The sequence below is a fragment of the Loxodonta africana genome, chromosome 5, assembly GCF_030014295.1.
Source record: "Loxodonta africana isolate mLoxAfr1 chromosome 5, mLoxAfr1.hap2, whole genome shotgun sequence".
Lineage (NCBI taxonomy): Eukaryota > Metazoa > Chordata > Mammalia > Proboscidea > Elephantidae > Loxodonta > Loxodonta africana.
Window position 1 is genome coordinate 123,119,197 of NC_087346.1, and position 72,089 is coordinate 123,191,285.

The window sequence follows — 72,089 nt, forward strand, 5'->3', positions numbered from 1 at the left end:
TGAGCTAAAATGCATTGGTAATGATTATTTTGAATCAGACAATCAGATGGTCTACTAAGCAGGGAATGACAACTTGAAGAGGAATGGCACTGCATTCATCCTCAGAAAGAACTTTTCAAGATCTATCCTGAAGTATAACACTATCAGTGATAGGCTAATATCCATATGCCTACAAGAAAGACCAGTTAATACAACTGTTACTCAAATTTATGCACCAACCACTAAGGCCAAAGATGAGGAAGTAGAAGATTTTTACCAACTTCTGCCATCTGAAACTGATTGAACATTCAATCAGGATGCACTGATAACTACTGGTGATGGGAATGTAAAAGTGGCAAATGAAGAAGGATCCGTAGTTGGAATATTTGGCCTTGGTGACAGAAACGATGCCAGATACCCCATGGTAGGATTTTGCAAGATCAACAACTTCTTCATTGTAAATACCTTTCTCCACCAACATAAACGATGACTATACACACACACACACAAAAAAAATACACATGGACCTCTCCAAATGGAATACACAGGAATCAAATCAACTACATCTGTGGAAAGAGACAATGGAAAGGCTCAATATCATCAGTTAGAACAAGGCCAGGGGCTGACTACAGATTAGACCATCAATTACTCATATGCAAGTTCAAGGTGAAACTGAAGAAAATTAGAACAAAACCATCAGAGCCCAAGTATAACTTGGAGTATATCCCACATGAATTTAGATACCATCTGAAGAATAGATTTGATGGGTTGAACACTAATGACCAAAGACCAGAGAAGTTGTGGAATGACATCAAGGACATGAAGAAAGCAAGAGGTCACTAGAAAGACAGAAGAGAAAGAAAGGCCTAAACAGATGTTAGAAGAGACTCTGAAACATGCTTTTGAACATCTAGTAGCTAAAACAAAAGGAAAAAATGGTGAAATAAAAGAGCTAAACAGATTTCAAAGGGTGGTTCAAGAAGACAAAGTAAAGTATTATGGTGACATGTGCAAAGACCTGGAGATAGAAAACCAAAAGGGAAGAACACACTCAGCATTTCTCAAGTTGAAAAACTCAAGAAAAAAGTCAAGCTTCGAGTTGCAATACTGAAGGATTCTGCGGGCAAAATATAAAATGACACAGGAAGCATCAAAAGAAGTTGGAAGGAATACACACAGTCACTATACCAAAAAGAATTGGTCAATGTTCAATCATTTCAGGAGGTAACATATAATCAGGAACCAATGGTACTGAAGGAAGAAGTCCAAACTGCATTGAAGGCATTGGTGAACACCAAGGCTCTGGGAGTTGATGGAACACCAATTTCAAAAAACGGATGCATCACTGGAAGTGTTCACTCACGTATGTCAAAAAATTTGGAAGACAGCTACCTATCCAACCAACTGGAAAAAAAAAAATTATGCCTATTCTCAAGAAAGGTGATCCAACCCAAATGTGGAAATTATCAAACAATATTATTAGTATCACATGCAAGCAAAATTTTGCTGAAGATCATTAAAAAGCAGCTGCAGCAGTATATTAACAGAGAATCGCCAGAAATTCAACCAGATTTAGAAGAGGAGGTGGAACCAGGGATACCATTGCTGATGTCACATGGATCGTGGCTAAAAGCAGAGAATATCAGAAAGATGCTTACCTGTTTTTATTCTTTTTATTGACTATGCAAAGGCATTTGTATGTGTGGATCATAACAAATTATGGATAATATTGTGAAGAATGAGAATTCCAGAACACTTAATTGTGCTCATGAGGAATCTGTACATGGATCAAGAGGCAGTTGTTGGAACAGAAAAAGGGGATACTGCATGGTTTAAAGTCAGGAAAGCTGTGTGTCAGGGTTGCATCCTTTCACCATACCTCTTCAATCTGCATGCTGAGCAAATAATACTATAAACTGGACTATATGAAGAAAATTGGACATTGGGATTGGAGGAAGACTTATTAACAAACAGCATTATGCAGGTGACACAATCTTGCTTGGTGAAAGTGAAGAGGACTTGAATCACTTACTGATGAAGATCAAGGACCACAGCCTTCGGTGTTGATTATGCCTCAATGCTAAAAAAAAAAAAAAAAAAAAAAAAACACCTCACAACTGGACCCAAAATATCATCATGATAAAGAAAAGATTGAGGTTGTCAAGTATTTCATTTTACTTGGATCCACAATGAACACCCATGGAAGCTGCAGTAAACAAATCAAAAGATGCATTACCTTGGGCAAATGGCTGCAGAAGATGTCTTTAATTTTGAACACAAGGATGTCACCTTGAGGGCTAAGCTGCTCCTGACCCAAGCCCCGGTTTTTCAATCACCTCATATGCATGCAAAAGCTGGACAATGAATAAGGAAGACCAAAGAAGAACTGATGCCTTTGAATTGTGATGGTGGTGAAGAGTACTGAATATACCACGGACTGCAGAAAGGATGAACAAATCTGTCTTGGAAGAAATACAAACAGAATGCTCCTTAAAAGTAAAAATGACGAGACTACATCTCACATATTCTGGACATGTTATAAGGAGGTATCAGTGACTGGAGAAGGGCATCATGCTTGGTAAAGTAGAGGGTCAGTGAAAAAGAGGAAGATCCTCAATGAAATAGATTGACACCGTGGCTTCAACAATAAGCTCAAACATAATGATTATGAGAATGATGCAGGACCGGGCAGTGTTTCTTTCTGATGCACATAGGGTCAGTATTAGTTGAAACTGACTTGAGGACACCTAACAACAACAGTAGGTAATATTGCAAGTGAATTCCTCAAATATTCAAGGAAAAGATAATTTTGATATCATAAATCTGTTTCAGAGAAGCAAAAGAATGCAAAACACTAGAATTTATATAGATAACATAAACTTCATTAAAATCCAACATGGGTGGAGAGATTTCTGGAAGCTATCTCTCCCATTCTCACATTTAGAAAATTTCTGAAAAACTGAAAATTAGTGGTTCTTCCTAGATCTATTAGAGAACTGAAGTCACAGAACATGCCACTACTCTGAAAATCAGAGTCAGACAGGTTGATAGAGAATCACTGCTTACCTGGAACAGAAACCGCCACTACTGGACAATGTATGAAGCAGGAACACTTAAAGCGTAGTTTAGTAATTGCTGAAGACTATGGGTGGACTAACCTGAGAAATCAAAACTTAGGGGAGGGAGTCACAATTTCTTGACTTTTACCCCCATAAGCTCCACCTGTTTTTCACTGTAAACCTTGGAAAAAATGTCTCCTCATGCTTTCACCAATAGGAGAAGTGAAGTAACCATTTTGAGATAGTTTTCTGTTCTCCTTAGCAGTGTCCTGCTGTCTAGGGAAACTATTTTACCAGAGCCTAACAAATGTGAGTTTTATCAGAAGATAGAGTGTTGACTAGATAGAATAAGTATCCTAAATCACAGACAGAATAAGGATACTACCCCTTTCTGAGTGAAGTATATACTACATGAAGACTGACAACATGCTGAAGCTTCCAATGATAATTTATTTAGATGAGAGGTTAACTTGGCCATAGCTTCTTTAATCCATAGCTTCTCCTTGATACATAAACCATGCTGATATATCCTTCAGATCCACTATTTCTTTATTATACCTTAAATAAATCCACAGCCAGCTCTGACATCCAGATTTCACGAAATTTTGATGGTGGCCAATGGGTGCATAACAGAGATAAATTTCAAGAAATTGTAAAAATAAGACTCATCATATAAACAATGCTCAGGTACTCAGACAAGATAAATATTAATTTTAATACATATAATGTGTATCTTTATAGAGATCTGAATAAAATTTTATAGAAAGATATATGTGTATATGCTGGGAAGCTCCAAAATTATTTGTAGGACATTATGTGTAGCTACTATGGCTCTCTGTACCAAGTTATCTTTGGCATGAGGTCTCACTAGAAAGAAGGCCAAAGCTCTTGTACCCTACCTTAAAGCAGATGATTTTTTTTAAATGTATAACAAATATCACTTGGTCAGGACTTATAAACTTGGTACAGTGTGCCATATTCCATAATACATTTAAGAACTGATATGTTTATTCAGAGATAGACTCTCAGTTAATTGATTTCTACTACAGCAAAAAAAAAAAAAAAAAAAAAAAAAGTAAGCTCATTTATCTCACTGGATTACTGAGAGTCTTAAATGAAGGCAGGTATATTTTGTAATATTGTGAGCTAAAACCCAAAACGAGGAAAAATAAGAATGTGGACCTAAGTGTAAGAAGTACGTCAATTTGAACCTCACAAATAAGGGGACATTTAGAGAGCCTTGACTACAGCTTTGTAATTAGCACGGAATTTGAGAATGCCTCATTTACAACACAATTTTGGTTATATAATAAAAAGTTTATATATTCTCCACTTAATTGGGGTATTTGCCATACAACAATCAAGTGAAAATGAATTCCACATTTAATTTTTAGCTATGTAGCATGTTTTACCTAATTAGGGTACTTTGTCGATTTATTGGTGGACCTTGTGTCAAACATTTCTGCGGCAGCTGTGCAGTACTTGTAGTAATATGAAACACACAATATAGTTTCTGTTTCAGAATTTAAGATGAGAAGAAAAGGAAGTTAGTGTGCCTCAGTTCTGCATAACGTAGAAGTCACTCCGTGAATTAATCAGTGATGAACTTCTGGGTTACTAAAATTCCTGGGAATTCTTTTAACTGGAATGTAGTGCTTATCTGGGGGAGTCCTGAATGCTGTCATCCAGGCTTGGTATTATTTACCAGGATTCTTAGGGATGGAGGAAGAAAGATTACAGATTGAATTGTTTCCCCCTAAAATGTGTGCTCTAAATCCTAACCCTTATATTTTTGGACATAATCCCATTTTGGAGTATGATTTTCTTTGTTATATTAGTAAGGCGATATTAATGTAGGGGGTGTTTTAAGTCAATCACTTTTGAAATATTAAAAGAGCAAATTATGCACAGAAACAAAGAAGCACAAATGGAGAAAGATTGATGCTAGGTGGAGAGCACCAAGGGATTGAGGAAGTGAGGCTAAAAGAGACAAGGATTTTCCCCCAGAGCGGAGGGATAGAGAACTTTCCCCTAGAGCCAGCACCCTGAATAAGGACTTCTAGTCTCCTAAACTGTGAGAAAGTAAATTTCTATTTGTTAAAGCCATCCACGTGTGGTATTTGTGTTATAGCAACACTAAGAAACTGAGACAAAATTACCAATATACTTGCTCCTTGGGAATCAGTTGTTTTAGGGTAAAGAATGACTGCTAAAAACCTATGCAAGAAGGATCTGAGACAACCATAAACTTTTTACCATTTCAGATTATCCTAGGAAGACTTCAATTATCGCACATTTATTCAAACACTCCGGGAATAAGAAAGACAATATGCAGTCATATAGTCTACTTCTAGATCTTCATACAGCCTCCCCAACATCATCTGTTCATTAACACATGTGTACTTCTCCTTACCACATATTGATACATTCAACTAAGTGTGTAGTAAATATGCATTGTACTATTACTCTGTGCCAGGCATAGCCTTCTACTCTGGTGGTAGAATGGTGAATGACAAACTGCCCCCAAACTTAAGTGGTTTGGATTTCAGCCCATGCGAGATTTCTTTATAAACTACTGTAATATAAAATGGGAAATAATGGCAAAGGAAAAATAATTGCTACAGAGCTAACAAATGTCTAGGAAGTTTGTATGTTTTGAATTTAACAGTGAATAGTCCAACATTTACTTTCCCCTGCAGGCCTCCAAATAAGAAGTCCATATTTTGTTTCAGAATGCTTGAACTTTTTTCTGAGGGAAGTAAACGTGTGTCTGTGCATGTGTGTATATGTGTCTTATTGATTTAGAGTGATTATCCTGGGTCATATACACTCTCTATTCTACTTTTATTATCAATATCCATAATTTGGGGGAAAATAAGCAAATACATTCCAGTGATTTATCTGAGGCTCAAGTGAACCTAAAACTGAGTTGTCAGATATTATTGAGATTCTATCTATATCTCTCTTTTTTGTTCTATCTTTTTTGTGGACCTTATTTCATTTCAATCAAGTTTGACTACCTCAGTGTGTCAAGAAATTTGGCTATTTGTAACTCCTTATTTTTAAGCTTACTATTCCCAGTTTGAAGAAAGATACATGTAAGAAAGAATTTCCACATAATGCTAGAATCTTAGGCAACATAAAATTTAAATATAATTAAAATTAAAGTTCCTAGTGAGCACAATTAAATGTTCTGGAATTACCATTCTTCACAATGTTATCCATAATTTTTATGAACCACAAAATTGAGTGCCTTTGCATAGTCAATAAAACACATGGAAACACCTTTCTGATAGTCTCTGCTTTCAGCCAAGATCCACTGACATCAGCAATAGTGCCCTCTGTTCTAAGGCTTCTTCTCAATCTGGCTTGAATTTCTGGCATTTCTCTGTTGATGTACTGTTGCAACCACTTTTCAATTATCTTCAGCAAAATTTTACTCTTGTGTGTTTCTAATGCGTGTGATACATAGACCAAAAGGCAGTCATTTGAACTGAGCAAAGGGAAATCACATGGTTTAAAATCAAGAAAGGCATGTGTCAGGGCTGTATCCTTTCACCATACCTATTCATTCTGTATGCTGAGCAAATGAAGTCCTAGAAACTGTACTATATGAAGAACACAACATCAGAATTGGAGGAAGACTCATTAACAATCTGTGATATGCAGATGACACAACCTTAGCTTGCTGAAATTGAAGAAGACTTGAAGCACTTACTGATGAAGATCAAAGACTATATAGCCTTCAGTATGGATTACACTTCAACATAAAGAACACAAAATTCCTCACAATTGGACCAATAAGGAACAATATGATAAATGCAGAAAAGATTGAAGTTGTCAGGATTTCATATTACTTGGATCCATAATCAATGCCCATGGAAGCAGCAGTCAAGAAATCAAACGATGTATTGCATCGGGCAAACCTTCTGCAAGAGACCGCTTGGAAGTGTTGCAAAGCAAAAATGTCACTTTGCAGACTAAGTGCATCTGACCCAAACCATGGTATTTTCAATCACTTTACACGTATGTGAAAGCTAGACAATTAATAAGGAAGACTGAAGATTTGATGCATTTGAATTATGGTGTAGACGTAGAATATTGGATGTGCCTTGGACTTCCAGAAAATTGAATACTTCTGTCTTGGAGGAGGTACACCCAGAACGCTTCGTAGAAGTGAGGATACCCAAGACTTCATCTCACATACTTTGGACATGTTATCAGGAGGAACCAGTCCCTGGAGAAGGACATTGTCTTAGTCATCTAGTGCTGCTATAACAGAAATACCACAAGTGGATGGCTTTAACAAAGAGTTTACTCTCTCGCAGCATAGTAGGCTAGAAGTCTGAATTCAAGGTGCAGGCTCCAGGGGAAGCCTTTCTCACTCTGTTAGCTCTGCAGGAAGATCCCTCTTGTCAGTCTTAGTCTGGGAACATTCCAGCACAGGAAACTCAGGTACAAAGGACACGCTCTTCTCCTGGCACAGCTTTCTTGGTGGTATGAGGTCCCCATGTCTCTAGAGCTCACTTCTCTCTTACATATCTCAAAAGAGATTGGCTTAAGACACTATCTAATCTTGAAGATCTCATCAATATAACTGCCACTGATCCGTCTCATTACATCATAGTGATAGGGAAATCATATCAGATGACAAAATGGTAGACAATCATACAATATTGGAATCATGACATAGCCAAGTTGACAGATATTTTGGGGGCACACAATTCAATCCATGACAGACATTATGCTTGGTGAAGTAAAGGGTCGGAGAAAGACAGAAAGACCCTCAACAAGATATATTGACACAGTGGCTGCAGAGATTGTGAGAATGATGCAGGAGTGGGCAGCGTTTTGTTCTCTTTACATATGGTTACTATGATATGGAATTTACTCAGGACACCCAACAATAATAACAGCAAAACTAGTCAACTATACATTGTCTCCTTACTCATTAACTAGTCATAGTGGTCAGAAGTGTATGGGAGAAATATGGAGTAGTTTTTTTGTTTGTTTCTATTTATACTTAACTTGCTGCTGAAGATTTGATCCAGGGTAGAGGTACACTTTGTGGTTTGAAATTGCATGCTAACTATAAAACAGATTTACACATATGGTGCATATATTTCTACAAATTATCACTAATTCTTAGAACATTCTGCAAGGTAGGCGTAATTATTTTCAAATTACATGTAAAAAACTGAGGTTCAAATATGTTAGGTGATTTTCGAAGTCTACATTTTTTTACATAACTTGTATGGGACTTGTTGAAACTTTTTCTGCTTTGTCATACCTTCCCTACTATTGATCAAAGAAACTCAACAACTAAGAAAAAAAAAAAAAATGCAATGTCAGTGCTGCTCACAGGGGAAGGCAAATAAGACTGATATAAAGTTCCATATTTCATAATTGTAAATTCTCTTGAAATATATTTTTCCCTCTAGTTTAATTTATATTGATATTCCATACACATTTCCTTTGGTATTCATGTCAAATAATTAAAAATTCACTAAAGTATTTGATACCAGAGCACACCATGCTGTTTGGGAGGTCACTGCCAATCCATATCATCTGAATTATCTAACGAATTAATCCACCTTGAAATAGCCTTGACAAGTAACCATAGGTTATTTTGCTGCATTAGAAGAGATTAGCATAAGCTTTTATTATAATTACTTCCATTATTAACACGTAACTGATTAGCTGTACAAATTTCAAAAGATTATGTCTACAAAAAATATTTTGAAAAGAAGTCAGCAAGAGTACACGTGAAAAGGACATAAGAGAAAAACTTTACTATGAGGTAGAAAATTCTCTTGAATGTAAAAAGAATTACAAATTCCAACAAAATTTTCTAAACCGCATTTGAAAAAAAAAATATGATTATGATAAGAAGAGCAGTATGACTTCACCAACAAAACTTGCCCAAAGAAATTTCACCATTGTTTTCCCTTATTGAGAATGGGTTGCACATTTTTGTTACTTAGTAATCAGTTAACAAAGATACTTACATTTGTTTTCTATGTATGAGCTGCATGGCTCACCCTGAGGTAATTCTGACTCATAGCAACCCCATAGGACAGAGTAGAACTGTCCCATACAGTTTCCAAGGCTACAAATTTTAATGGAAGCAGGCTGCCACAACTTTCTCCCTTGGAGCAGCTATTGGTTAGCAGCTGTGATCTTAAAAACTGCACCACCAGGGCTCTCTATATATTATATATGTATGTATAAAATTGCTACATAAAATTAACCATAATAACAATATGTTTCAGGTAGAGGAATTAGAAAAAGATACAACAGTTAAATTGGTTGGTTGGCTGAAACATGGCCTAAAAAATGGACTATACTAAATGAAAATGAAATGCCAGAACTGCCTTGGTATATCCAAAGTAAGAAGATATCCAAAGGCTTAAGTAAATTGGAATATTTGAGAGAATTTTTTATATCAGATCCACCCACCCATCTTGGGAATACCCAGAAGACACAATATTGACCATGACCATGAGAAATAAATTTGTGAGGGTAGCCCCAGCACCCTTGAAGACTGTATGAGGGCTCACCTATGTAGGTCAAATATTATAGTGGGAACTGTCACCACTTTATTGGAAAACCTAAATGCAATGGGGGTGGCAGGGGTCAGGAACAGCGGTTAATTGACAAAGACAAGGTCCACATGGCTACCGTAATGGAAAGAAGAGGGAATGGAGTAATAAGAAAAATAGTTTGACACAGACCAATGGCCTACGCTCTTTGGTCATGGCTTCTAATGGGTAAAATAGACAAGAAACCTACTAAACATTTTGTATTTTTCAGAAGTAGATTGCCAGGTCTTTACTGTAGTCTGTCTCAGTTTGGAAGTTCCAATGAAACCTACCCACCATGGTGACCCTGCTGGTATTTGAAATACCAATGCCATAGCTTCGAGCACCACAGCAGCACACAAGCCACCACAATATGACAAACTGACTCTTGAATGTACAGTAGCTAAAGAAAAAAGAAGAAATGATGAAGTAAAAGAGTGGAACAGAAGATTTCAAAGGGTGGTCTGAGAAGACAAAGTAAAGCATAATATGAGATGTGCAAAGACCCGGAATTAGAAAACCAAAAGGGAAGAGCATGCTCAACATTTCTCAGGTTGAAAGTACTGGAGAAAAAATACAAGACTCAAGTTACAGTATCAAAGGATTCCATGAACAAATAATTGAATGATGCAGGAGCATCAAAAGAAGGTGGAAGAAATACACAGAATCTTTGTACAAAAAAAAAAAAAAAACATGTGTCAATATTCCACCACTTTGAGTGGTAGCATATGATAAGGAACCAATGGTACCGAAGGAAGAAGTCCAAGCTTCACTAAAGGCATTGGCAAAAAACAAGACTCCAGGAGTTCACAGAATACCAATTGAGATATTTCAACAAACTAATGCAGTGCTGGAAGTGGACACTCACCTATGCCAAGAAATTCAGAAAACAGCTACCTTGTCAATCGACTGGATGAGATCCATATATGTGCCCATTCCATAGAAGGTGGTCCAAAGAAAGGAGATAATTATCGAACAATATCTTTAATATCACATGGAAGTAAGATGTTGCTGAACATAACTCACAAACGGATGTAGCAGTGCATTGACAGGAAACTGCCAAAAATTCACGCAGGATTCAGAAGAGGACATGTTATGATGGATATCATTGCTGATGTCAGCTGGACCTTGGCTGAAGGCAGAGTATACTGGGAAGATGATTATCTGTGTTTCATTGACTACACAAAGATATTTGACTGTGTGGATCAAAACGAATTATGGAAAACATTGCGAAGAATGAGAGAATTCCAAAACATTTACATGTGTTCATGTGGAAAGTCTCCATAGACCAAGAAGCAGTCGTTCCAATAACACAAGAGGATATGGCATGTTTTAAAATCAAAAAAGGTGTGTGTCAAGCTCATATACTTTCACCATACTTAGTCAATCTGTATGCTGAGCAATTAATCTGAGATGCTGGACTACATGAAGAAGAACCCATTGTCAGGATTGGAGGAAGACTGATCAACAATCAGAGATATGTTGATAACGCAGCCTTGCTTGCTGAAAATGAAGACAACTTGAAGCACTTGCTGATGAAGATCAAAGATAACAACCTTCAATATGAATTACAACTCAACATAAATAAAACAAAAATCCTCACAACTGGACCAATATGTAACATCACGATAAACAGAAAATATTGAGGTTGTCAAGGATTTCATTTTATTCGGATCTACGATCAACACCCATAAAAGCAACAACCAAGCAATCAAATGATGCATTGCATCAGGCAAATCTCCTGCAAAAGACTTCTTTAAAGTATTAAAAAGCAAAGATGTTACCTTGAGGATTAAGGTACCTCCAATCTGAGCCATATTATTTTCTATCACCTCCTATGCATGTGAGAGCTGGACAATGAATAAGGAAAACCTAAGAAGAACTGATGCCTTTGAATTATGATGTTAGTGAGGAATGTTGAATTTACCGTGGACTTCCAGAAGAATGAGGAAACTTGTCCTGGAAGAAATATAGCCAGAATGCTCCTTAGAAGAAAGGATAGTGAAAATTTGTCTTGCTTACTTTGGACATGTTATCAGGAGAGACCACTCCCTGGAGAAAGACATCATGCTTGGTAAAAGAGAGGGTCTGCACAAAAGGGGAAGACGCCAGTCAAGGTGGAGTGACACAACAGCTGTAATAATGGGCTGAAACATAGCAATGATTGTGAGGATGGCACAGGACTACACAGTGGTTTCATTCTGTTATAAATATAGTAGCTATGAGTTGGAACCAACTCAAGGCACCTAACTACTACAACAACATACAGCACTAATCAGAAACAATGTAGATGTTTTGTTTCATACATAACTACTGTGTTTATTCTCAACTGGCTCTCAACATATATGTTCTCAATTGCTTTTTTTTTCTCTCTCCCTCTTCATATATATATATATATATTTATATGTGTGTGTATGTGTATGTATATAGGGGTATATATCAATATACATATGTGTATACTAACGCATAGTTATCATATATAATTGTAACAGAAACCACACGTATTGTGTGATTTGAATCACTGTCACTTCTAGCTTTGTGAATTTCCTTTGTTCAAGCGAGTGTCCTCTTGGTGCAGACACTCAAACGAAATAGACATTAACATATAGGTAAACACAATGTCAGTTAATTAACTCACCAAATAATCTTTTTCTTTAATATTGTACTTTTCTGATTCTGAATATTTTTAAATTTAATCAAAAAGGCAGGTCGAATTGTAAGAATCACTTAAAAACAGATCACATTTACCTTATTTAAAACCTTTATTAGGTAACAAATTAAAATTTTATTGCCGAGCCTACCTAAAAAATTATTCTGTTTGTACAATCTGCTTTCTAGAACATAAGAGAAGGCTAGATGGAATAATAAAGCATCAATCTCAGAAAACAAGGGCCTTCTTACATTTATGTCTTCAGTAAGGATGAGGCATTAATTTCACTCAGAAATAGATTAATTCACCCAATGTGCATTTAGTAATTTTTATGAATAATTTACTTGGGCAGCTTTTGAAGTCATTTATGACATAAGTTTGCCTCTCTTGTAATCTACTGGTGTGAATATGTCTGAAGGTTTTAAGCAAATATAACTTATTTTTATTAGTCAGAGAAGGCAGAAAGTCATGCTGTCTACTTAGTTATATTCAGACTAATGAGTTTTATTCATTTAATAAGTAATCAGTATTGCATATTCAATTCAGTTTAGCCATTCTAGTGAAAATTAAGTGGTGCCGTTAAAATCATCTCATTCTTTTCCTCTCTAAAAGTCATTTTCTGGAATAGAACAGCCTTGCTGGACATGTATTTTCAATGCTGCCTGTGACATTATCATCATGAATAATGAGGTAAGGGGTTCAGATTGAGTCATAACTCAGAGGTAATGTTCTTCACTCCTTTTCAATTGATAAATTATTATAGCTTTTTTTTTAGGTTAATGAGCGGTATGTTAGCACTATAACATTTACTATTATGCACTCCATTTTTTTAAATCTATTAAAATAAACTACCACCATTTATATCTTTGAGCACAGTAATCAATGTTGGTTAAATGTAATGATAAAATTGATATTAAGCCCTTTTTTTTTAGCGACATCACCTTTCTATCCCATGGTAGCATTAAAATTGTAATATAATTCCTATTTAGTAATTCTATTAATACCTGCTTTCATATCAATGGCAGTCTTATTTTTGCTTTTCCACTAAATCAGCTGAGGAAGCAACGTCTATAAAAACCAATGCCCCAGCAGCCATATCTGCTGAAATTATATAAGGTGTTAAAGAAAGGCTTGGCTGCTAATGCAGATTAATCATCTGGAGAGAAGGTAAAGCCCATTGCATATCTGCCTGCCAATAATTGCATAGTGCTCCCTCACAGTGCACTTATTATTCATGCATGCTTTCCTGTGCAATTTCAAATAACTTTCCAGCTCACATGACCCTAGTATATAAGCATTTATTGTAGGTGCAGCATATAGCATGTTGTGAAAGTTACAAATGAGGAAAAAAAAAAAAAACTTAGAATTCTGGACACAGGTCTTCTTAATCTGACACTGTCAGAATAGCTTATTTTGTGCTGTTCATTTACTTCCAAAAGAGATTTTCCTCATGAATTATAGAGTAAAAAGTACAAGGAAGATTAAGTCCCCATTTAGAGACCACATATCCGTTGAATCAAGATTGTTAAAATGACTAATCGGCTGTGTAGCAAGTAGACTGTATTCCCAGCATTTTGCAGAGCCATTGTCTCAGAGAAGACCCTAAAAAATTTGATTAAATATAATTTATTTTAAAAATAGCCAACAAAGAATAGGAATACCTTTCTACATACTTTTCTGAGAGGAAATGTGCGGACTTTTGTAATGTCTTCAAATGTTTAAGAATAAAAAGAATAGAGGTGAGAATATGCTTTTATAGATACTGGATACATACTGTTGTTGTTAAGTCCTGTCAACTCGGTCCTGACACATAGCGACCCTACGTACAACAGAAAGAAAACACTGCTTGGCCCTGAGCCATTCTCTCAATTGTTGTTATGCTTAAATCCATCATTGCAGCCACTGTGTCAATCCACCTCGTTGAGAGCCTTATTCTTTTTCAGTGACTCTTTACTTTACCAAGCATGATGTCCTTCTCCAGGGACTGGCCCCTCCTGATAATATGACCGAACTATGTGAGAATAAGTTTTGCCATCGTTGCTTCTCAGGAACATTCTGGCTGTGCTTCTTCCAAGACAGATTTGTCCATCCTTCTGGCAGTCCATGGTATATTCAATATTTTTTGCCAATACCATAATTCAAAGGAATCAATTCTTCTTTGGTCTTCCTTATTCATTGTCTACCTTTCAAATGCATATGAAATGATTGAAAACACCATGGCTTAAGTCAGGCGCACATTAGTCCTTAAAGTGACATCTTTGCTTTTTAACACCCAAAAAGTCTTTTGAAGCGGATTTGACCAACGCAATGGATGGTTTGATTTCTCCATTGCTGCTTCCATAGATGTTAATTGTGGATCCAAGTAAAAGGAAATCCTTGACAGCTTCAATAATTTCTCCATTTATCATGATGTTCCTTATTGGTCCAGTTGGGAGCATTTTTGTTTTCTTTATGTTGAAGTATAATCCACACTAAAGGCTGTGGTCTTTGGTATTTATCAATAAGTGCTTCAAGTCCTCTTTACTTTCAGCAAGCAAGGTTGTGTCATCTGCATAATGGAGGTTGTTAATGAGTCTACTTCCAATCTCGATGCCCCGTTCTTCTTCATATAGTCCAGTTTCTCAGATTATTTGCTTAGCATACAGATTGAATAAGTATGATGAAAAGATACAACTCTGACACACACCTTTCTTGACTATATACCACAGAGTATTCCCTTGTTCTGTTTGAATGTCTGCCTTTTGATTTATGTACAGGTTCCTTTTTTTCCTCATGAGTACAATTAAGTGTTCTGGAATTCCCATTCTTTTCAACGTTATCCATAATCTGCTGTGTTTCACACAGTCCAATGCCTTTGCATAGTCAATAAAACACAGATAAACATCTTTTTGGTATTCTCTGCTTTCAACCATTATACGCCTGACATCAGCAATGATATTCCTGGTTTCACATAATCTTCTGAATCCAGCTTTCATTTCCGGTAGTTCCCTGTAGACATACTACTGCAACCGTTTTTGAATTATCTTTACAAAATTTTACTTGTACGTGATATTAATGATATTGTTTGATAATTTCTACATTCTGTTGGATCGCCTTTCTTTGGAATGGATACAAATATGAATCTCTTCCAGTCAGTTGGCCAGGTAGCTGTTTTCCAAATTTTTTGACATAGATGAGCGAGCACCTCCAGCTCTGCATCCCTTTGTTGAAATATCTCATTTAGTATTCCTTCAATTTCTGTTTTTCGCCTTGTTTTTGGCCATCGTCTTCAGAGAAGCTTCAGGCACACCTTAGTCTTCAAGATGACATCTTTGCTTTTTAAAATGTTGAAGAGGTCTTTTGCAACAGATTTTCCCAATGCAGTGCTTCTTCTGATTTCTCGACTACTGCTTCCCTGGACATTGATTGTGGATCGAAATAAAATGAAATCCTTGACAACTTCAATCTTTTCTCTGTTTATCATGATGTTGCTTATTGGTCCAGTTGTGAGAATTTTTGTTTTCTTTATGTTGAGGTGTAATCTACACCGAAAACTGTAATCATTGATAATCATCACTAAGTGCTTCAAGTACTCTTCACTTTCGGTAAGCAAGGTTGTATCATCTGCATATTGCTGGTTATTAATGAGCCTTCCTCCAATTCTGATGCCAGCTTTTTTTTTGCCAATGCCTTCATTGCAGCTTGACTTCTGTAGCATCAATTCTTGATCATATACTACCTCCTGAAGTTGTTGAATGTCAACTAATTCTTTTTGGTACAGTGACTGTGTATTACTTCCATCTTCTTCTTAGGCTTCCTGAGTCGTTCGATATTTTGTCCATAGAATCCTTCAATAGTACAACCCAAGGGTTGAATTTTTTCTTCAGCTCTTTCAGCTTGAGAAATACCAAACGTGTTCTTCCGTTTTGGTTTTCTAGCTTCAGGTCTTTGCACATGTCAACATAATACTTTTGTCCCCTTTAGCCGCCCTTTGAAATCTTCTGTTTAGTTCTTTTACTTCATCATTTCCTCCATTTGCATTAGCTACTCAACTTTTAAAAGTAAGTTTCAGAGTCTATCCTGACATCTATTTTGGCCTTTTCTTTCTTTTCTGTCTTTTTAATGACCTTTTGCTTTCTTCATGTATGATGTCCTTGATGTTATTCCACAACTCGTATATTATTCAGTTGTTAGTTATGTCAGTTATCAACATCTATATAGTTGATAACTCTAAAGATGTTAGTTATCAACATCATGATAACTGAATATGCATCAAACCTATTATTAATTAATAATGTGTCAAACCTATTATTGAGATAGTCTGTAAATTCAGGGGGAATATACTCAAGTTTATACTTTAGCTCTCATGGACTTGTTTTAAATTTCTTCAGCTTCAACTTAAATTTTTGTGGGAGCAATTGATGGTCTGTTCCACAGTTGGCCCCTGGCTTTCTTCTGACTGATGAGATTGAGCTTTTCCATTGTCTCTTTCCATACAGTCAATTTGATTTCTGTGTACTCCATCCAGTGAGTCCACACGTATAGCCCCATTTATGTCATTGGTAAAAAGCTTGACAGGGTGCATGAAATACATGTGATGCCACAACAATTTTTCTAATACTGAACTAGAAAAATATACACATTCTGCAACAGGCAATGTTATAACTGCAAGTCTCCCCTTGAAGGTAACATTTGGCTTTTAGTATTTCTAAGGAGCATCTCAGGATGGATGGATCCAAAAATAAAGAGCCCAAAATTAGCTGAGACATACAAACCCAGATTCTTTGTCTATAATCACTGTAAGGAGGTGTGAAGAGATGTCAGAAGTATCAGTCTGGCAGAATTACCTCTACATAGAAATATGAGGCCAGAGAAATGAATATTTTTCTACCATTCTAATCTCTCCTCTCTTTTCTACTATTATAATATATTCTACCACCTCTCTGTCAGTTCATTGTACTGTGTGGGTTGCAGGTTGTTGTGATGGTGAAAGCTGTGCCACAGGTATTTCAAATACTAGTGGTGTCACCCATGGTGAACAGGTTTCAGCTGAGTTTCCAGACTAAGACAGCCTATCAAGCTACTTCTGAAAATTAGCTAATAAGTACCTTATGGATCACAAAAGAACACTGTCTAACACACTTGCTTTGGAACCATGATTATCAGAAGGGATGGTTGCTAGTATAGGACTCTGTGTTTGGTGAAGTGAAGGCCAACAAAGTTGAGTTGTTCCTCAGTGAGATGGACTGGCACAGTAGTTGCAACAATGGACTTCAACGTGGTGGCAACCATGAGGATAATTCAGGACCAGGCAATGTTTTATTCAATTGTACATAAAGTCACCATAAGTTGGAGTCAAGTCAAAGGCAGCTATCTAACTTTATCTATTATAATATGGTGGTCTTATCCAATAATCCTATGCCCAAGAGAAGTGTACCTTGTCTTTAGCAAAGGAGATCAGTAGTTTATCAGGACATCCTAGCTCCTGCTTGTCCTTTCATGAGGTAGCTACAGAAAATAACATCCGCTTCACTTTGTAGATTCTTCTGGGCTACTCTGAAACTAGAAAGAGTGTGGCATGTTCTGAAAGTTGAAAAATCAGTATGACTTCTTGAGTAAGAATAAGAGTGAGAAAGGAAATTATTGAAGAAGAAGTCAACATTTCAAAATGTTAGTCATACTAATATAACTGGACTTTCAGTGCTAAGGATATGCTATTGAAAGGTTATGACTTTTTTTTTTTAACTTATCGGAGTTGTCTCTAGTTGTCTTATGAAGATGGGTTGGATCAGGGCATAAACAGAAGAACAGTTAGGTGGCTTTCCCAGTAGTTTACTGGGAAATTATACTAATACAAATAAATGTGCTATTTATAGAAAATATAGATATTTGGGGAGCTGGGGCTAAGATGGTGGAGTAGTGAGATGCTTCTGGTGGTCCTTTTTACAACAAAGACCTGAAAAAACTAGTGAATTGATTATATATGACAATCTAGGAATGCTGACCATCAAAGGTAAAGTTAAGGAATCAGACTGAGCAGCAGGGAGAGACGGTTCAGAAGCAGCGAGGAGTTGCCAGACCTGACCTGGCTAGAACTGACACCCTGCAGGATGAATCAGCTGATGTGTGTGGTGGGGCAAGCAGTGGCACTCTAGATGCATTTGCCACATTGGGAGAGGCTGAGTGGCAGAGAATCTACTCAAGCCTCCAGAACCAGTGAAAAGTGGCACTCAATTGGCAAAAGATAAGTACATGCATCTAACCTACCAGGCAGATTAAAAAAATATCCCCTTTGGGAAGAACCTCTCTCCAACTTACCTACCTCCTCTCTGCTCTGCACTAGGTCCTAGGATGGCTTCAGCGGTTGCATGTTCTCTGAGCCAGAAGTAGGACTCGTCACATGCTCTAAGCTATTGTCCTGGTTTTGGAGAGGGAACAAATTAACAAAAAGAAAAAAATAATCTGCCAGCACACTGAAGCCAGTGACTCAGGGTAGCCACAGTCCTTTTGCTTATGAACAAGCATAAAGGGTCCATAGACTTCAAATGCCTTTCACCCCTGCATAGACCCATGTGGGCCCATTTCAACAGAGTAGGCTCTCAGCACAGTACAACAGGGTATATAATTGAAGCCTATTTTCAACTGTATCAGCTATAAGGTGGAGTGGCAGATTCATGACATTAGACACCTCTCTGCCCGCTAAGCAGGGTCCTCACCTACCCACAAGAGGAGCCTGAGGACTGGCGGCTCCACCATGGCACATAGGCACTCATGACAGGGGTCCAAGAATAAGTGGCTCCTTCCAGTCCATACAGCCTACAGCATATGGTGCCCATAGTCCAGCTGCAAAAGCCACCCACCTAGCTCCCTAGGGAACAGGGACACTTGTTCCTCCCAGACACTCAGGGGCAGCCATCAACTCCCTGCCTTGCTCAAAGCATGACTGCCTACTACAGCCAGACACCTGTGCTTACTCCAATCACCCCTGCCCTTCTGGGACCACAGATGAGAGCCTGCACCACACACTTGGTGACTGAGACTACCTGAACACCTGAGCTGAATCCATACAAGAAAGGTAAATGGACTCCCGGGCTTCAATACCTAGTAACAGCTCTAACCACCTGGTGACAGAATGTGAGAGCTTCAAAGGTGCCAATAATCAAACTAGCTCACATGACTGGCTTATTTGGGAATATCAATACAAAACTAAACAAGAAATTAGGGCATAGTAAGCAAACATAAAATAAATAAATATAATAGATTATTGATGGCTCAGAGGCAACAGTCAATATCAAATCACATAAAGAGGCACACAATGATGGCTTCAGCAAGTGACCAAAACAAAGGATTAAGAAACCTTCCAGAGGAAGATAACTTATTGGAAGTACCAAAGGTAGAATTCAAAAGATTAATATACAGAACTGTTCAAGAGATCAGGAAGGACATCAGGCAAAATGCATAACAAGCCAAGGAACACACAGACAAAGCAACAGAGGAACTTAAGGTTACACAAGAGCATAATGACAAATTTAACAGGCTACAAGAATCCGTAGAGAGACAGCAAACAGAAATTCAAAAGATTAACAATAAAATTCAGAATTAAGCAACTCAATAGAAAGACATAGGAGCTGAACTGAAGTAATGAAAGTCAGAATCAGTGAGATTGAAGATAAAGCACTTGACACCAACTTATGTGAGGAAAAATCAGACAAAAGAATGTAAAGAAATGAAGAAACCCTGAGAATTACGTGGGAATCTATCAACAGGAATAACTTATGAGTGATTAGAGTACCAGAATGAGAGGAATAAGAGAAAATACAGAAAGAATTGTTGAAGATTTGTTGGCAGAAAACTTCCCTGAAATCTTGAAAGATGAGGAGATATCTATTCAAGATGCTCATCAAACTCAGCACAAGGTAGATCCCAAAAGAAAGTCACCGAGACATATAGTGAAACTGGCCAAAACCAAAGATAAAGAGAGAATTTTAATAGTGGCTAGGGATAAACCAAAAGCCCATCTATAAAGGACAGTCAATAATACTAAACTCAGACTATTCAGCAGAAATTATGTAGGCCAGAAGACAATGGAATGACATAGACAAAGTCTTGAAGAAAAAAAAAAAAATTGCCAGCCAAGAATTATGTATCAGCAAAAATATCTCTCAAAAATTATGGCAAAATCAAGACATTTCCAAACAGAAGTCTAGGGCCAAACCAAAATTACAAGAAATACTAAAGGGAGTCCTCTGGTTAGAAAATCAATAACATCAAATAACAACCCAAGACTAGAACACGGGATGGAATGACCAGATATCAACACAGATAGGAAACTCACAAATAAATCAAAGCTAAAACACTGAAAATAGGGAAACAGAGACGTCAATATGTAAAAGATGACAATATTAAAACAAAAAAGAAGAATTAAATAATGTAGTCATAGACCTTTCACACAGAGAGGAAGTCAAGGCAATATAAGGAATAAAAGATTAAACTTCAAAAATAGAGGTAAATATTGAGGTAAACACAAAGGAAACTAACAATCCTACACATCAAAACACAAACTAGAAAAACATAAAGACTCAACAAATACAAAATCAACAACGATGAAAAGGATGATAAGAAAATACATTAAGAAAAACGACTCAGCACAGAAAATTAAGTGTAACAAAGAAACTGTGAACAACACAGCCACACACACAAATATATCAAAATGACAGCACTAAAATCATACCTATTAATAATTACCCTGAATGTAAATGGAATAAACGCATCAATAAAGAGACAGACAGTGGTGGAACAGATAAAAAAATCATATTCAAATCTGCCTATATGCTGCCTACAAGACACACACCTTAGACTAAAAGACACAAACTAAAACTCAAAGGATAGAAAAAATATATTAAGCAAACAACAATCAAAAAAGAGCAGGAGTGACAATATTAATTTCTGAGAAAAGAGACTTTCAAGTAAAATCTACCACAAAGGAGAAGGAAGGACAATGCATAATGATTAAAGGGTCAATAAACCAGGAGGACATCACCATAATAAATATTTATGCACCCAATGACAGGGCTCCAAGATACATGAAACAAACTCTAACAGTACTGAAAAGAGAAATAGACAGCTCCACAATAATAGTAGGAGACTTCAACATACCACTTTGGTAGAGGACAGAACATTCAGAAAGAAGCTCAATAAAGACACAGAAGACCTAAATGTCATAATCAACCAACTAGACCTGATAGACATATACAGAACATTCTACCCAACAAAAGTCAAATATACTTTCTTTTACAACACAAATGAACTTCCTCCAGAATAGACCACATATTAGGCCATAAAGTAAGCCTTAACAAATCCAAAGCCTCGAAATATCCCAAAGCATCCTTTCTGAGCATAAGGCCATAAAAGTAGAAATCAAGGAAAAAAATGAAATATACGGAAATTGAACAACACCTTGGTCAAAAACCACTGGGTTATAAAAGAAAGTAAGAATGTAAAAATAAATTCATGGAACCAAACGAGAATGAAAACACATCTGACCAAAAACTTTGGGACACAGCAAAAGCAGTGTTTAGAGGTCAATTTATAGCAATAAATGCACACCTCTAAAAAAAAGGAAAGGCCAAAATCAAAACGTTAACCCTGCAACTTGAACAAATAGAAACAGTGCAGCAAAAGAAGCCCTCTGACAACAGAAGGAAGCAAATAACAAACATTAGAGCAGAATTAAATGAAAGAGAGAATAAAAAAACAATTGAAAGAGTTAAGAGCAAAAGCTAGTTCTCTGAAAAGATCAAGAAAATTGATAGACCACTGACCAAATGACAAAAGAAAAACAGGAAAGGAAGCAAATAAACTGAATAAGAAATGAGATAGGTAATATCATAACAGATTCAACTGAAATTAAAAAAATCATAACAGAATACTAAGAAAAAATGTACTCTAACAATTTGAAAACCTAGAGGAAATGGACAATTTCTAGAAACACACTACCTTCCTGAACTTACTCAAACAGAGGCAGAACAACTACATACACCCGTAACAGAAGAAGAGATCTAATAGGTAATTAAAAAACTACCCCCCCCCAACAAAAAAAGCCCTGCCCCTGAAGATTTCAAAGGAAAATTCTGCTAAACTTTTGGAGAAGAGTTAACATCTCTATTACTAAAGGTATTTCAGAGCATAGAGAAGGGTGGAATAATCCCAAACTCATTCTATGAGGCCAGAATAACCCTGATACCAAAACCGGGTAAAGACACCACAAAAAAAAAGAAAGAAAGAAAAGAAAATTCAGACCAATATCCTTCGTGAACTTAGACGTAGAAATCTTCAACAAAATTCTAGCCAATAGAATTGAACAACATATCAAAAAAATAATTCATCATGACCAAGTGAGATTCATATCAGGTATGCAGGGATGTTTTAACATTAGAAAATCAATCAATGTAATCCATCATGTAAATAAAATAAAAGGCAGAAGTCACATGATCTTATCAACTGATGCAGAAAAGGCATTTGTCAAGGTCCAACACCCACTCATGATAAAAAACTCTCAGCAAAATAGGAATAGAGGGGAAACTCCTCAATATAATGAAGGGTGTTTATACAAAGCTAACAGCCAATATCATCCTAAATGGTGAGAGCCTAAAAGCATTCCCCTGGAGAATAGAAACTAGAAAAGGATGCCCTTTATCACCACACATTCAACATTGTGCTGGAGGTCCTAGACAGAGAAATTAGGCTAGATAAAAAAATAAAAGGCCTCTAAATTGGTAAGAAAGAAGTAAAAGTATCTCTATTTGCAGATGTTATGATCTTATACACAGAAAATCCCAAAGAATCCACAAGAAAACTACTGGAACTAATAAAAGATTTCAGCAAATTATCAGGACACAGGATAAACATACAAAAATTAGTTGAATTCCTCTAAACCAGCAAAGAGAACTTCTAAGAGAAAATCACCAAATCAATACCATTTACAATATACCCCCAAGAAAATAAAATACTTAGGAATAAGTATGCCAACTAGAGGCATAAAAGACCTATGCAAAGAAAACTGCAAGATACTACTGCAAGAAGCCGAAAGAGACCTATAACTGGAAAAATATGTCTTGCTCATGGATAGGAAGACTCAACATTGTGAAAATGTCTATTCTATCCAAAGTGATCTATAGATATAATACAATGCTTATCCAAATTCCAGCAGCATTTTTTTAATGAGATGGCAAAACAAATCACCAACTTCATATGGAAAGGGAAGAGGCCCCAGATAACTAAAGCATTACTGAACAAGAAGAACAAAGTGGGAGGCCTCACACTACCTGATTTTAGAAACTATTATACTGCCACGGAAGTCAAAACAGCCTGGTATTTGTACAACAGTTACATAGGCCAGTGGAAGAGAGCTAAGACTCCAGACATAAACTCACCCACCTATGAGCAGCTGATATTTGACAAAGGCCCAAAGTCTGTTAAATGGGGAAAAGATAGTCTCTTTAACAAATGGTGCTGGCATAACTGGATAGCCATCTGCAAAAAAATGAAACAAGACCCATACCTCACACCATGCACAAAAACTACCTCAAAATGGACCAAAGACCTAAATATAAAAATCTAAAATGATAAAGATCATGGGAGAACAAATGGGCCAATGTTACGAGTCCTAATACATGAAATAAACAGAATACAAAACATTACTAACAATGAGCAAACACCAGAAGAGAAACTAGATAACTGAGAGCTCCTAAAAATAAAAAACACGCTCATCCAAAGACTTCACTAAAAGAGTTAAAAGACAATCTAGAGACTGGGGAAAAAATTTGGCTACAATGTATCTGTTGTAATCTCTAAAACCTATAAGATACTGTAAAACCTCAACAACAAAAGGCAAATAACCCAATTAAAACAGGGGCGAAGGATATGAACAGGCACATCACCAAAGAAGACATTCAGTCAGCTAGCAGATACATGAGGAAATGCTCACGATCATTAGCCATTAGAGAAATGGAAATCAAAACTACAATAAGATACCATCTCACCCCAACAAAAATACAAGATAATAAATGTTAGAGAGGTTGTGGAGAGACTGGAACACTTATATACTACTAGTAGGAATGTAAAATGGCACAATCACTTTGGAAATCTATTTGGTGCCTCCTCAAAAAGCTAGAAATAGAAGTACCATATGATCTAACAATTCTACTCCTTGGAATATATCCTAGAGAAATAAGAGCTGTCACATCAATAGATATATGCACACCCATGTTCATTGCAGCACTGTTCACAATATCAAAAAGATGGAAACAAGCTAGGTGCCCATCAGTGGATAAAGGGAAACAAATTATGGTATATTCATACAATGGAATACTATGTAACAGTAAAGGACAAAGATGAATCTTGAGTATACCTTACCTGAATTTAGAGACCATCTCAAGAATAGATTTGACGTGTTGAACACTAGTAATGAAAGAGCAGAAGAGTTGTGACTTGACAACAAGGACATCATACATGAAGACAGCAAGAGGCAATTAAAAAGACAGGTGAGAAAGGAAAAACCAAAATGGATGTCAGAAGAGACTCTGAAACTTGCTCTTGAATGTCGCGTTGCTAAACAAAAGGAAAAAATGATGAAGTAAAAGAGTTGAATGGAAAATTTCAAAGGGTGGCACAAGAAGACAAAGTAAAGTATTATGATGACATGTGTAAAGAGCTGGAGATAGAAAACCAAAAGGGAAGAACATGCTCAGCATTTTTCAAGCTGAAGGAACTGAAGAAAAAATTCAAACCTCAAGTTGCAACACTGAAATGTTCTACCGGGAAAATATTAAATGACACAGGAACCATCAAAGGAAGATTGAAGGAATACAGAGTCACCATAGGAAATAGAATTGGTTGGCATTTAACCATTTAAGGAGGTAACATATGATCAGGAACTGATGGTACTGAAGGAAGAAGTCCAAGCTTCACTGAAGGCATTGGTGAAAAACAAGGCTCCAGGAATTGATGGAATAACAATGGAGATGTTTCAACAAATGGATGCAGCACTGGAAGTGCCATTTGTCTATTCCAAGAAATTTGGAAGACAACTACCTAGTCAGCTGACTGGAAGGCATCCATATTTATGCCTATTCCCAAGAAAAGTGACCCAACTGAATGAGGAAATTATCCAACAATGTCATTCATATCAGATGCAAGCAAAATTTTGCTGAAAATCATTCAAAATTTTTGGAAATTGAGAGTGGCGATGTAGCACCACATGGTGAATGCAATTAATGTCACTGAATTATGTGCTTAAAAATGGCTAAAATAGCAAGTCTTTTGTTATATATACTTTAACACAATAAAGGTTTTTTTAAAAATGGAAAAAATGGCTGCAGCAGTATACTGACAGAAAACTGCTAGAAATTCAAGCTGGATTTACAAAACGGCCTGGAACCAGGTGTCCTGGATTGAGTTATGTTCCCCCCAAAATGTACTAATTTGGTTAGGCCATGATTCCCAGTATTCTGTGGCTGTCTTCCATTTTGTGATTTCATGTTAAAAAGGATTAGGGAGGGATTTTAACACCCTTACCAGGTCACATCCCTGATCTAATATAAAGGAAGTTTCCCTGGAGTGTGGCCTGCATCGCCTTTTATCTCTCAAGGCATAAAAGAAAATGGAAGTAAGCAGAGAGTTGGGGACCTCATATCACCTGGAAATCAATGCCGGGAGCACAGCATGTCCTTTGGACCTAAGGTTCCTGCACTGAGATGCTCCCAGACCGAGAGAAGACTCATGCATCACAAGGACCTTTTTCCAGAGCTGGCAGAGAGAGAAAGCCTTCCCCTGGAGCTGACGCCCTGAATTTGGACTTTCTGTCTACTCTGCTGTGAGAAAATAAACTTCTCTTTGTTAAAGCCATCCACTTGTGGTATTTCTGTTATAGCAGCTTTTGATGACTAAGATAACAGGTGTATCATTGCTGATGTCAGATGAATCCTGGCTGAAAGAAGACAGTACCAGAATGATGTTTGCCTGTGTTTTACTGACTATGCAAAGTCATTCAACTGTGTGGATCATAACAAATTATAGCATTGTGAAGAACAAGAATTCCAGAGCACTTTATTGTGCTCATAAGAAACCAGTACATAGATCAAGAGGCAGTCCTTGGAACAGAACAAAGGGATACTGCACTGTTTAAAGTCAGGAAAGGTGTGCATCAGGGTCGTATCCTTTCATCATACATATTTGATCTGTATGCTGAGCAAATAATCCTAGAAGCTGTACTATATGAAGAAGAACAGGGCATCAGGACTGGAGGAAGACTCATTAAAAACCTGCATTATGTGGATGACACAACCCTGCTCGGTGAAATTGAAGAGGACTTGAAGCACTTACTGATGAAGCTCAGAGACCACAGCCTTCACTGTGGATTACACCTCAAGATAAAGAAAACAAAAATCCTCACAATTGGACCAATAAGCAACAGCATGATAAACTGAAAAAAGACTGAAGTTGTCAAGGATTTCATTTTTCTTGGATCCACAATCAACACCACAGAAGCAGCAGTCAAGAAATCAAAAGAAGCATTATACCCTAAACTTGCTGCCGTTGAGTTGATTCTTACTCATAGCGACCCTTTAGGACAGAGTAGAGCTGTCCCATAGGGTTTCCAAGGAGCACCTATGGATTGGAACTGTTAACCTTTAGGTGAGCAGCTGCAGCTTTTAAACACTATGCCACCAGGGTTTCCAAAGCCACATTGTATTGGGGAAATCTGCTGCAAAAGACCTCTTTAAAATGTTGGAAAGCAAAGATGTCACCTTGAGGACTAAGGTGTCACTAAGGTGCCCCTGACTGAAGCCATGGTGTTTTCAATCACCTCATATGTATGGGAGAGCTGGATAATGAATAAGGAAGACAGGAGAAGAATTGATGCCTTTGAATTTGTGGTGTTGGAGTAGTATATTGAATATACCATGGTCGGCCAAAAGAATGAACAAATCTGTCTTGGAAGAAGTGCAGCCAGAATGCTCCGTAGAAGAAAGGATGGTGAGACTATGTTTCACATACTTCGGACATGTTATCAGGAGGGATCAGTCCCTGGAGAAGGATGTCATGCTTGGTATATTAGAGGGTCAGAGAAAAAGAGGAAGACCCTCAACGAGATGGATTGACACGGTGGATGCCACAATGGGCTTGAGCATAGCAACAACTGTGAGGACAGCGCAGGACTGGGCAGTGTTTCATTCTGTTGTGCTTAGGGTTGCTATGAGTCAGAGTCTACTCGATGGCACCTAACAAGAACAAGAATCCTGAGGGTGTTGTCTATCAACCATCTTATCAAAAGCCAAATTTATAAAAAAAATTTATAGGGGGTGGTTATTTCAAAGAGATATATGGGAATGGCTTTTGCCTAATCAGGAATACTTCAGTAATATTCACAGAAGACCCAGAATAATTGTAAAATAATTTATATGTAGAAACTTTGCTAATTTGGTCTAAAAGGCAGAGAGAAATACACAATGAAAAGAGATCCTAAAAGTCTACTGGCAGGAAGCAGGCTGAGAGAAGTCTTCAGCTGAAACGGTGGGCTATCTTGCGTGAAAAAGGAAAGATGACTCAAAAGGCAGTACCAAGAGCACAAAGAGAGTGAATCCAAGACTCTTGGAGAGCCAGGTAAAGGCGAGAGTAGAACTGAATCCTAAAAAAGCTACTTCTATTGTGCTTAGCTGGATTTTTTAATTGCTTTGGACCATGACTCTCGTGTGCCTTCCAATTTTGAACAATAATATTTAAAGTAATTATTTTATATCTGACCCACTATTATATGTTGGGGATATGTGGAGGTGATAATGTGTCTCTTTAGTTCACACAGTTACTGTTGTTGTTGTTAGATGCCATCAAGTTGGTTTCAACTCATAGTGACCTTGTCTACAATAATAATAAAACATGGCCTGGTCTAGCACCATCCTCACAATTGTTGCTATGCCTGAGCCCATCATTGCAGCAACTGTATCAAACCATCTCATTGAAGGTCTTCCTCTCTTTCTCTGACCCTTTCGCATACAGAAGTAAAGAAAAACTTTACTCAAGGAGCTGAACTTAATGGACTAAACCCAAGAAGCCTTATCCACACCTCGACCTGATTTAGATTATGAGATCTTTTGCTATGAGCTGTTACCAAAATAGGAGGAGACTTTTGGGGGCATTGGGATGAGATAAGAGTATTTTGCATAGTGGAAGGGCATGAATCATTGGGAGACAGAAGTCAGAAGCTGGTAGCTAGCCTCTAATATAGCTCCCACTGGCCCCCACCGGCCCCCACCTCCTGGTGTCCATACTCTTATATAGTTTCCTTTCATATTATAACAAGGTTGGTAGATGTCACCAATAGAATAGGGCAAAGTAGTGTTATGCCACTACTAAGATTATGTTATAAAAGGCATTGTGGCTTCTGTCTTGGCAAATCTTTCTGTCTCTTGGATCTCTAACTTTGTGGGAAGTCAGTGTTCATGTGTGGGGTAAAGGACTCTGTTTTAACCTAAGCATTCCTTGGATCTGGAGTAATGAAAATGAGAGTAAGTGGGGTGCCTTGGTCTGGGACTTCTGGACTTCACCTGAGTATTTGTGCTGGGCAGTAGCCAGACAAGACTCAGCTGGGAGCCTAATATCAACTAGCTTTAAGAGGCATGATTTAGCCTATTATGCAGAACAGACCAATAAAAACACTGAACACAGAGGCTCAGAGAGCTTCCTGATTGACAAGAACATCTGCTCTCAGGAGGATAGCACGTTTCTAGGGACACTGAAGCTCTGAGTTGGAAATCCTCCCACGTTTCTCTATGTCTCTTTCTTTGTACTCTTTTTGGTTATAATAAATCTGTAGTAATAAGTATTGTATAAAAAATAAGTATTGTATACACTCTGTGAATTCTTTAAGTCATTCCAGTGGATTATCAAACCCAAAGGGTTAGTGGAAGCCAGCAGATCAGAAAGCAAGAGTGTCATGTGGATTCCCATCTTGCATCTGGTAACCTGAAAGGGTAGGGGAAAATCAGTCCTGAATTGGTGGTCAGCTGGTCAAAAGTTTGAAGTGTTTTGTGGGCTCCCCAAACTTGCATCTGGCATCTGGCCCTTTGGCAGTCTGAAGCTCAATGTTCTTTTAACTTGTGAGCTCTGACCTAATTGCAGGTAGCTAGAGTCAGGCAGGTGAGAGAGCTGCAGAAAAGGCCAGCAACAAGGATGGAGAAGTGAGATTGGAAGGACTGGATAAATCTTACATTTTGCAGATTGTATTTATACTTGTCTTTACTTTACCTTACACTATGTCTTGATGACACTCTATGGAGAGGCTCATGTGTTGAGAAGCTGAAAACTGTCAGCAGCTATGTGAGTGAGCCATCTTGGAAACACTTCTTTGCCCCCATCGAGCATTTAAATAACTGAAGCCTGAGCAATGTTCTAACTGCAACTTCATGAAAGATCTTAAGCCATAACAAGTAAGATAAATCACTCTTGAATTCCTGATCAACAGATATTATGAGACAATAAATATATTCTGTTTGTTTAAAGGCACTAAATTTTGAGAGTAATTTGTTATTCAGCCACAGATAACTAATATACCTGTCTTAGTCATCTAGTGCTGCCATAACAGAAATACCACAAGTGGGTGGCTTTAACAAACAGAAACTTATTCTCTCATTGTCTAATAGGCTACAAGTCCAAGTTCATGGCATCAGCTTCAGGGGAAGGCTTTCTATGTCTGTCGGCTCTGGAAGAAGGTCCTTGTCATCAATCACCCCCTGGTCGAGGAGATTCTCAGACGCTGGGACCCCAGTTTCAAAGGATGGGCTCTGCTCCCAGTGCTGCTTTCTTGGTGGTATGAGGTCCCCAACTCTCGTCCCACTTCCCAATGTAGGCCACATCCCAGGGAAATTCCCTTTAAGTTGGATGAAGGATGTGACCTTAGTAAAGGTGTTATAATCCCATCCTAATCTTCCTTAAAACAATTGAATCTTGCCTCATTAACCATAGGTAGAAATTAGGATATTGAAAGCACAGAAAAATTACAAATACAAAATGGAGGACAACCATACAATAGTTGAAATCATGGCCTAACCAAGTTAACACATATTTTTGAGGGATGCAGTTTGATCCATGACAATACCTAAACAATGAATGTGGAAAGATAAGACTTTTAGGGTTGATCAATAGATCATTTAAGCATTTTTACAGGTCAGAAAAATGATCAAATGAAAAGAATTTGTGAAAATGGATTTTTAAGAATCAGGAAAAAAAATGCTGTGATGGAGGCTAAGTAGAGCTTTTTTTTTCTTTTTTTTTTTTTTTAAGGAAAGGATGAAAACTGAAACCATACCCTGTGGTGGAATCATAGTTTTGGATTGTTTCAAATCTCCACATAAAAAAAGCAACTACCTAGAAAAAATAAAAACTCAAGGACATCAGCTAATTATTGTAATTGCTGTTAATAAGTTGTACACCTGTAAAAAGCTGAATTGGCAAAAGTTGTATAATAGATATATTTACAGAAATTACAGAAGAAAAAAAGACTCACTGTTGGGCTGCTTCTATACAACCAAAAACTAACCAAAAGGCCAGCAATTCAAACACACCCGCCAATTCTTGGAAGCCATATGGGGCAGTTCTACTCTGTCCTATAGGGTCCCTATGAGTTGGAATTTACTCCACAGCAACGGATTTGGTTTTTGACTTTTGGTTCTACATCCTAATTCAGTTTTGTGGTGCCTGGGGTTTTAAAAGCTCGCAATCGGCCATCCAAGGCACAACAATTAGCCTATATTCTCCTGGAGCAACAGAGGAAGAAGGAGAGTTAGGCATGGAGAAGGATATGGAACTTGTGGCTAATTGCCCCTATGAACAACTGCCTTCTTTGCCCTGAGACCGGAAGTGCATGGTACCTGGCTACAATAATTGAATTTTTTTTTTTAATTTTTATTGTGTTTTAAGTGAAAGTTTACAAATCAGGTCAGCCTCTCACAGAAAAACTTATATACACCTAGCTACATACTCCCAACTGCTCTCCCCCTAATGAGACAGCCCACTCCCTCCCTCCACTCTCTCTTGTTCGTGTCCATTTAGCCAGCTTCTAACCCCCTCTACCCTTTCATCTCCCCACCAGGCAGGAGATGTCAACATAGTCTCAAGTGTCCACCTGATCCAAGAAACTCACTCCTCACCAGCATCCCTCTCCATCCCATTGTCCAGTCCAATCCCTGTCCGAAGAGTTGGTTTTGGGAATGGTTTCTGTCCTGGGCCAACAGAAAGTCTGGGGGCCATGACCACCCAAGTCCTTCTAGTCTCAGTCAGACCATTAAGTCTGGTCTTTTTATAAGAATTTGGGGTCTGCATCCCACTGCTCTCCTGCTCCCTCAGGGGTTCTTTTTTGTGTTCCCTGTCAGGGCAATCATCGGTTATAGCCAGGCACCATCTAGTTCTTCTGGTCTCAGGCTGATGTAGACTCTAGTTTATGGCGCCCTTTCTGCCTCTTGGGCTCATAATTACCTGTGTCCTTGGTGTTCTTCATTATCCTTTGATCCAGGTGGGTTGAGACCAAATGACGCATCTAAGATGGCCGCTTGCTCATGTTTAAGACCCCAAAGGCCACTCTCCAAAGTCGGAGGCAGAATGTTTTCTTGATAGATTTTATTATGCCAATTGCCTTAGATGTCCCTTGAAACCATGGTCCCTAAAGCCCCGCCCCTGCTACCCTAGCCTTCGAAGCATTCAGTTTATTTAGGAAACATCTTTGCTTTTGGTTTAGTCCAGTTGTGCTGACCTCGCCTGTATTGTGTGTTGTCTTTCTCGTCACCTAAAATAGTTCTTATCTACTATCTAATTAGTGAATACCCCTCTCCCACCTTCCCTCCCTCCCCCCTCTCTTAACCATCAAAGAATATTTTCTTCTCTGTTTAAACTATTTCTCAAGTTCTTATAATAGTGGTTTTATACAATCTTTGTCCTTTTGCAACTGACTAATTTCACTCATCATAATGCCTTCCAGATTCCTCCATGTTATGAAATGTTTCACAGGTTCATCATTGTTCTTTATCGTTGTGTAGTATTCCATTGTGTGAATATACCATAATTTACTTATGCATTCATCTGTTTACAGGCACCTTGGTTGCTTCCATCTTTTTGCTATTGTAAACAATGCTGCAATGAACATGGGTGTGCATATATCTGTTCTTGTAAAGGATCTTAATTCTCTAGAATATATTCCAAGGAGTGGGAATAACTGAATATTTTGATTGAAGAGTCTGTAGAAAAATCTTTATCAAAACGGCAAAAATGCAGAATAGAATTTCAAGTTCTCATGGACCTCAGACTTTCTGGATCCAAGAATGTTGCATGAACTGCTGAAGCTACTGCCTTGAGATAATCTTTAAACTTTAAACAAAAATATTCCCTGAAGCCTTCTTAAAACCAGACAATAGTTTAGCTTAACTATTAAAAAAAGTCTGCCTTGAGCCTTATGCTGTTTTGAAAAATATCTATATAAGATCAAATTTATAACAGTAACACAAAAGATTAGATAGAAACCTTAGGCACAGTGAACTTATGTTAATGGGGAAAGAACAACTCTGAAAAGGAGGGTGAGAATGTTGCTCAACTTGAAGAATGCATTCAGTGTCACTAAATGGCACATGTAGAAACTGTTAAATTGGTGTATGTTTTGCTATGTATATTCTCATGAACAACAAAATAAATAAAATTAAGAAAAATGATGAGATTTTTCCCTTCAAACTCTAAATTACAAGTTGTTGCTCTTGTTGTTGTTAAGTGCCCTGCTGGGTCCTGTGTCATCCTCACAATGGTTGCTGTTTGACCCCATTGTTTCAGCCACTGTATCTACCCACCTGGTTGACGGTCTTCCTATTTTTGCTGACCCTCTACTTTACCAAGCATGATGTCCTTCTCCAGGGACTAGTCCCTTCTGATAACATGTCCGAAGTATGTGAAATGAAGTCTTGCCATCCTCACTTTACAAGTGACTGAGGAAAAAGCACTGTATTAATTTCCTAGGATGACTGTAACAAAGTACTAGAAACTGTATGGCTTAAAACAAAGAAATTTGTTGTCTCACAGTTCTGGATGTCAGAAGTCCAAATTTGAAACTTCTAGGGGAAGATCTTTTTTTGTCTCTCCCCACCTTCTGGTAACTCTGAGCTCTTTGGCTTGTGGCAGCATAAATCTGTCCTCTGCCTTTGTCTTCATATTGTCCCCTTACTCCATGTTTCTTTTTCTCTGTGTCTCTTCTACTATTCTGTATCTGTGTTTTATTTTTGCAACAAAAAGTTTTAAGGAGAAGCTGATTAGCTGTGTCAAATGTTGCTCGTAGGTCTAGTAATATGAGAACAGAGGATTTAACTAGATTTGATGGAAAATACCACTATCCAACATTTTTAATTCATTTATGGAGATTTATTTTTAGAAATAAACTTTAATTATTAAAATATAACTAATGTGTTCTGCGGCGTAGTGGTTAAGTGCCACAGCTGCTAACCAAAGTGTCGGCAGTTTGAATCCGCCAGGTGCTTCTTGGAAACTCTGTGGGGCAGTTCTACTCTGTCCTATAGGATCGCTATGAGTCGGAATTGACTCAATGGCACTGGATGGGTTAAAGTGTCTGTATATTATATTATTGTAAGAATAAGCCCAAGATCATAGAATCACATATTTTAAACCCAATTAATTATTATAGTACACATTGTCTGTAAAATTCTACAAGCCTTGCTTTACCAACTCTCATAAAGTTTATGTAAGCCTTTAAAACCCATTTATAATAAAGATCCATATATATTTACTCTTGTTATTTAAATGACTATTAATTGTTTAATTAAATAAATGATGAAGTATATAAAAGACATATGCACAAAATAATGGGAGAGTAGATTTTTTACGATTGTCACAAATGATAAATGTCAGGAAAACAAGATATCCAATAAGTGAAGAGAAGGTGTAGTAAGTCTCCAGGCTACATCATTACTAGAACGAAAGGATTGCACAGTTTTACTATGTACATATTTAAGAAAACTTGGCATAAAACAGGAGATGATCTCTTGTCTTTGAGAAAAGAGATAATTATTGTTAGTATATATTATGTTTTGTCATTAATTTCTCCATAGCTTCTGGGCATGACAACCAATTACTATAATCTTTATGCAGTATCTGTGCAGTAAACACCATTTTCTCTAATGATCACGTGCATATTTCTCAATAGAATAAGAAAGGGTGTCTCCTATTGAATGCATGTGCTCTATGTTGATTAGTAAATACCCAAATTAACTTTAAAACTGATAAAAATGTTACTGAATATTAAAAAGATTTCACCAAAAAGCACAAAACAAAATTTATCTCCCATTCTGTATTGTGAATTTGTTTCATAAAAGCTAAAATAAGAATGCATTCCCTAGAATCATGCTGCACACAACTTTCTCATTCTCCCTGTAGCCCTCGAATACTTCGTGTTTTGGTCTTGTAGTGCATCAGGCAAATTTGGTGCAAAAGACCTCATTAAAGTGTTAAAAGCAAATATGTGACTTTGACAACTAAGGTGCACCTGACCCAAGCCATAGTATTTTCAATTCCCTCAAAGGCATGTGAAAGCTGGACAGTGAAAAAGTAAAAACAAAGGAGAATTGATACATTCAAATTATAGTGTTCACGAAAAATGTTGAATATATCTTGCCAAAAGAACAAACAATTCTGTCTTGAGGAAGTACAGCCAGGATGCTCCTTAGAAGAGAGAACAGTGAGACTTCATCTTGTTTTATTTGGACATATTATCAGGAAGGACCAATCCCTCATGCTTGGTAGAGAGTCAGTGTAATAGAGGAAGACCTTCAACAAGATGGAGTCACACAGTGGCTGCAACAATGGGCTCAAGCATAGCAACGATTGTGAGAATGATGCAGGACAATGAAATATTTTGTTCTGTACACACAGGATTGCTATGAATTGGAACCAACTGGACAGTACCTGACAAGTGTGGTCTTAGGGGACCCATTTAGTTTCAGTGATTCTTAGCTTATCAATAACTACAGATTAAAAAAACAAAAAACAAAAAAACTACCGTGTAGTGCCTTGTGGGATGCAAGTCTTTTTCCCCACTTATATTTATTTCCTATGATGTCGTTGTTGTTAGGTGCCACCAAGTCAGTTCTAACTCATAGCAACCCTATATACAACAGAATGAAACACAGCCAGGTCCTGTGCCATCTTCACAATCATTGTTATGCTTAAGCTCATTGTTGTAGCCACTGTATGAATCCACCTCACGGAGGGTCTTCCTCTTTTTCGCTTACCCTCTAATTTATCAAGCATGATGTCTTTCTCCAGGGACTGATCCCACCTGATAACATGTCCAAGGTATGTGAGATGTAGTCTTGCCATCCTTGCTTCTAAGGAGCATTTCTGGCTGCACTTCTTCCACGATGGAGTTGTTCGTTCTTTTGGCAGTCCATGGTATACTCAATATTCTTCACCAGCACCATAATTCAAAGGCATCAATTCTTCGTTGGTCTTCCTTATTTATTGTCCAGCTTTCTCGTGCATATGAGGCAATCGAAAACACCATGGCTTGGGTCAGGCACATCCTGGCCTTCAAGGTTACATCTTTGCTTTTTAACACTTTAAAGAGGTCCAAGTTAAATAAAATATGATGGGAACTCCATATAACCCTTGGCCCGTTCTCCAGAGAAGCTGGCAATACTTATATGAGTAATAAATTTGAGAAGAATGGATAGTGCATGCTCTGCCCAGCTACTCTTTTTTTGAAGTATTTGTCCACCGGCAATATGAGGTCTCCTCTTTTCTTTTGGTAGAGGCTGGCTCATGGAGAGTCTTGCCCTGGTCTAGTACTACCCTATTTGTGTGGGCACTTCTACCTAAATCTAAGGATCAGGATTATGAAATCTACTGCCTGAAGGTGAGGACTGCTTCCTCCAACATAGTTGTCATGGGTTGAATTGTGTCCCCCCAAAATATCTGTCAGCTTGGCTAGATTATGATTCCCTCGTATGATTGTCTACCATTTTATCTTCTGATGTGATTTTCCTTTATGTTGTAAATTCTATCACTATGATGTAATAAGATGGATTAGCGGCAATTATACCGTGAGGTCTACAAGATTAGGTAGTGTCTTAAGCCAATCTCTTCTGCGGTATAAAAGACAGAAGCGAGCAGAAAGACTTGGGGACCTCATGCCGCCAAGAAAGCAGTGCCCAGAGCAAAGCACATCTTAGGACCCGAGGTTTCTGCACTGAAGTGCTCCCAGACCGAGGGAAGACTGATGACAAGGACCTTCCTCCAGAGCCAACAGAGACAGAAAGCCTTCCCCTGGAGCTGGCACCCTGAATTCAGACTTCTATTTTACTGGACTGTGAAAGAATAAACTTCTCTTTTTCAAGCCATCCACTTGTATTTCTGTTATAGCAGCACTATATGACTAAGACAATAGTATTTATCAATAATATAGATACTTCTAATGCCCTCTCTACTTCAATATTTTTCTTTATTTTTGAGTTTGTACAAAACTCAGTTGGGGAAGAGGGGTGTTATCTATATACTGGGCTTCCTCAGAGAACTCAGCAATCTCTAATTATCGGTGAATACAGTTGGGCTTTGACAGGACATAAATGCTGATATAATATTCCAACTCAGTAAATGTGTCATTGCTTCACAAATCTAAGTCAGGATGTTTGTGAGGTTTGTTTGCCATTTTGTTTTTCCTTACCAGAACAAAGGAAATGTCAAAAATAAGGTATCTGGGGAATGTGAGTTGTCACTTCTGTTATCAATTTTTGAAACATTTTCCCACTGTTGTTGTCGTTAGGTGCCACCGAGTTAGTTCTGATTCACAGCCACCAAATCATAACAGAAGGAAACACCGTCCAATCCTGCACCATCCTCACAATCATTGTTGTACTTGAGCCCATCATTGCAGCCACCATGTCAATCTATCTCATTGTGGGTCTTCCTCTTTTTTGCTGACTAACTTATCAGGCATGATGTCCTCCTCCAGGGACTGATCCCTGCTGATAACATGTCCAAAGTATGTGAGACTAAGTCTCGGCATCCTTGCTTCTAAGAAGCATTTTGGCTGTATTTCTTCCAAGGTGGATTTGTTAATTCTTTTGTCAGTCCATGGTATACTTGATATTGTTCACCAACACCACAATTCAAAGGCATCAATTCTTCTTCGGTCTTCTTTCTTCATTGCCCAGCTTTTGCACGCATATGAGACAATTGAAAACGCCATGGCATGGCTTGGGTCTGGCAAACCTTAAATCTTGAAGGTGACATCTTTGCTTTTTAACACTTTAAAGAGGTCTTTTGCAGTTGATTTGCCTGCTGCAATGTGTCTTTTGATTTTTTTTTAATTGCGCTTTAGATAAAGTTTTACAGAACAAACTAATTTCTCATTAAACAGTACAGATATTGTTTTATGATCTTTCAACTGCTGCTTTCATGAATGTTGATTATGGATCCAAGCAAAATGAAGTCTATGACAACTTCAATATTTTTGCCTTTTAATCTGATGTTGTTTATTGGTCTAGTCGTGATGATTTTTTATTTCTTTATGTTGAAGTGTAATCCACACTGAAGACTAGTCTTTGATCTTGATCAGTAAATGCTTCAAATTGTCTTCATTTTCATCAGGTAAAGTTATGTCATCTGCATGTTGTAGGTTGTTGATGAGTTTTCCTCCACTCCTGATACCCCATTCTTCTTCATATAGTTCAGATTCTCAGATTATTTGCTCAGCGTACAGATTGAATAGTTATGGTGAAAGGATACAACCCTGATGCGCACCTTCTCTGACTTTAAAGCACGTTGTATCCCCTTGTTCTGTTCTAATGGCTGCCTCTTTGTCTAAGTTCAGGTTCCTCATGAGCACGATTCGGTGTTCCTGAATTTCCATTCTTTATAATATTATTTTTGGGTATAATATTATCCATAATTTGTTATGATCCACACAGTCAAATGCCTTTGCATAGGCAATGAAACACAGGTAAACATCTTTCTGATATTCTCTGCTTTTAGTCAGGATCCACCTGACATCAGCAATGATATCCCTTGTTTCACATCCTCTTCTGAATCCCGGTTGAGTTTCTGGCAGTTTCCTGCCAATGTACTGCTGCACCTGCTTTTGATTGATCCTCCACAAAATTTTACTTGCCTGTGATATTAGTGATATTGTTCAATAATTTGCACATTTGTTTGGATCACCTTTCTCTGGAATAGGCATAAATATTGATCTCTTCCACTCAGTTAGCCAGGTAGCTGTCTTCCAAATTTACTGGCATAGATGAGTGAGCACTGCAAGGGCTACATCCATTTGGTGAAACATCTCAATTGGTAATCCATCAATTCCTGGAGCCTTGTTTTTCAACAATATGGCCAAGTAGCTTGGACTTTTTCTTTCCGTACTGTCAGTTCTTGATCATATGCTACCTCCTGAAATGGTTGAATGTCAACCAATTCTTTTTAGTAAAGTGTCTCTGTATACTCCTTCCGTCTTCTTTTGATGCTTCCTGTGTCATTCAGGATTTTGCCCATAGAATCCTTCACTATTGGAACTCCAGGCTTGTATTTTTTCTTTAGTTCTTTCAGCTTCAGAAATGTCAAGTGTGTTCTTCCCTTTTGGTTTTTTAATTCTAGGACTTCGTACATTTCGTTAGAATACCTTACTTTGCCTTCTTATGCTGACCTTTGAAATCTTCTATTCAGCTCTTTTACTTCATCATTTCTTCCTTTCACTTTAGCTACTCAAGGTTCAAGTGTAAGTTTCAGAGTCTCTTCTGACATCCGTTTTGACCATTTCTTATCTGTCTTTTTAATGACCTCTTGCTTTCATGTTTGATGTCCTTGGTGACATCCCACAAATCATCTGGTCTTTGGTCATTACTGTTCAATGTGTCAAATCTACTCTTGAGACTGTTTCTAAATTCAGGTGAGATATACTCAAGGAGGCACTTTGGCTCTTGTGAACTTGTTCTAGTTTTCTTCAGCTTCAATTTGAACTTTCATGTGAGTAATTGATGGTCTGTTCTGTAGTCATCCCCTGGCCTTGTTCTGACCAATGATACTGAGTTTTCCATTGTCTCTTTCCACAGATGTAGTTGATTTGACTCGTGTGTATTCCTTTGGGTGAGGTACACGTGTATAGTCACTGTTTATGTCATTGAAAAAAAAGTACTTGCAATGCAGAAGTTGTTGGTCTTGCAAAATTCTATCATGTCATCTCTGGCATCATTTCTATCACCAAGGCCATATTTTCCAACTACCAGTCCTTCTTCTTTGCTTCTAACTTTTACATTCCAAACACCAGTATTTCTTCTCATTTTGATTCATGCCACATCAGCAAATGAAGGTCCCGAAAGCTTGATTCGATTCATGTCATTAAGGTTGATTCTACTTTGAGGAGGCAGCTCCTCCCTCCTCAAATATTTTGAATGGCTTCCAACCTGAGGGGCTTATCTTCTGGTACTGTATCAGACTATGTTCAGCTGCTATTCATAAGGTTTTCATTGGCCAATTTTTTCAGAAGTAGACTGCCATATCCTTCTTCCAAGTCTATCTTAGTTTGGAAGCTCCACCTAAACCTGTCCACCAAGGGCTATCCTGCTGGTATTTGAAGTACTGGTGGCAAAGTGCCTTAGTCATTTAGTGCTACTATAATAGAAATATCTCAAGTGGATGCCTTTAACAAAGAAAAATTTATTTCTTAATAGCAAAGTAGGCTAAAAGTCCAAATTTAAGGTGCTGGCTCCAAGGGAAGGCTTTCTGCTTCTGTCAGCCTTCTCATCAATCTTCCTCAGACTAGGAGCTTCTCCATGCAGGGACCCTGGGTCCAAAGGATGCGCTTTTCTCCTGGCACTGCTTTCTTGGTGGTATGAGGTACCCCTGTCTCTCTGTCTCTCTGCTTGCTTCTCTCAAGAGTTTACCTCAAGGCACAATCCAATCTTGTAGACTGAGCCTTGCCTTACTAACACAACTGCTGCACATCCTCCCTCATTAATATCATAGAGGCTGGATTTACAACATGTAGGGAAATCACACAATACTGGGGATCATAGCTCAGCTGAATTGATACACACATTTTTGGGGGAACATGATTCAACCCATGACACAAAGCTTCCAGTATCACGGCAACACAAAAGCCCCCAGAGTACAACAAACTGACAGATATGTGGTGGTGGTAGAGTAGAGGGTTAGCAAAAAAGAGAAGGACCTTCCACAAGATGGGTTGACACAGTAGCTGCAAAAATTGGCTCAAACATAGCAATGATTGTGAGGATGGCACAAAATCAGGCAGTGTTTCATTTGTTCACAGGGTCACTGTGAATCAGAAGCAGCTTGAGGGTGCCTAACAAGAACAAGGGAACCACTTTATTAATTAATTAAAGGTATTTTGTATATATGTATAATCTGTGCATATGTGAGGATTTTAATTAATTATCAGTTTTGATTACTCGCATTCCAAGACTTATATTTTGTGTTAGACACTGATCCTAACCCCAACTGCAATGGTATTTTTTTGACTTTAAAAAATTTTATCAACTCTTTGGGAAATTCGTTTCTGGACTATCTAACATGTTGTTTTTAGCTGCTGTTGAGTTGGTCTCTGATTCATGACAATCTCATGCATGGTCCTCTGCCATCCCACGATAGGTTACAGATTAGACCTTTGTGGTCCGTAGAGTTTTATCTGGCTGATTTTTGAAAGTAGAACACCAGACCTTTCTTCCTAGCCCTTTTAAGTCTGGAAGCTCCTTGAAATCTGTTCAACATCATATCAAGATGCAAACCTCCACTGACAAATAGGTGGTGGCTGCCCATGAGATGCATTGGCCTGGAATCTAACCAGGATTACCCACATGGAAAGGAAAAATCTTACTACTGAACCATCACTGTCCAATGGCTTCTGAATGATCTAACATAGATTATTAAAACAATTACCTTGAAACAGTTTCTTTCTCAGAGCCCTCAGAAGAATTCAACACAGCTGATACCCTGATTTGGACTTTAAGCCTCCAGAACAGTGAGACATTAAATTTTTGTTCTCATAAGCCACCTGTTTGTGATATTTTGTTATAGAAGTCCTAAAAAAAAAAAAAAAATGCAGGATACAATCTGTTTTTATTTATATGATTTAGCTTTTCATTATTATTTTCACTGCAAGGTGGTATGTTGGAAAATTTGGATCTAATTATTTTTGGGGGGGAATGATCTATTTATATAGCACCTTACACAAAGTGCCAGGTGCATCGCAATTATTGAATGAATGAATAAATAACAAATAAATAAATAAACCCTGCATTGATGTTAACTGAATCACTTTCTGGTTTCAAATTAGAAGGGGAGAATTAAGATCAGTCCTCTGTTAGCTTGAGCCCATGTGTTGATATCATTTTCCATTTTTTGTATAATTGATCTAATAATATTGACTTGCTTTCATTAAAACAAAAATAAACACCCACACACATATTGAACGAAAGCTAAGTTACATATTGAGTATGCAAATTCATATAAACTCCTATCTCATCTTGGAAAATTTGAACAAGATGGAAAGAAGTATATGAACTGAGAATTGCACTAATGTGACTAGTGTCATGACAGAGTAAGCACAGGGCAAAACGGAAATAAGAACACAATTCTAATAAACTCTTGAGTTCTTTGAGAGGAAAAAAAAAGTCTTCGAAGATTACGGCTGAGTTGGAGCCTTAAAGAGGGAGCCATTTCAAATGAAGTGAAAGGATAAGGCAGAGAGATAGCAAACCCCTGACTTCTTTTGCAAGAATTTCAGCAAACCTGTAATAAATGGAACTTGAATACTTAGAGATAGAAGGAATTACAATAATGATAGAGAAGGAAATGAGGACAATCATGTAAAATATTAGGTGTTAGCTGGTCTAATGATTTTGAAATTCATCCTAAAAATCCCATGAGCATCAGTTACAGTGTTTCATGATAATGATAAATAGCTATATACTTAAACTCATTATTCTGTGTCTCAATGAAGATGTTAAAATAGCATCCATTAAATATTAGATTGTTTTTAATGTTACAAGAATTTCAGCTATTATTAAAACTGTATCATTTCATTGAAATCTCCCTAATCAAAGATGAAAACCTGTGCATAATACTGAAGGCATAGTGTTTGTATGGAATTGAGAAGCAACAAGGTATCATTACAGTACTCAACTTCTGAGAAGATTTTTTTTCTGATAGTATGAGTCAGTAATTATGTCACTAAGATCAAAAAGAAGGAAGCTTAGTCAGAAAGGAATCTCTGATAATTTAGAGAGTTTAATTCTCTTTATATCCATTTTCTAGCTCCTTGCTTCAAAGAATATCTATTTCTTCATAAGCCTACTTAAAGCATTAATATGTTTAAAACCTGTTCATAATAGACTATGTAGATGGCCTCTGAAGCAATCTACCACATTTAAACTCAACACTCATATTAATTTTCTCGAGACTCTTGAACACTTTATAGTGCTAATTATGTCTATTAATGTGTCATTTACTTTGAGATGATATGTATGTTTTCTTCTAAAATAGAAATCCTTAATTTTGCTTAGCAGAGTTCTATTTTAGTAAGCCTTTCTGATCTAATGACTCTGATTTCTCTTGGAAATAATAGGTTTGCTTGTACAATGAATAGTAACACATATGTTTAATACAGATAACTGGCTCCTTATCAAATTGGTGCTAATTAGACATTTTTGCATTATGGGATTAACATGAGCACTGTTGGGACAGGGCACATGAAACATGTGAATTTTCCAAGTAAGAATGCATTAATGAAGATGGCATTTTCTATTTCACACTAGCTTTGAACCATTTGCCAAATGCTAATGACTACAGTCACTGTAAGTCAGTGGCAATAGGTTTTAATGACTACAGGTGTGCAACTGGGCTTTGTACCTACCTGGCAAACAGATATGGTAGAATTTGGGAGGAAAATGTTCAAAAAATGACACCCTATTTCTAAGTAGTTTACCATCTAAGTAGACATGGATGGAAAATTTGCCAAGTAATGGGTTCTACTACTAAACTAATTCCATTGGTATATGGTGGCACGACAAAGTGATGTCTTTTCCAACTTGCTGTTAATACCAGCCTAATGGGGGCCTGGTTGATTCACCTCTGTGGTTCTATCATTCTTTCTCTCACTCATCCGTTTTTTCCTTGATGTATTTGTAGGTTAAACACCAGGATTTCTTACTAAAACTTAACTACCATGAATGCTAGTCTAAATCACTTAACCAAGATTTATGCTTATTGTTAAATCAATTTTGTCAATATATATGTGTAAACATTTTCTTTATATCCTGACACATTAAGACAATTTCTAAATTAGCTGAAGAACTATCCCCTATACATTTATATTTACTTAAAATAAAAGCCTAGATGCTAAACTCTCCTTTATGTAAGACTCTATTTGCTCTCATCTTCTTGCATAAAACCACATATTCTTCTCAATTATAAATATCTTAAAAAATTCTTACATTCATATCTTTCACATATCTAGAAGGTAAATGGTGAATCCATTAATTATCTATGTACAGTATATATCTCACAATCAGGGACGAAGAGCTTAGTTGTCCTGGCCTCAAGCCTGACGGAACTGCAAGGACTGGGAGAATCTCACAGAAACAAAATTAACAGTAGGTGTTCAGGTCACTCATTGCTCATCATGATCTGAGTCACTGTATTAGGTAGGCCAGGCATCACACTCTAGGGAACTCAGGAAGGGAACCCAAATGTGAAATTTGGGCTGTAGGGCTTTAGAGCTAAATGATTAAGGAAGCATTCACCCTGCCTCTGCAACCCTGGTGGTGCCATTGCTTAAATGTTCAGTTGCTAACCAAAAGGTCTGCAGGTCGAAACCACCAGCTGCTCCTTGGAAAACTTATGGGGTAGTTCTACTCTGTTCCATAGGGTTGCTGTGAGTCAGAATTGACTCAACGGCAACGGTTTTGGACCCTGCCTCTGTAGTCATTATGGGTCCATGCTAATATGATAATATGACATGCAGAACCTTGGCTCCAGCTGTATTCTGCCAGCTCAACATCAACCCAGTTTGTGTCATAATCTAGGAACTGTGGTCCAAGATTTGTGGTTACAGTTGTATGATGGGACATTATTTGCCACATCTCTGCTTATGGCTGGGAAAGTTCATCACCTTGTTCCTCCTCTTGTGATGGAGGCAGGACAGAGAAAGGGCTGTGTTCCAAGCTCCGTGGTCAGCCAGAATAGATCGCCTTATACACAGTGCCATTACTTGTTCCTACACACCTATGCAGGAGGCCAGTTATATTCCTTGGAGTCCAGCTAAAAAGAGATGAATCTTAGAGAAAGAATTCTTATCACTCAGTATGATAAAAACAAAAATGTAACCTGTTGTTGTTGAGTTGATTCTGACTTATAGTGACTCCATGTGTTACAGAGTAGACTGAGCTCCATAGTTCTGTATTCTTTATGAAAGCACATCACTAGGCCTTTCCTCTGTGGTGCCGCTGGGTAGGCAGTAGTCAAACGTAAACCATTTGTGCCACCCAGGGACCTTCACACAGTGTGATACCATCTATGTAAATTATAAAATAGCACATACTATTTATATATTACATATACATAAGAAAATTATTTAAAAAATACAAAAACAAAAAACAGGGAGACGGGAACCAAGATGACAGAGTAAGAAACTCCAAATACCTGTCCTTTTTTCCACAGAAGAATTAAAAAAAAAAAAAAAAAAGAAGTAAACGACAGTACTAGCCTTGTTGGAACTCTTGTGAACAGTTCGGGGATCATGATGGCCAAGTGAAGGATAGTAAAGTGATAGAAAGACACTGAAACTTTTTTTGATCCTGTCCAGAACACCAACCCCACCCTAGCTCATCATCCTTCTTGACGAGTCAGCTGCATTTCAAGCCTTTTAAGCTCCAATTTTTTGTGTGTGTTTTGGATTTTTTGTTGATGGCATGTGTTTTCAGTAGTGAAATGCATGCTTACTAACTGAGTGTTCAAATTTTGGTTGGTAATATGAATTTTGAGAAATATCATGTGGTCATACATTTTCACATAAAATGTTGGCAGTAGCCTGGTACAATGTTTACTGGTTTCAATCTGTCCCAAGGATCTTTGAAGGATAGCTTTCCATTTTGTTACATTATGCACCTCTGGTCTTCTAAATGTGACACACACACACACACACACACAAATCAAATCCCAGTCAGGGCTCCCTAACTTTCACACAGGAAGCCATAAATGTGCTGACAAAGATTACCTAGCTAAACAAAAGCCAAAAGGGACAAAAGTTTGATTCAATCACAATTCCTTCATGCACTGCCTTATACCTAAGTCTCCTGCCTTAGGGAATTTTTGCCAAAGACCATTTCTTTATTTTTCATCAATACACAAGCCTCCACTGGAGAGCAGCAAATACTTTTAGCAGAAAAAGTAGCTTCTCAAGAAATCTGGGAGCCTGAAAATGTTTGTGGACACCATCTTTCCCAAAAATAATTAAAGGGTTATATAAGTTTTCAAATTTACTAAGGAAAATATGATGGCTTTGGCAAGTGGAAATATTTAATGTCCTATCTCAAATATACAACACATCTTTCTCTAAAACAATAGTTTAACTCACTTTTCACCCTAAATTTTATATTTTAATTCACTGTCTACAGGAAAATTCATGAGTCATTAATGTTCTATGTTAAGAAAGCACCAGAAGATGCGTTGGAGTAATTGTGTTTACATTTGAATTACATTAAACAAAACAAATCTGGAAAATTCAGAACTACACATGGACTAAAACATAAAATATTTTCTTCTTTAGAAGAAAAAATGCCCTTATTCAATTTGATAAAATTAGAAATGGGATAAAGCATAGTTAATATATATATATATATATATATATATATATATATTGCAGATGTTTAGATGAGGGAAAGAATGCCAGCTGGAGAATTAAGCATGTGACTACCATATATGTGATAATTTTAACAGAGCAATCTTACTATTCAGAAGTTAAATATTAAAATATTATAATACACATGGCATACACTTGAAACCCTCATAAGAAAATTTGCTTGATTAAAGCTCTTCAAGTTACTTAAACATGAGATAATAAGCTCTTCAGAGTAAGATGTTGAATAACAATACAGGGTTTATGTCCACTCACCTAACATATCGCTTTCTTGTACAGTTTCAGAAGCCAGCTTCCACTGAGACCATAGGGAATACCTAGCACAAGGAATACCTAGTGCCTCAGTCTTTATTAACTGTTACAAGTTAATCGCCTAAATTACAGAAATAACCACCTAAATGTGATCAAGTCTTCTGTTTTTACATTTCCACTTCATTCCACAAATGAATTCTTTAGACATTTCTTCCAATCTAAAAAATGGTCTATGTTACCACTGTAAATAAAAATCCTTCATTTCCTCTCCATCACTGAAAGGATCAAGTCCAAACACTATGGTACAGCATACCATACCATGATCTCTGCCTACTTGCCTAGAATAATCATCTCTAACTCTCACCACCTATACACTCACACAAACACACTCTGACTAGCATCCCATAATCAAGCAATATGGAACAACTTGGAGTTTCATCATGAAACATGTTCATGTATCTGTGGCTTTGTGAATACTGATTCTTTCATTCATTCATTTAACAAATGTTTTTAGAGTGTCTGCTTTACAATAGCCAGCATTTATGAACTGGGAATACCACAGTGAAACAAATGGACAAAAATCTGTGTCCTTATTCTTTTATATTCTAGTGAAGGAAGCTAACAAAATAAATAAATAAGAAAAATATATGGTGTGTTAGATAATCACACATGTGAACAAGAACAATTAAGGGGGAAGGAATAGAAAATACTCCTATCTGTGGGTTGCAACTTTTGATAAGACAACTAGAGAAGGCCTCATAGATTTAAAAAAAAAAAAAAAAAAACACTAAGTGAAGATCTGAAGAGGGTCTGGGATTGACCCACTTGGCTATCCTGGGGGAAGAACCTTCTAGGCAAGGGACACCAAGTGCAAAGGCCTTGCAGTGGGAGCTGGTCGGGCTTATTTTGGGGTTGTAGTCAGCAAGCGGGGAGTTGTAGTTAGCAAGCGGGTGAGGACTGTCACTGACGGAAGAAAACCTCTTCCGTTACTCTCATGACCAGCCCTTTATGTAATAATTATTCATGTTTTAAATTTTACCTTAGGCAGTGCTTCCAACTGGAAGTCTTTTCTGCTGGTTACCTAAGTCTGGTAGAGGTGATGTTCCTCAGGGCTCTAACAACATGCTCCGTATACTTCTATCATATCTGTTACAGCACAATGAATGCATTGCACGTGTTTGTTGAGTTTCCTGTTTGTGTGACTCATAGTAAGAGACACAGTGAAGGATCATGATTAATAATACCAAAACTGAAGCCACAATCCTTGGGCTCCAATCTCAGCTCTTCCATGTGCTTGCTAGCTATGCAACTCGAGGAATTAATTAATCTCACTGTTTCAGGTTCCTCAGTTATAAATTGGAAATAATCATAGTAACACAGTACTTAATATGCTTCAGTCATTCTTTTGAGCCTCTTATAATTATACCATGCATTTTTCACACCATCCCGATCAAGACATCTTGGAGGGTTGGGGTTAAGATACTAAGTTTAAGTTAAATTATATAAAACTGATTTAGTTTCTGGTGTAATTATTGTTTATTCAATTGTGTGTATGTTTTAAAAAGCATAAGTCAGTCTGAAAAAGCTACATACGGTATAATTCCAAATGGATGAAATTCCGGAAAAGATGAAACTATAGAGACAGTAAAAAGATCATAGTTTTCGAAGGGGCTCGGGGTATGGGGGGAGTGACTTATAGATAGAGCACAGGACATTTTCAGAGCAGTGAAATTATTCTGTATGATAGTGTGATGATGAACACACATTATTCACTTGCAAAAACCCATAGGACTGTACAGCACAAAGAGTGAACCCTACTTCAGTTAATAGTAAGAAACAAACAAAAACAACCGCTGCTGTTACTTTGTTTCTGACTCATGGCAGTCCCATGTGTTACAGAGTAGAGCTTCTTCAAAGGGTTTTCTTGGCTGTTATCTTTATGGGAGCAGAACATCAGGCCTTTCTTCCTCAACATTGTTGAGTAGGTTTGAACTGTCAAACTTCAGGTTAGTAATTGAGCACAAACTGTTTGTGCCACCCAGAGCCCTTTTGGTAATAATAATATACCAATATTGGTTCATTAATCATGATTAATGTTACATTATTTTTTCTTCAGACCAATAAACAACATCATGATAAACAGAGAAAAGATTGAAGCTATCAAGGACTTCATTTTACTTGGATTCACATCAATGCCCATGGAAGTAGGAGTCAAACTCAAATGATATATTGCATTGAACAAACCTGCTGCAAAAGACCTCTTTAAAGAGCTGAAAAACAAATATGTCACTTTGTAGACTGAGGTGCACCTGAACCGTGCCATGGTATTTTCAATTGCCTCATATGCATTTCAATTGCCTCAAAAGCTGGACAATGAATAAGGAAGACTGAAAAGGAATCCATGCCTTTGAATTACGGTGTTGGCAAAGAATACTGAATATACAATGCACTGCCAGAAGAACGAACAAATCTGCCTTGGAAGAAGTACAACCAGAATGTTCTTTAGAAGAAAGAATGGTGAGACTTCATCTCACATACTTTGGACATTTTATCAGAAGGGAACAGTCCCTGGAGAAGGACATCATGCTTGGTAAAATACAGGGTGAGCGAAAAAGAGGAAGACTTCCATGAAATGGATTGATGCAGTGGCTGCTACAAGGGGCTCAAACATAGCAACGATTGTGAGGATGGTATAGGACTGGAGGGTGATTTGTTCGGTTGTATATAGCGTCACTATCAGTTGGAACTGACTCTAGCACCTAACAACTAAAACTGGTTTATCAGTTGTAAAAATGTGTCCAACTAATGCAAGATGTTAATAATAGGAGAAACATTATGCAGAGAAAAAAGAGGACATATGGGAAATCTGTACTTTCTAACACATTTTTTTCTGTAAACCTAAAGCTGCTCTAAAAAATAAAATCTGTTTTTAAAAAAGGACAAGTAAAATAATTTTTTATGGAATTCCTAAAATTTTTCCATATTTAAATTTAGAGACCCACTATTTTAAATCACATTTCAAAACAAAATCATGGATAACCATGCTTTTTCACAAAATATCATCTTAAAAAAAACCAAACCCATTGTCACTGAGTCGATTCTGACTTAGAGCGACCCTACAGGGCAGAATAGAAATGCCCTATAGAGTTTCCAAGAAGTGCCTGGTGGATTCAAACTGCCAACCTTTTGGTTAACTGCCATACCACTTAACCACTATGCCACCAGGGTTTCCATAATCATCTTATGTGAAATATAGTTTGTTCATGCAGTATTTTAAAACAGCGTCCCATGCTTGTTATTAGATTTTTTTCCCCAAGACTCTGACATTCATCCTGGCACTTTATTGATATTATCAGAAATTGAAAACAGGAGGTTTTAGAAAATAACAAAGATTCATGTTCCTCCTTGAACAGTCTTTATATGGATGGTTGATTTTGTGAAAATATTGCAGTTGTCCAGTTATACCCTCAAGAAAAGCAACTACATTTTGTTGCAAACCCTGGTAATGCTAATAACTGTCTCCTAGTTTTTTTTTTTTTTTTTTTTTTTAGCAAATAGAAATTCTAAGTTTATAAAAAATACAGACGTATTCCATTTTCAAAGACGCAAAGAAATGACAATTTTTAACTAAAAAAAATAGTAATTATTTCTATACCTCTTGAATTTCGCAGTGTTCCTGGAGACCATTAGCTATTCAATAAAAATTGTAGAATGAGTAAATAGCACAATAAGAGAATAAGAGCATCATTAACGGCATTTTAGATCAGCCATAAGCTTTTGAACAAAAGAGTAAGTTCTTCTTATAAAAGACAGTACATAAACTAAATTACTTAGGTAGGATTCCCCTAGGCAGATTAGAAAAGCCACTGGTAACCATGTTTAACTAAATACTGAGAACAAGGAGAGTTACTAAAAGCGTGGCCCATGGAGCAATACTAATCCAAGAAGAGTCTGTAATCATTATGAAGAAATATGGAGCTTGTGCCAGGAGGTAAAGCAATGTATTGATACTGCTTCCTTTATAAATCAAGGCTTGCTATGAAAAGGTAATGGCAGCTTAACTATCATTAAGCTACTGTTTACATCATCAGGTAAACACTTCACTTTATCTTATCAAGTACATGTAATAAACAGTTTGATACCATCAATCCAACTAGCACTGATTTAGAGAACATATAGAAAACAAATAAAATATGATTTTATAAAGTTGGATGGTGCTGGAATGTGAAATTCCTTAAGTACTAAAATTGACACATACTGATAAATGTTATTTGTATTTTCTGAGCAGTGTAATGCTACGATTAGAGTCAATTTTAAGGGTGTGTATAAAGCTAATATTATAGGATCCAACGGAGTGGCAGAGGAGGGAGCCACTCACTGACAGGAAATCAAAGTAAGAAAAAGAGTAAGAATGAAGATAAGAGAAGGCATTTGATAAACAGGAGAAGCAGGTAATTAAATGGTTTTGGAAGCAATTCTTTGCTGTAGATGTTAATCAGTTGCCATCCAGTTGACGCCAAGTCATGGCAACCTCGCATATGTCAGAGTGGAACCCTACTCCACACGGTTTTCAATGGCTGATTTTTCAAAAGTAGATCACCAGGCCTTCCTTCTGAGGCATCTCTGAGTGGACTCGAACTGCCAATCTTTAAGTTAGAAGCCAAGTTCATTAACATTTTGCACTACCCAGGGACTCCTGCTATAGATTTTACTGTTTTTTTTTTTTAATCAATTGGTGGAGTATCCTATTCTGATTTAATAAAGAAAATCATTCTTAAAAACAGATATAATTCATGCATATCCATAAAGTAAAGCAATATACAATAGGACTATATACCAGCTTCTTTTTCTCCTTGAGCGGGAGCTATTCCATCAGTAATTGCCAGAATATCTGAGTCTATAATATAACGTCATGATGGAAATCATGCAACATCGACAACATATGGAAAAATACTATCTTATTTTGCCATTCTCCACCAGTAGTTAATTTGCACAGTCATGGAAGGCAGATCCCATGTGTGTAACTAAGCTTTTCCTTAGATAGTTACAGAAAACATACTCTTAAGAAAATGAACCTCTCTCATACTTTGAAGTGTTTTGAGGGAAAAGTTACCTAGATATGCTATGGAACAAAAGACTGTAGGAAGTGGTTGTTCTTTCCATGGTTGTACATCATGGTGAAAGGAGTAATAAACAGGAAGTATTTTATCAAGAACAACCAAATGTAAATATACTAATATATAAAAAGATAAATAAAAATATAAACGCTTGCCTTTGTATCTCAGACTAGATTTACCAAATGAAAGAGGGACTTAGGTTATTTGTTCAACACAAAGGAATGGTCAGTATAACCTTCAGAAGCAAAATTAGAAAAGTACTTTTGAATTTGACTGAAATACTAAAACAGTTGCAAACAGGATGATAAATTATGTCTCTTAAATTTAAGTGCTGCAATTATGAGATTCTCAGAAGAGCCTTAGAAATGATAGATTTAATGTTCTGCTACATAGAAGACAAAATAAAAGCACTCAACTAGTAAAGCTTTTCCACACTGGATTTTCTTTTCCCTTTTTCAGAAACAATGACAACAAGAACAGTGTTCCCTGAGGGCAGTTGGAAAACATCACAATATATAAAATAGTTTTTTGAATTTCAAAGAAAAAACGATGGAAAAGAAAATGTGTGCAGATTGCTTAACACAATGACAGACAAGGTTTGCTCCCATGTTGGAACATCCTTCAAAGTTTCCATATCCTCATATTTCCATTGGGGTTTGATAGTGGAGAACTGCCTAAGAAAACGGGGAAATTAGACTAACTATAAAAACAGATCAACTTTCTAAAACAATTTGTCTTACATAGATTTCTGGAAGCCAGACAATAAAATTCTAGGTCAAAGAAGTAAGAAGAAATTTTTGTTCTAGTAATCAAAAAAGAGTAATATCGGTTATATAATTATGCTTACGGATAGAAGATAGCCTTTGAACATAATAAAAATACCCTAGATATCTGCCAAGGGCATATGACATGCATGTTAAATTTTCCCTAAAAAATTCATCATTGTTGTCAAAATTTTAATTTTACATACATACATATATAAAAAAAATATATATATATATGTAATACAAGGTGAATATAACTTTCCTCATGACTGTAAATATTGTATTTCATGCAGGGCTTTGAACTGGTATGAACTGATTGAGTTATATCAAATGAAGCGAGACTAGAACAGGCTCGGATTTTTACAATTTGGGTGATCTGGAATGATAACCAGAACAGGAAAAATTACTGGTGGAAGCCATGGAATTGGAAACATGGAAGTGGTGTAGTCAGCCCTTTCAGCAGCCTGTTGTAGGAGACTGAATTATTGCCAGGACTGAGGAGAGTGATATACACTCAAAGAGGCAAGGTCGACAGTCATCTTCGAGCATGGCACTGCTGTTTCTGACTGCACGAAATCCAATGGGCAAGAGATTTGGTTGCTATTCAACCAGTACACTGCCCTTATTTTCTAAGAGGGAGATTAAGTTTCTAGCAGAGCTTCAGCTTGTAATTTTTCCTGTTTAAGTTATGGTTCTGGTTCACCCAAATTTTAAAAATTCTGGTCTCTTTCAGTTTTGCTTACTTGGCCATGACTGAACTGGGAAGAACCGGTTCATAACGTTGATTCCATAAAACATAATACATTCGATTAAGGCAGGGATTACAATGGATCTAACAGTTACATAACTACAGTACTGTAAACATATCTGAGGAATTTTGAGTCTTCATGTACAAAAATTGCTATCTAAGAGTAAAGGAAATTGTCTTGTCAAGCTTTTCATTAAAAAGGATGTCTTTTTCCCTACCATGTAAAGTATATATGTTAATCCAGGAAGATTTGGGTCTCTTGGTGCTTCAAAGAAGATTAAAAGGATAGCTTTACTACAGTCGAGTTCTATTAAGTTAATTAATATTCATGCCATTATTACAAAGATTTAAGAAGACTGAATTTTATCTAATTGCTGCAAAAATATATTATTTAAAAAAAATAATTTGGCTATTAAGTTTACACTCATCTTAAACTTGCACCTAGGAGCACTCATCCAGAAGCACTAGACATTTTAGTACATAGGAAGTGATTTAGGTAGTTAAATGATAGGGAGCTTTCCAAAAATGTTCAACAGCACTTAGTTTTAAATTAACAGGTTCACCCACTGAAAGAAATTCATTCATATTTGAAATATTTATTTGCTATTTTTCTAGAGCACTGTTGTTGTTCTTGTTAGGTGCCACTTAGTCAGTTCCAACTCATAGCAACCCTATGTACAACAGAACAAAACACTGCCTGGTCCTGCTCCATCCTCACAGTTGTTGTTATGCTTGGGCCCAGTGTTGTAGCAACTGGGTCAATCCATCTCGATGAGGGTCTTTCTTTTCTTCAAAGACCCTCTACTTTACCAAGCATAATATCCTTCTTCAGGGACTGATTCCACCTGATAACGTGTTCAAAGTATATGAGACTTAGTCTTGCCATCCTCACTTCTAAGGAGCATTCTGATTGTATATCTTCTGAGACAGATTTGGTCATTCTTTTGGCAGTCAATGGTATATTCAATATTCTTCACCAACACCACAGGCATCAATTCTTCTTCGGTCTTCCTTATTCCTTGTTCAGCTTTCATATGCATATGAGGTGATTGAAAACACCACGTTTTGGGTTAGGTATACCTTAGCCCTCAAGGTGACATCTTTGCTTTTCAACACTTTAAAGAAGTATCTTGCAGCAGATTTGTCCAATGCAATGCATTGTGTGATTTCTTGACTGCTCCTTCCATGAGTGTTGGTTGTGAATCCAAGTAAAATAAAATCCTTACCAACTTCAATCTTTTTTCTGTTTATCATGTTTCTTGTTGCATTAGATTATCAATATGAGCTAAACCTAACAATTCAAGTTTCAGAAAGCACCCCTAGAATATCAGGTGACTAAATTAATGAAAACTTGAAAAATAATGATGATTTACTCTTTAAAATGTGATACCAGAAAGTATATATAACATTTACAAAGGGTGGTATCATTCATGATACACTCATGCCCATCAGATTTTGTGCCACTCTTTTACATTTAGGCAGTGATTTGCCATTTTCGTATGTATTTTCCATTACTGATGATTCCTTTGAGGATAATGCTACCAAGTCTTTTTAATGATAATTTATAAACTGTAACCAAAATCACTGTGATTAAATTCAGTTGAACAGATATTTATTAGGTCTCTTACATTAACAGCAAAGGGGTAGGTGCCTGTTGTGGATTGAATTTTGTCCGCCAAAAGTGTGTATCAATTTGGCTAGGCCATGATTCCGTATTGTATGATTGTCCACCATTTTGTCATCTGATGCGATTTTCCTGTGTGTTGTAAATCCTACCTCTATGATGTTAATGAGGTGGGATTAACAGCATTTATGTTAATGAGGCAGGACTCAATTTATAAGATTAGATTGTATCTTAAATCAATATCGTTTGAGCTATAAAAGAGAGAGTTGAGCAGAGACACTCAGGGACTTCATATCACCAGGAAACAAGATCCAGGAAAATAGCATGTCCTTTGGACCCAGGGTCCCTGCACTGAGCACCTGCTAGACTAGGGAAGATTGAAGACAAGGACCTACCCCTAGAGCTGACAGAAAAAGAAAGGCTTCCCCTGGAGCTGGCACCCTTAATTCAGACTTTTAGCCTCTGAGATTGTGAGAGAATAATTTTTTGTTGTTGTTAAAGCCATCCACTCGTGGTATTTCTTTAGCAGCACTAAATAAATAAGACAGTGCCTTATTCAAGGAATTCACAGTCTAATGAAGTAAACAAATACATTTTCATGTGCTTGATGATATAATGTATTCAATAAAAATCTGTAAAAAACAATGATGAGTTCCTAGCACAACATGCACTTTTCTAGTAAATATTAATAAAAATAGTTAGTAATAAAACAGAATTGACTTTATTCCTTGCTTTTCATACTTAACTACAACATATTACTTTTGAGTAAAAGTGTAATGAATATTTCTAAAGTTCGGTTTTTCCAAGCTTATTACATCTTGATAATCATGTACATTTTAAGTAATGATTCATGCCTGTCTTCTCGTTTGCTTTAATTCCTCTCTTTCTTCACTCTTCAAAGTCATTTTTATGTAATTTTTTGGTGTTATATTTTTTGATCTTTCATCATCCATACAATTCTACAGCTTCTCAAAGTACTATTTTTTTTACAAATTGTACCAATGTTACCGTTAATAATTGATAGGCATGGTTTTCACATGATTCCTGGATGCCTATCTGGTTTTTATTAGTTGAAGTGTTTACATGAAAATCATACTGGGATGTATGTTTTAGAGAATATATTTAGGAAAACAGTAAACATTTTATAGATGTAAAGAAAGTATGTAGGAGGTTGCAAAGTCAGGTTTCTAGAAATGTCTAAGTTTGGGAGAAAATTGAGTATAAAAGAATTAAAGCAAAAAACCCAGTGTGTTCCAAATTTACAAACATATAATAACAGCAGCAATCAAATAAGTGCTTGACTATTAGCTGAAGGTTGGCAGTTCATATGCGCCCAGAGATGCCTTGGAAGACAGGCCTGGTGATCTGCTTTTGAAAGGTCAGACTTGAAATCTCTACGGAGCAGTTCTATTCTGTATGCACTGGGTCGACATGAGTCTGAATCTACTTGATAGCAACTATCAACAACAAATGTTTCAAGTACCATTTAAGTGATTCACCTATATTAAATAATATAATTCTTATAGTAAAATTCTGTAGGAAAAGGGCAATTAATATCCCTATTTAAGAGATGAAGAAACTATGGTCCAGAATGACAGAGTAAATTGCTCAAGCTCTCACAGATGTGTGTCTGAGCTAAACCTGAGTGAGTCTCAGGGAGCTAGCCTCCAGGGCCTGAACACTCCACAGTAGCAATACTACCTTTTAGATGCAGGTGATGAAAATGAAGGGTTTTGAAAATTAAGTTAAAGTGTTAGAACCTATATTAGCAATATTTCTAAGCAGTAGTGTGGCTTGCTTATATGTATACAAAAATAAATTTATTAGACAAGATTTGGCAATAATACGTAACAGTGGCCTTAGAGAATTCAAGATAGCAATATAAACTGCTAAAGAAGACAGGATAAGCAGTGTAACTCTGCTTCTTTAGTATGGAGCAAGGGAATGCTGGCCTAGCTTGTGACAGGAGAAGGACAAATAATTTTTAAAGTACTTTGTGTGTGTGGTGTGTGTGTGTGTGTGTGTGTGCGAGTGTATATGTTTAATTTTATTGAAATAATCTCAATTGCTCCAAGAGATGCACAGTGAAGATTTTTTTTTCTGTTTTGCCAGAAAGAGGTCATATCCAAAGAAAACTTAGCTGGTTAGAAATTGTAAGAAGGTACATATAGTATATAAGCATACAGTTTTAAGTAAGAAGAGACATTTTTTCTTTTCTAATGAACAGCTATACATGCTGGAGGGGATGAGAATTGAAGGTCACAGGATAGAATTACTTATAGTGCTTTCTTAAAGGAGGAAATGATTTGGACAAAGTTTCAGAGTAAAACAGCCCTGAAAATTGCCTTTCAAAAGGCAAAGTGTTTCTGAAGTAGTTTGTCCTTTTGGATTTGAACATAATGATTTTTGCAATGAATTGTTATGTCAGCACTTCATCTAACCCAAAAGGGAAGCATGATAAATCTATATTATGCTTTGAGGAAAAAGCATTACCAAGTTCTGGTATTAGCTTTCAAACCAGCTATTTCTAGTAACAGGTCAGATTTACCCACTAGCTATTCTGCCATACATGCATAGGCTTACACTTTATGCTGAATGGGCTTTAAATTTTCTAATACACCCATTACTTGAATGTCTGCTGTGCAGCTTGGACTTCTTCCTTCGGTGACACCAGTTCTTGATTATATGTGTGAAGGTTAAGATTGTGTGTCAGCTTGGCTGGGCCATGGTTGTTAGTGCTTTGGCAGTTATGCAATGATGTAATTTGCCAATTATTCAATGAGGTCGTTATCTACCATTTTGTGATATAATGTAATCACATCCACGATGTGATCTGATGTGATCAAACAATCAGATGTAAGGGGAGTTCCTTCCGGGGTGTAGTCTGCATCCGGTATATATGGACATTCTGGCAAAGCTCACTGGCTTTTGTTTTCTCTGGATCCAGTATCTGTTTCATCATCATCTGACCTCTAGTTCTTGGAACTTTAGCCAGTGACCTGCCATATTGCCTGTCAGTCATGGGATTTATTGGCCTCCACAGCCTGTGAACCAGCAGTATTGACATCTTCTTTGCTGATTTCAAAATTCTCAACCTACCCAAACCTTGAGCCAGCAGCCTACCGTTTGACCTGCTGTTCTAGGGTTCATCAGCCCCTGTAGCTACATGAGTCAGAAGAAGCCTCCAGTCTTATGCTTGACCCACAGACTTGGGACTTGCCAGCCTCTATGATCATGTGAGCTGTTTCCTTAATATAAATCTCTCTCTCTGTCACTATACATACATATATATATGTATGTGTGTGTGTGCACGTGTTGTATGTGTATATATCACTGGTTTTGTTTCTCTAGAGAACCCAGTCTAAAACATTTGGTTAAAAGAGTGGTTTTAGAGAAACAAAATTGTAAGGGTGAGTTTTCTAAATTGATTCTCAAGTTGATTAGTCTGAAAGATGTTGATGACTCTGCTTCCAGTAGTAAAGGGGCACTGGTAATCCACGGTGAGAGGTTGCAATAGAAATACGCAAAGTATAATCACCAATAGGTCAAGTATTGGTGAGAAGCAAATCTCTGCATGATCTCATATTTGATACTTTTCTACAATTTTTTCAGAATGGGAAGAATAAGGAAGATGGTTGGTTGGTCCTACTTTTGGTAGGACCATTGAATCACTACTGCCAACAGAACCAGCTCTCTCACTCCCGTCTAAAGAAATTAACCCATCTTTGTCTGTTAAGTTACCCTCCCCAGCAAAAACTATTATCCCTTCCAGCCCTTATCTAATGAGATTAACCCAGCTGTGCCTGAAAAGCCTTTGTCTGAGGTATTGCCTGGAGTGGCATCTGCGTCGTTGCCTGGTGTATTGCTTTTAGGCAGATGCTTTGCAAGATATTGCTGAATGTTCACAGAATACATACCCATGACCCACTTTTGTTTCTAGACCTATAACTAGACTTAAGTCACAGCTAGCCCAAAAAGGTAAAGTACAAAGTGTGACCCAGGAGGAGGTATATTACACTCCAAAATAATTGCTTCTGACTTTTCTAAAATGTACAAACAGAAACCTGGGGAATATGTGTGGGACTAGATATTAAGGGTATAGAATAATGATACAAGGAACATAAAGTTGGATGAGTCTGAGTTTACTGATATAGGCCCAGTAAGCACAGATTTGTCATTCAATGCTTTACCTCCAAAGGTTAGGAAAGTATCTAATAGTTTATTTGGTTGGTTCATTGAAGCATGGTTACAGGGTGCCCTACAATGAGTCAAATTGAAGTATCAGTGCTCCTTTTGTACACTGAAGAAGAAGGTGCCCAAAGGCTTAGGAAAATTGGTATATTAGAGTAGATTTAGCAGGTTAAACTCACAGACCCACACATGAGGTGCCCAGAGGACACATCTCTTACCACAATGGTGAGGAACAAATTTGTGAAGGGAGTTCCAGCATCCCTGAAGTCTACTGTGATTCCTATTTTATATAAGTCAAATTTGACAGTGGAAACTGTCTTAAATGATTCCTAACTATAGTGGGGCTCATTGGCCCTTGCAGTGGTAGGGGCCAAGTAGCAGCAGTCAATTGACAAAGACAATATGGGTCCAGTTACCACAATAGACAGCAGAGTAAAAGCAGTAATCAGAATAGTCTGACTTGAATGAAGTTTGACATTGGCCACTTAGTCATGGTGTCCCTAGGAGTGAAACAGTTAGGAAATTTACTAAATATTTACTTGATCTGTACAAGTGGAAGAATTCTAGGTCAAGTGAACGGCTATCTAACTTGACTCACCAGAATAGAGGATCAAGGTATCTCATTCAATTTCCAGAGTTGATTCAAGGATTTGTGGGTGGACATTTGAGACTATGTTGGTATCTCCTGCTTGGAGGGGAGATGAGAAGGTAGACTGGGTTAGAAGCCGGTGAAATGGACATGAAAGGAGAGAGCAGACTCTCTCATTAGGGGGAGAGTAGTTGGGAGTATGTAGCAAGGTGTATGTAAGTTTTTGTGTGAGAGACTGACTTGATTTGTAAACTTTCACTTAAAGCACAATAAAAATTGTACATAAAAAAAGAGAATGCCTGTTCGTTAAAAAAAAACAAAAACAAACCCATTGCTATCTAACTGAATCTGACTCATAGCGACCCAATAGGACAGAGTAGAACTTCCCCATAGGGTTTCCAAGGAGTGACTGGTGGATTCAAACTGCAGACTTTCTGGCTAGCAGCCATAGCTCTTAACCAATGCACCACCAGGGCCCCTGACTGTTCACTGGGTAAAAGGAAGTAGACTTTTCTGGGATTACTGGATATTGGCTCTGAACTGCAACTAATTCCAGTAGACTCAAAACAATACTGTGAACCATCAGTCAGGGTGGGAGTATATGGAGTTTAGGTTATTAATGAAGTTTTAGCTCAGTCCCATTGTGGGTCCAGTAGGTCCCCAAACCCATCCTGTAGTGATTTCCCCAGTTTCAGAATGCATAATTTGAATAGATGTACTCAGCAACCGGCAGAACCCTCCCTTTGGATTTCTGACAAGTGAAGTAAGGACTATTATGGAAGCAAAAGTGGAAGCCATTAAACCAAAGGCAATACTACATTCCTGGAGGGATTGCAGACATTACTGACACCATCAAGGACTTGAAGGATGCAGGGGTGGTGATTTTCACCTCATTTCCATTCAACTTGCCTATTTGGCCTGTGCAAAAAACAGATGGGTCTTGGAAAATAAGAGTGGATTATCTTAAACTTAACAAGGTGGTGACTTCCACTGCAGCTGCTAGTCCAGATGTGGTTTCATTGCTTGAACACATTAAACCATCTCCTGGTACCTGGTGTACAGCTATTGATCTGGCCAATGCCTCTTTCTCAATTCTGGTTCTTAAATAACACAAGAAACAGTTTGTCTTCAGCTGACAAGGCTACCAATATACCTCCACTGTTCTACTGCAGAGATATAGCTTTGTTATATTTAGTACACAGGGACCTTGATTTCCTTTCCCTTCCACAAGAAGGCCTGCTGGTCCATTACATTGATGACATTATGCTGATTCGACCTAGTAAAGAAGAAGTTTCAATAACTCTGGACTTATTGATAAACATTTGTATGCTACAGAGTAGGAAATTAAACTGACAAAAATTCAAGCACCTTCTACCTCAGTGAAATTTGTAGGGGTCCATGGCATGGGGCATGCCAAGATATTTCTTCTAAAGTGAAGGATAAGTTATTGCATCTGGTTCCTCCTACAACTAAAAAGGAGGCACAACGCCTAATGGATCTCTTTGGATTTTGGAGGCAACATATTCCTCATTTGGGTGTACTACTCTGGCCTATAGTGGCAGATAGAGATGCTGTTTGGAGTCTTCGACAGGTCTCTATTAGTGAATCCTAGTGCAAATCCTTAGGATTTTGGAGCAAAACTCCACCACCATCTGCAGATTTGAGAAACTGCTTTTGGCTTGTTATTGGGCCTTAGTAGAGACTTAGTAGAGACTGTGCACTTAACAATGGGTCACAAAGTCACCATGGCATCTCAGCTGCTCATCATGTACTGGGTGTTGTCTGACCCCAAAAGTCATAAAAGTGGATGTGCACAGCAGGTCTTCATCATTGTATTGTATTATAATAAGTGGTGTATATGAGATCAGGCTCAAGCAGGACTGACATCACAAGTAAGTTGCACAAGCAAGTGTCTCAAATGCCCATTGTATCCACTCCTGTCACATTACTTGCCCTCTCCCAGTTTGTACCTGTGGCCTCATGGGGAGTTCCTTATGATCAGGTAACTGAGGAAGAGAGAACTCGTGCTTGATTTACAGATGGTTCTGTGCGATATGCGGGCACCACTTAAAAGCGGGTATTTTCAGCATTACAGTCACTTTCTGGGACCTCCCTGAAGGACACTGGTGAAAGGAAATCCTCCCAACGAGCAGATCTTCAAGCACTACACCTAGTTGTTCACTTTGCTTGGAAGGAGAAACGGCCAGATGTGCAATTTGTATGCTGACTCATGGGCTGTGGCCAATAGTTAGGTTGTCTGGTCAAGGACTTGTGTAAACAGGGCAAGCGCATTTTCAATCACACGCATATTAGTTGTATCTCATTAGGTGCAAGTATGACTTTGTAATTATATTTTTTTGGAGATTGTGTATGGTTTAAAGAGACGTGTACAGGTGCCAAGTTGACAAGATGTAGACAGTGATGGTTAAGGCTGTGTGGCAACTTGGGTAGGTCATGATTCTCAGTGGTTTGGCAGTTATGTAATGATGTAATTGGGTAGTTTTATATTGATATAATTATCCTCCATTTTTTTCATATAAAAAAAATCATATACTGTGGTTTATAGGTCCAGCTGTTAGGATTTTGGTTTTCTTTATGTTGAGGTGGAATCCATGCTGAAGTCTGTGGACTTTGATCTTCCTCAGTGAGTGCTTCAATGCCTTTTCACTTTCAGTAAGCAAGGTTGTGTCATTTGCATAATACAGGTTGTTAATGAGCCTTCCCCCAATCCTGATGCCCCATTCTTCTTCATATAGTCCAGCTTCCCAGAATAATTGCTCAGCATACAGATTGAATAGGTGTGGTGAAAGAATACAACCCTTATGCACACGTTTTCTGACTTTAAACCACACAGTATCCACTTTTTCTTTTCAAACAACTATCTCTTGGTCTATGTACAGATTCCTCATGACCACAAGTAAGTATTCCAGAATTTCTATTTTTAGCAATATTATCCATAATTTGTTATGATCCACACAGTTGAATGCCTTTGCATAGTCAATAAAACACAGGTAAACTTCTTTCTGGTACACTCTGCTTTCAGCCAGGATCCATCTGACATCAGCAATGATAGCCCTCATTCCACATCCTCTTCTGATTCCATCTTGAATTTCTGGCAGTTCCCTGTCAATGTACTGCTGCAACTGCTTTTGAATGATCTTCAGCAAAATTTTACTTGCATGTGTTATTAATGATATTGTTCTATAACTTCCACATTCTGTTGAATCACCTTTCTTTGATTCCAAAGAATGGGCATAAACATGGTTCTCTTCCAGTTGGCCAGGTAGCTGTGTTTCATATTTCTTGGCATAGCTGAGTGAGCACTTTGAGTGCTGCATCCATTTTTTGAAACATCTCAATTGGTATTCAGTCAATTCCTGGAGCCTTTTTTTTCATCAATGTCTTCAGTGTAACTGGGTGGCTAAGCTCATGAGTATTTATTTTATTATTGTGGTTAACAATTTACATATATTTCATACATAGTTTTTGCAAGAATCAAATATAGCATAATGAAAAAGAAAGAAGACCAAAAAAAAAAAAAAAAAAAGGCAAGAAAATTGTAGTTAACACTCAGTCCTATCTATGAGCCAGGCATTGTTCTCAGTGTTTTACATGAATTTAATTCTTTTGTTCCTCATAGTAATCCTATGATGTTTAAATATCAGGATGCTCATTTTACAGATGAAGAAGCATAGACACCAAGGCTCTGGAACCTTTGCTCATAAGCACTAGAATTTAAGGAGACAGATTGAGAGGAAAAAAATCTATAAGGAGATCCAGTGACATTCTCTAAACTTGGTATATCTTGTGGAGAACTGCTGGATCAGAATTAATATGTAAACAGCTGAGCATATTGCAGTGCATTGACAAAGCCAAGAGGTCATCGATAGATTGTAAAAATCTTCAGACTTCTCTATTCCTTCTACTATTTTACCATATGACTTGCTTTGGCCAATGGGACATTGGCAAGCATGATACAGACAAGCTGCAAAAGTGTTTGTGAATTGGGGCTATAGAAATGGCATGGTGGTGGTATCTGACCTCCTCTAATTCCACAAAAGGGAAGGAGACTCCAGATCAACAGCACAAGGCTGACTCCTATCAGGCAGAGGCCAGACAAGCCTCCTCTTTCAGCCATCTTTACCAATTCTTTCCGCAACCTTCCCCACCATTGCTCTCTCTGCTTGTATGCTGGGTTAGATAATTTAGTGCAATGGCCACATAAAGCTTGCAGACTATACTCACTATTATGGGGTTTATTAGGGAAGTAACAGGTTACAATTCAGGCTCAGCAACACTAAAGGATATAGCTCTTCCATCAGGACAGCCTCTCCCCAGCTGTGCTCACAGGTATGTCCCTCTCTGGTCCTCAGCCTTTGCCCAAAGGCACTCAGCTTTCTCTCTCCATGGGCCTGGAAGCTTACTCCTAGTCTCCCGTGAGTCTGTCCCATGGGTGTCTGTTGCTGGTTTCTCCTTCCTTGGTAGTGGTGCGCTCTTCAAGTCCAGCAGGATGGCAAAACCAACCAATACTTTTGGTGGGTTACAGTTACCCTATCACACAGTCCTGCCCAATCACTTGGCTAGAAAGGTCACAGAAAAGTGATCTATAGCACTGCAGGGGTTTACTCTCTTCTTGCTCTTGGGGACCAAATTGTTAGGTAAGCAAGTCAATCAGCTAAACGAGAATTTAGGGAGAGTAAAGAGGCTATTCCAGATTAATCCATCCCAGAGAGACTCCACTTCTGACAGACAGGGTGACTGAGTGTACATAAATACGAGAAACCAGCTGAGATCAGAGGAACTACCCAGATGAGTCCAGCTCAAATTTCCTACTTGCAGAATTATAATCTAAATAGTGATTGAGAGATTGGCTGCTAACCAAAAGGTCAAAGGTTCAAATCCACCAGCTGCTCCTTGGAAACCATATGGGACAGTTATATTCTGTCCTATAGGGTTGCTATGAGTCAGAATTGACTCGATGACAACAGACTTAATCTAAATAAATGGTTATTGTTGTAAATTACTTAAGTTTTGATTTTTTAATTTGTTTTTCTTTTGTTTTAACATAGCAAAGGCTATCTGATAAAGAGTCAATAGAAATAATGAGAATACTAACACATTGTGAAAAATGTAACCAATATCTCTTATAAGTGAGGATGATGGTGGGACTCCATCTCACATACTTTGGACATATTATCAGGAAGGACCAATTCCTTTAGAAGAACATCATGCTTGGTAAAGTAGAGGTTCAGAAAAAAGAGGAAGGCCTTCAACAAGATGGATTGACAATATTGGGTTCAATAATAGCTGCAATAATGAGTACAAACATAACAGTAATTGTATGGTACAGGACCAGGCAGCATTTTGTTCTGTTGTACATAGGGTCACTATGAGTCAGAACAACCTCTATCATACCTAATAACAACAACAAAGTCACTGAAGAATTTGGACAGAAATTGTTAAAAGGGAGCCCCTTTTCCTGTGTAAACTTTCATTAAAAAAACAATAAAATATTGTTAAAAAATAATCAGGTGAGCCAGTGCAGGCAGTGTATCCACCTCCTTGTCCATGAGGAATAATTGGCTATGCTCAGAATTTGTTAAATCCATGAGCAAAGGGCATCCTGTTCATAACTGCCTGCACTTGTTTACCTGAAGATTTTCCCAGCCCTTCTAAACTACCCTGAGGAGACAGGAGACGGCCCTTTTATCAATGACTCAGAACCTTTAAAAATTCCTTAAAATGAACTAACAGCAAGGAGTAGTAGAGTAAAATTAAGTCACCTCCCTCCTACCGGCAAGTACTTGTCCTTGAGTGAGAAAAATAGAGCTAGCCTGCAATCAGATAGTGATGAAGCCACCATCCTACCATAATGTGTGTGCACATATACACATTTCTGAAGCAATCAGAAAGTTTGGAACTTTCAAAACTTTATTGCAGTCTGGATTAAAAAATATACTTGACCATCTGCCTGCATATATTTTAGCTTTTTCTATGAGAAAAATCAATATAAGTAACTCGAAAGGCTGCGTTGCATGTAAATGAAAGATAGTTTGAAGTAACTCAATGCAAATATGCCTACTTAATTACAAACAGGAGGTGTGTAACATTGTGGTAAAGCATTGAAGACATTGTTATAAAGCAGTGTTTTAAATCCCTATTTTTTCATAGATATAATTTAACAGTTTAGAAGCAAAGTTAATGTGTTGGTGGTTCCCTTTCATTAATACGGCACATTTTATTCAAAGTGGCTTGCTATGCCTTTTTGTTTCTGCCAAAAAGACCTGGTAGACACTGACAAGGAAATGGAACACTAAGTGGGCCAAATTTCTGACATTCATTTCCCTCGTACATTAATTTAGTACAAAGGAGAATAATCCACTCTTCACAAAGAAAAATAAATAAATAAATAAATCCCTGCACATTTTGAAGGCAATTCCTTTCACTTAAATGTTATAGTGACTGAACATAATTTTCTCAGGGGGGATCTTTGTTGTTTGAAATGTCTAAGACAAGAATCGTCAGAAGTGAGGGTTAGCTGCATCTTGCCTGTTGTATGTTTTTGGGTAGTTAAAGACACTGGATAAGGAGAAACTCCATTTGCTTGGAACTAGAATCAATTTTTGACATAAGCTGTCAAGAAAACTGAGAAAAATACCAAACTGCCCTTGAGGAATATAACATTGTTAAATCAGTTTGATGAGAAATTAGAAATCAGACCTGTATTTAATTAAATCTGGACCAGAGGAGACTATCAGTTCAGCATTTTGAAACAAAGTTAGAAATAAAGAGTCCCTCATAGACCTTTACCATCAGAGATTATCAAAGTGTTTTTTGAAGGTGAGTTACAAAGACCAAGGGAAAAAGAGATGTGGAATGTGTTTTATAGAGCAATTTTTAATTTCAATGCATTTCAATCTGTTTCTTTAACTAAAAACCAGAGGTCAAAAATGACTATGGGCATTTTTAATTAATCTCAGATGTGGTAGAAAAGTATTGATGTAAATTACTGAGGAAAACTAGATGAAGGAGAGTAGTTTACCTCTATGGGGACATAAATTGTGTGTCTTTTTATAGTTTAATGACAAATTTTATATAATGTTATCAAAGAAAGCAAAGGAATAAATGTGATTTGGTATATAAATATTTTTAATTGAATCCACACAGATACATATATAAAACTTAGAAATTTTGTTATATAAAGCTGGTCTCCATTTTCTCTGATACCAGAACAAATGTTCAAAACATCTGGCTATCCAGACATTTTTTACAGAATTTGGACTTTGGGAGAATCCAAAATAGCTCTAATTTTAGAGAAAGAAATAATGGTCTCTTTATTACAGCTTTTTTTTTTTTTTTTCCTATCCATCAAAAATATGCAAAGGAGAGTCACTTCACTCATATGCTCTGGGGTTAGACTGCTTGGATCCAAATCTCCACACTCTCTAACAACACAGGAAAATCTTTAAAGCCCTCTGAACCTTAATTGCTCAATGTTTCTGTCAGTTTGTCATACTATGGTGGCTAGCATGTTGCTACGATGCTGGAAGTTATGCCACCAGAATTTCAAATATCAGCAGGGGTATTCATGGTGGGCAGATTTCAGTGGAACTTGCAGACTAAGACAGACTAGGAAGAAGGACCAGATGGTCTACTTCAGAAAAAAAATTGACCGGTGAAAACTTTATGGACAGCAGTGGAACAATGTCTGATATAGTGCCAGAAGATGAGTCCCTCAGGTTGGAAGACACTCAAAATATGACAGGGGAAGAACTCTAAGCAGAGCTGACATTATGATGCGGATGGGTTAAAGCTTTCAGGACCTTCATTTGCTGAGGTGACATTACTCAAAATGAAAAGAAAGAGCTGCCCACATCCATTAATAACTGGAACACAGAATGTACAAAATATGAACCTAGGAAAATCAGAAATCATCAAAAATGAAATGGACCACATAAATATCAATATCCTAGGCATTATTGAACTGAAATGATTGGTAATGGCCATTTTGAATCAGACAATCATATTGTCTACTATGCCAGGAATGTCAATTGAAGAGGGCTGGCGTTTCATTCACCATCAAAAAAGAACATTTCAACCTCTATCTTGAAGTACAACGATGTCAGTAATAGGATAATATCCATATACCTACAGGGAAGACCAATTAGGACAAATATAGTTCAAATTTATGCACCAATCATTAATGCCAAAAATGAGGAAACTGAAGATTTTTACCAACTTCTACAGTCTGAAATTGATCAAACATGCAATCAGGATACATTAATAATTACTGTTGATTGGCATATGAAAGTTGGAAGCAAATAAGGATTGATAGTTGGAAAATATGGCCTTGGTGATAGAAATGACAATGCAGATTGCATGACAGAATTTTTCAAGATTAACAACTTCTTCTTTGCAAATACCTTTCAACAACATAAGTCACAACTATACACTTGGACCTTATCAGATGGACTACACAGAAAACAAATTAACTACATCTGTGGAAAGAAAAGATGGAGAAGCTCAATATCGTCTGTCAGAATAAGACTGGGAGTCGACTGTAGAACAGACCATCAATTGCTCATACGCAAGTTCAAGTTGAAGCTTAAGAAAACTAGAGCAGGTGCATGAGAGCAAAAATATGACCTTGAGTATATCCCACCTGAATTTAGACAACATCTCAAGAATAAATTTGATGCATTGAACACTAATGACCAAAGACCAGATATGAAACCAAGGCCATTATACATGAAGAAAGTAAAAGGTCATTAAAAAGTCATCAAAGAGAGAAAAACTCAAAATGAATGTTAGGAAAGGCTCTGAAATTTGCCCTTTAACACAGAGGTGCTAAAGCAAATGGAAGAAATAATGAAGTAAAAGAGCTGAACAAAAGATTTTGAAGGGCAGATCCAGAAGACAAGGTATTATAATGAAACATGCAGAGATGTGGAGTTAGAAAACCAAAAGGAAAGAACATGTCTCAAGCTGAAAGGACTGAATAATAAAAAAAAAAAAATTCAAGCCTCAAGTTAAAATATTGAAGGATTCTGTGGGAGAAGTATTGAATGATGTAGGAAGCATCACAAGTGATAGAAGGAATACATAGAGTCACAGTACCAGAAATAATGGGTTGGCGTTCAACCATTTCAGGAGGTAGCGTATGATGAAGAACCAATGATAATTAAGGAAGAGTTCCCACCTGCACTGAAGGCTTTGGTGAAAACACAAGCCTCCAGGAATTGACAGAATACCAATTGGGATGTTGCGAGAAATTGATGCAGCCGCTGGAAGTGCTCACTTGTTTACGTCAAGAAATTTGGAAGACAGCTACAGGGCCAACCGACTAGAAGAGATCCATATTTGTGCCCATTCCAAAGAAAGGTGATCCAGCAGAATGTGGAAATTAATAAACGATATCATAGCACACACAAGTAAAATTTTGCTGAAGATCATTCGAAAGCAGTTGCAGCAGTACGCCAACAAGGAAATTCCAGAAAATCAAGCTGGAGTCAGCAGAGGACATGGAACAAGGGATATCATTGCTAATGTCAGACGGATCTTGGCTGAAAGCAGAGAATGCCAGAAAAATGTTTACCTGTGTTTTATTGACTATGCAAAGGCATTCACCTGTGTGGATCATAACAAACTATCGATAGCAATCGATAACATTGTGAAGAATGGGAATTGCAGAACGCTTAATTGTGCTCATGCAGTCATTCAAACAGAACAAGGGGATATTGAGTGGCTTAAACCCAGGAAAGGTGTGTGCCAGGGTTGTATGCTTTCACCATACTTGTTCAATCCCTATGGTAAGGAAATAATCTGAAAAGCTGGACTATACCGAGAAGAACGTGGCATTGGGATTAGAGGAATATTCATTAACAACTTGCAATATGCAGATGATACAACTTTGCTTGCTGAAAGTGAAGAAGACTTAAAGTGCTTATGGTTGAAGATCAAAGCCTTCAGTATGGATTACACCTGACCATACAGAAAATAAAAATCTTCATTATTGGACCAAGGAACCACATCATAATAAACAGAGGAAATATTGACATTGTCAAAGACTTCATTTTACTTGCATCCACAGTTAACACCTATGGAAGCGGCAGTCAAGAAATCAGACTATGTATTGCATTGGTAAATCTGCAGCAAAAGACCTCTTTAATGTGTTGGAAAGCAAGGGTATCACTTTGAGGACTAAGATGTGCATGACCCAAGCCATTGTGTTTTCAATAGCTTCGCATGCCTGTGAAAGCTGGGCAATTAATAAGGAAGATTGAAGAAGAATTTTCACCCTTGAATTATGGTGTTGGCAAAGAATATTGAATATACCATGGACAGCCAGAAAAATTAACAAACTTCTGTTGGAAGAAGTACAGCCAGAATGTTCCTTAGAGGCAAGGATGGTGACACTTCATCTCGTATACTTTGGACATGTTATCTGGAGTGACCAGTTACTGACGAAGGATATTATGCTTGGCAAAGTGAAGGGCCAGTGAAAAAAAAAGGAAGACCATCAAAGAGAGATTGACACAGTGACTGTGACAACAGGCTCAAGTATAGCAAAGATTACGAGGATGTTGCAGGAATGGGTGGTGTTTTGTTGTGACGTACATAGGGTCTCTATGAGTTGGAAAAAACTTGATGGCATCTAACAACAATAACAACAGCAAACTTTAATTGTGTCAAAAAATTTATTTTAGCTCATTGGCTGATTGCAAGAATTAAAAGACAACAGTACTTACCAGTGTTTAACAGAGTTCCTGTTTTCTGTGTTTTGTTTTAAGCGCTAATACATGGCGGTACACCATATCTTAATTTACTCCTGTGAAGCAGTACAAACTCCAAAAGACCTTCAATCTGTGGAGTGGATGTTCTATTTGTTTATTATTTAGACTATTAGAAAAAAAAACTTTATATAATCATTTAACTTTTCAAATTCCCAATAGCACTGTCATTAAAAAAATATATTTATATGGTCTGATAATAAAATTATATATTTCTTCTCTTTTCAAAAGTAGACTGCCGGGTCCTTCTTCCTAATCTGTCTTAGTCTGGAACCTCAGCTGAAACCTGTTACACGATGGGTGACCCTGCTGGTATTTGAACATCGGTGGCATACGTTCCAGCATCACAGCAACAGGCAAGCCCCCACAGTATAAGAAACTGACCAATTGAGATGTTTCAACAAGCAGATGCAGCATGGGAAGTGCTCACTATTCTATGACAAGTTATTTGGAAGACAGCTACCTGGCCAAACAACTGGAAGAGATCCATATTTATGCCTATTCTCAGAAAAGGTGATTCAACCTAATGGGGAAATCATAGGACTATATCATTAATATCACAGGCAAGTAAAATTTTGCTGAAGATCATTCAAAAGTCGCTGCAGCAGTATATCGACAGAGAACTGCCAGAAATTCAAGACAGATTCAGAAGAGCATATGGAAACAGTAATATCATTGCTGTTGTCAGATGGATCCTGGCTGAAAGCAGAGAATACCAGAAGGATGTTTACCTATGTTTCATTGACTATGCAAAGGCATTCATCTGTGTGGATCATAATAAATTATGGATGACGTTGCGAAGAATGGGAATTCAGAAACACTTAATTGTGCTCATGAGGAACATGTATATAGATCAGGAGGCGGTTGTTCAAAGAGAACAACAGGATACTCCATGGTTTAAAGTCAGGAAAGGTATGCTTCAGGATTGTATCCTTTCACCATGCCTATTCGATCTGTGTGCTGAGCAAACAATCTGAGAAGCTGGAGTATATGAAGAAGAATGTGGCATCAGGATTGGAGGAAGTCTCATTAACAACCTGTGTTATGCAGATAACTCAATCTTGCTTGCTGAAAGTGAAGAGGACTTGAAGCACTTACTGATGAAGACCAATGACCATAGCGTTCAGTATGGATTACACCTCAACATAAAGAAAAAAAAATCCTCAAAGCTGGACCAATAAACAGCATCATGATAAATGGAGAAAAGATTAAAGTTGTCAAGGATTTCATTTTACTTCGATCCACAATCAACAGCCATGGAAGCAGCAGTCAAGAAATCAAAAGATACATTGCATTGGCAAATCTGTTGCAAAAGACATCTTTAAAGTGTTAAAAAGCAGAGATGTCACCTTGAAGCCTAAGGTGTGCCTGACCCAAGCCATGCTGTTTTCAATTGTGTCATATGCACGCGAAAGCTGGACAATGAATAAGCAAAACCGAAGAATTGATGCCTTTGAATTGTGGTGTTGGCGAAGAATATTGAATATACCATGGACTGCCAAAAGAACGAACAATCTGTCTGGGAAGAAGTATAACTAGAATGCTCCTTAGAAGCAAGGATGGCGAGGCTATGTCTCCCATAATTTGGACATGATATCAGGAGGGATCAGTCCCTGTAGAAGGACATCATGTTTGGTAAAGTAGAGGGTCAGTGAAAAAGAGGAAGACCCTCAACGAGATGGATTGACACTGGCTGCAAAAATGGGCTCAAGAACAACAATGATTGTGGCAATGGTGCAGGACCAGGAAGTGTTTTGTTCTGTTGTACATTGGGCCGCTATGGGTAGGAAGCAACT